The following is a 72,089-nucleotide window of genomic DNA, read 5'->3' on the forward strand; positions in this document are numbered from 1 at the left end:
GCTCCCTTAGAAAAACCACTAACAAAGCATTATTTGGCTTTTCAATGTGGAAAATGAATGTTGCATTTTATTCCTTTCCATCATCATCCTTAGAATTGCATCTTCTTGCAGTAGCACGAAGAATAATGCAAGGTCATTTCTAAAGTGTTTGCTTTTCTTAGCTTTGTTCACCTTTCCTCTTAGAGAGGGAGGTTATATATTTGAATTGTGGCCCAATGTCTCTAGTGAGTCCAGAAGCTTTCCTTTAATTACTCAGGTGGACAGATTAAAAATAGAGTGCACAAAAGTTTATGGTTTTCATAAATGCATCCATTGTGGCAATTCTCATTATCTAAACCATCTAAAGGCTCTGTACTTTTTAAAGCTAGTAGTTTCTAAGCCTTAAGCAAAATGGAACCATAGAAAAGTTAATTTCAAACAGAATGTGGATGAATGGCTTTCTCCTCAGCATTACTTTAAAGAGTATACCTAATAATTATATATATATTTTTAATTTTTTTAACGTTTATTTATTTTTGAGACAGAGAGAGACAGAGCATGAACGGGGGAGGGGCAGAGAGAGAGGGAGACACAGAATCAGAAGCAGGTTCCAGGCTCTGAGCCATCAGCCCAGAGCCTGACGCGGGGCTCGAACTCCCGGACCGCGAGATCGTGACCTGAGCCGAAGTCGGACGCTTAACCGACTGAGCCACCCAGGCGCCCCTACCTAATAATTATATATTGTAGTCTCTGGGCCTTCCCACCCTTGCTTTGACATGTAGATAACGGATTGTTCCATGATGTAGAACACAGGCTCAGAAATCATATTCTACTATGTTTGTAGGCTCTTTGAAAACACTACTTACTTATCTGCAAACCTTGGTCTAGGTAAGTTTTCATGTTAATTAACCTGCGTAATCTGTTTTTGAAAACAAAAATTTCCCCTTCATTTGCATTTTAATTACAAGGGGGTACAAAATGTCAAGTTTTAATTGACTCAAGAGAACTATGTACAATAAAGCCTCATGCTAAATGTAACAGAGGGCTTTGCAGTGACCAGCTGGCTCTCTGTTAAGATTAGGGCTACCATAAATGGAAAAGGTTTAACCCCCTTCCAGACTCTTTGGTATCTCAAAATCAATACAGAAGGGCTTCATAGATGCCCTGATCTTACAAAAGAATGTCACAGATGATTTCTCCAGAGGATTCTTAATAAGCCACAGTTACTAGTTACTATTTCTGCACTATTACAGCACCTACTAGCCAATAAGCAGCTAATGTTGATAGGATAAGTCTAGTAGCATTGATATAAATCTGTGCTGAAGAGTGGTTGAATGAAAAGTCGCTAAAATCACTTAAATCCTTATGATTCCAAGGAGTTCCAAATCTGCTTGACTATTTGTTATGTAAACAATATTGTTAAGCCAAAAACATTCTGGAGTCCTTTATACTTTGGATGTAAATGCTCAACTCACTTCCACCTTTTGTTCTCAGCCTTCTTTCTGTTTTCCTTTTTTTTTTTTTTTTTTTCATTATTCTTAATGGCCAGTAGTTTTTTCAAAACTTACTGGAGTGCATCCATCTTTTCACTGGGCTCTGACAGATAGGGACGCTTAAAAAATGCAAAGTCTTCACGATAAGACATCTGAGGAAAATATATTGTGGATTTCCTTCTGAATGCCTCCTCCAGCATGAGGAGCCCAGAGTAAAACATTTTCAAGTACAGCTCGGGAGCATACATATATTCAGCTGAAGACAGCTCTCCTCCCCTTGCTCTGTGAGCATTTCACTGAAGGGCTTCTTAAGTTCGAAGCCAATATGACATTTTGACACAAATATACTGTTTTAGCATTTGACTCAGAATTTAGCTTGTACTCTGCCACCATTAAACAGTTGAAGTATTTACATGATGTCAAATTAGGAAAGACCATTTATTTTTAATGATCTTGAGAATGTGGCCATTTAGTTTTCATGCTTTACCTTATTTCGAAAGATTGGATTCGAGTAAGTGCTCCTTCCCTTAACCCAAATCTTTTTCCACTTGTATCTCTTTTATTTCAGAAATGTTCAGTGATTTCAAAGGGAGCTCCTTAAGTTGTAATAATAGTCAATGAAGTGGGAAACAGTGTTACAGTGTCAAGATGGAAGATTTTTCCCAAACAGGACATCTTTGCCTCCCCCCACCGCCTTTTCTAGCCATTGGTCCATCTTGACAGATTCTTATGATAAGCGTTCAATTATTATCCTGTCACCATGCTTCTTAATGTTAACTCATACAATAACACATAAAATGGTGGTTTGATTTAGGGACTTATAATGAACGATTTTTGAAACAGAGATATCACGGGAATGATCCCTCCAAATCAATGGACACTATTCCTTAACATTAAGTTCAGTGACAGCCCATACTATCCTAGAAATACGGTGTTGAGATGTCAGTCCTCGAAAACAGGAAGAAAAAAAGGCCGATTATAAATTAAATGTTTGGTCAACAGTTTGAACTTAACAAGACCACCAGGGGGAGCAAGTTACTGGTCAAAGGAAGTGATGTACAGTCCAGGCTTTTCATAGAAAACCTAGTTTGAGGGAGCAAATTACAGCACAATTGGTAAGAATAAAAGTAAAACAACCTGGCTAAAAAATTAAACAATACCCTAGCTCTCTGAAATAATATCTTATTAAAATTGCTTCATTCTAGGGGCGCCTGGAGTCGGTTAAGCGTCCGACTTCAGCCAGGTCACGATCTCGCGGTCCGTGAGTTCGAGCCCCGCGTCAGGCTCTGGGCTGATGGCTCAGAGCCTGGAGCCTGTTTCCGATTCTGTGTCTCCCTCTCTCTCTGCCCCTCCCCCGTTCATGCTCTGTCTTTCTGTCCCAAAAATAAATAAAAAACGTTGAAAAAAAAAAATTGCTTCATTCTAGTTTCTGAAGTAGCTATGCCAATGACACATAACTCCCCCCCCCACCCCCTTTGGAAACATTTTTCTAGGGAGGTATCCTATCTTATGCAGCCCTTATGATCTGCATGCTGAAAACACTTGGGAAAATACAAATGACTACAAATTTAATGGCATAACACTAGCCAGGTCCATATAATTATGAACAGGAAAAAAATCTGGCAGAGACAAGATCTGCCTGCGTAAAAATATGGCATATCATTTAAAAATGGGCTGGGGATTCTCAAATATTTTACACTAAAGTTAAGGGAAAAAAACTTTTCTAAGGGCAACAAAGTGACTTGTGAGCAACTCGTGAACAAGTATTCTTAAATCCTATGACTGGGATTATTTAAGAAGTCCTTCATAGAACAAGATAGATTCTTCATAAAGAATTTTAACAACTGTTTCCAAATTCTTAAGTCATGTTAAGGTATACAATTAAACAGAAAGCATTTTGAGGGAAACAACTTGTCTCAATGTCATCATGAATATTTCATGTTGATATTGAACAAAATAAAACCTTTATTTTATTTAACATGAGCCATTTACTGACTGCTTACAGAATATATAACACTAAACAACACTAATGTAACTCCATTCTCCCAGGTCTAAGGTGAAAGAGAAACATTAAACACATTAATTACGCCAATATATGATTATATTACATAAGTGTTTCAAGAAAGCACTGTGTGCAGTGTGAGAGTATAGTAGGGATTCTGACTTTGGTTAACTGCTTAGGGAAGTCTTCTCAGAGGAAATTGTGATGCGGTAGATACTAAAAATGTATGCATGCCCATCATGGGAAGGGAGACTTGGAGGACGGAATAATAATCCAGTTGGAGGGAATTGCACATTTGGGAGTTGTGCAGGAAAGACCTTGATATACTTGAGGAACTGAGAGATGCCTGATGGGTCTGGAGTTACGTGATGAAGGTTATTGGAGGTGGAGGTGAACAGTGGTATTAGATGATTCTGAAAAAAGCTTCCAGGGTATTTAGAAAGTTTATTTATTTATTTTGTGAGAGAGAGAGAGTAGGAGAGAGTAGGAGAGGAAAGAGAATCCCAAGCAGGCTCCTCACCAACAGTGCGGAGCCAAACACAGGGGTTGAACTCACAAACCATGAGATCATGTCCTGAGCTGGAAATCAACAGTGGGATGCTGAACTGACTGAGTCACCCAGGTGCCCTCCTGTAGAGAATTTTTAGATACAAATTGAAAACAATGGGGCCTGGAAGGATTTTGTGCTGGAGAGTGATATGATCCAGATTATATTTGGGGAGGTCTCAGTACCATATGTGTGGGAAGAATTAGAGTAAGGGTAAAGAAGAAGCCGGGACACCAGCTAAGAGTCTTTAGTGATGATCCATGTAAAGGATAGTGATGGGTGGGATTAGAGTATGTATCATAAAAATGAAGAGAACTACATACATCTGATAAATATATATATAATGGAAGTAGAGTCAAGAGGACTTAATGATGAACTCACCACAGAGAAATGACAAGCCTGGAAATGTCCTTTACTGATACAACGAAGACTGGGAAGAAACAAGTTTTACAGATGGCGATTAATAATTCATGGTTTCAAATTTTTGAATATTCAAAAGTTGAAATTGCTATGAGCCACCCAAATTGATATGCAACATGCCAAGTTACTCATATAGTCTAGTCTCTAGTCATATGATTTTATACATATGTGTGTGTATAAAGTATTTATGAAGCTAGCAACGTGATTGAACTAGAGATATGGGAATCATTGGCCAGCAGATGGCAATTGAACTGAAGGCATAAGAGTTGACCAGAGAATCAAAGGATAGAGTGCAGAGTGAGAAGAGAAGAGAGCCTAATACTCAACGCTCAGAAGCCTGGTTATTTAAATAATCTGAGTAGATGAGAAGCTTGCCACAGAGGTTGAGAAGGAGGTGGCATCAAGTTGAGGGGAATTCTAGAAGAGCCAAGAGAAAATATTTAGGTATTAAACTTTTGATGCATGTTTCGGAGCGTTTTGTTTTTAACGCGATGATTACATTCAACAGGAGCTGGCAATTATGCTGGCCAAGATGGCAATATTTAGAATTACTTTTTCCAATCAAAGTCATTGTTTGCCTGTGTTTTCTCAAGGAAATAAGAATTTTACCAGTCATCTTTGTTGGTCAGGTATGAGAGTGTGGACTATAAAAATATTTTGAGCAGAGGCTCTCATATCATGCATTATTTTGCTATTTAGAAAACAAGATGAATTAAATACATAGAGTACCTTACGTCAGTGCCCCTTGGTTCTAGACTCCTTTGAGAAACAATCCAGATTTGAGTAGCTATAATGGCTTTGTGTCCTGTGCAGTTTCCCTATGAACCAGTGGAAGTACAAGCTGCCAGTACATGTTTTCGTTTCGTTTTGTTTCGTTTTGTTTTCCACTGCTGCTAGGTGGTTCATCCTCTCACGTGGCTGGTTGTAGAAATTTCTTCCTGTTGATTCAGCCATGTTGCTGTTCTCATTTTCTTTGCTGCTTTAGTTATCAGCAAATTCCTCACTTCTACTCTTCTTACTGTTGCAGTAAAAGCTGTAAAATTAGTTTGGGTAGTTTCTCCAACTTTCCATAGGTTACTTCTGTGAAGTATCGTGGAGTTAGATTTGAAGACAATCGAATGACTTTTACTTGTTCTATGCCAGAACACTGTTCACTTCAGCTGCTGTGCCCCTGCCCATGTGTGCCACACTCTCATATGAGTCTATCTATCTGTGTCCATCTAGCTCTCGCACAGATTTGTCCTGATTTCCCTTTATTTGGCTATCTTAGCTCCGGGAGCTCAGGGCACAAATATCTATCCCCAAGTTTTCTATATATATTTTTTTCAGCAGCTTAGAGAGGCCTGGTGAAGAACCTTAAGATACAAAGTTCATAAGAGAGTTGTGCAGACAATTCCATTGCCACATACCTCTGAACAAGTTCTACAGTATAGTCGGTATATCACAAATCCATTGCACTGTGGTGTAGTCACTGTTTGTGCCCTTAAATCTTTATCCCACTGAAATGTGGCTGCAAGTAAAATCAAAGGAACCGGGAAAACATTGCTGATCTAATATTTCCTTCCAAATAAGTCAGGGATACGTCCAATATCTGAGCCCATCAATGAAACCCTTAAATATGGAGTTAAATTTTGATCTCATTTTAGTATGTTAGATGGACATGTTAATTTTGATTAGTTTTCTTCAATTTGGAGTATTTTGTGCTTCAGGTAAGAGCTATAAATGAAGACTTTCGGTGGAAAAATATTTTCTTCATAGATTGGAGAAATTTTGATCTTGCATTTTTTTTTTCTTTTCTTTAAAGGAAAAGTTACTTAAGATGCCATCTTTGCTCTCAGACAAAACACTGTGAAAGCAACATGGAGCTTTTCAGATAGCTCAGAAGCCTTTTTCCTGACAGACAGGAAGTCCTACAAATGAGCTCACAGCATATGCAAAGCTTGTAGAAGATCTGCATGGCAACGAATCTGAGGTAAAGTTCTGTAAAACCCATGTGGACTTAACTATTTACCATACAAGGACACCGAAAGGTACTCCCTTCACCTTGCAAAAACTGTCAATAAAATGACATCAACATTCATTTCTATGACATACCTAGAGACTACAATTGAACTTCCAAGTGGAATGATTTTTTTGCTGAAAAATTTCCTGGTAAAACCTCTGCCATTTGTGGTTTTATTAATATGGCAATCAGCCCTAGTGTTAGGATTCAAAGTGACCTCTTATTGGTCAAGGTATCTGAAAGGGGTGAATGGGGAAGACACCTGGCCCCTAGACTAAGACCGGGTTCACTAGCTGCAGCACGAGAGAATTCTCTATGAATTTATGACGAGGTCAATTATTTTATACTCCACAAGCAACTCTGTTAATTATGATGCTTAGAGAAGGAGGCCAGTACTTTCGATGTTAAGAAGAGTCAATGTGGTGAAGAGGCAACATAAGATAATACATTAGTCCGGGTTCTCCAAAGAAACAGTACCAATAGTGCACGTGTGTGTGTGTGTGTGTGTGTGTGTGTGTGTGCACGTGCGCGCTTGTAGAGTGGGGTGGTTATTTCAGAGAAAGAGAGAGAAACTTATTTTAAGGAATTGCTTTTCATGGTTGTGGAGAGTAGTAAGTGTATAATCTGGAGGGTGGGCCAGCAGGCTGGAGGAGTAGGGGAGTTGCATTTTGTGTCCGGAGGCAGAAAGAAAGAAAAAAGAGAGAGACTGGGGGGGGGGGAGCGGGGGAGTTTTGTTTCTCAGATCCTTCAACTGATTGCATGAGGCCCACTCACATTATGGACGGCAACCCGATTTACTCAAAATTTACTGATTTAAATGTTATTCCCAACCCCAAAATACCTTCCCAGAAATATGTAGAATGGTATTGGACCAGATATTGAGTACCATACTCAAGCCAAATAAACACATAAAATTAGCTGTCACAGATGGTCTTCACAGCTCTAAGATAGAAGGAAATTATTTATCAGAAAACATACCAATTTTATTAAATCAGTTGCTACTGAGTGTCCTTTTTCTCGTATCATTGTCTTGTGGCCAGAAAATTCAGATATATTCTGCAAAAGATTTAGAAATCTTGCTGAGAAAAACTTATGTAACTATCTAGGAACTTCACTTGGTTGGGAATTAATGCAGCCAGCCTGTGAGTCAGTCCCTGAAATTTTTTACTTTGGACATAAAAATTAATATCAGTCGAAAAGGTTTTTTTTCTGTAGGCTAAGCTGTCTTTCTACTTGTGTTGCTACTGAAGTTACAAGCAAGAATCTGAAAAACAGCATTGAGAGGCATGTGAGAAATGCCTTGGGTTTAGATCCAATTTACTGATACCCTATAACTAATCTGTTATATACTACATTTTCAAAGACTGGGAGCCCTCTGGCCTGGTTATCATTGATATTGAAACAGAAAATAACTAGAGTAGACAAGCTCTGTTATGCATAAAGAGAATAGAGAACTGAAAAGGACAGTACATTTTAAAAAATATATACATATTTATATATATCTTTATACATATATATTATTATTTTATATATTTATATACGTATGTCTTAGAAAATGTATTTTAATTCTTTTGTCACTAATTTTTACAAGCCCTGGTTTTCAAGCTCTACCTATTTCTTAAATTTTTTAGATTGTCCTTGTAAGAATCAGTATATAAATGATAAAATGCTGAAGATTGGAAGATAAACATCCATTTTTCATAGTTACTACCTTTTCTTCTGATCCTTTTGTATTTATAATTTCTGTTGTTTTGTTACTAAAACAATTTCAGTAACATATAATTAATAATTTTCCATGCTGCTTCTCAGAACTTATTATCAAATAAATGCTTTTTTTATTATATAGTGCCTGGCATATACTAAAAAAAATTGCTAAATATATGAATAAGTTAATGAATACAGTTATAGTCAATACATGTTAAAATTTACCACCGAAACTCTTTTTAAGTTTAGCTCATTTAATCAAGCAGATATACCATAATTACTTAGCCATTTCCGTATTATCCAGCATTTAGATTATTTTTAGTAATTTCTCTTATATATAACAAAGTGACGAGCATCTTCAAATATAAAGTTTTTTCTGCTTTCAATGTTTTTTCTTTTTTTAAAAATCTTTTTAATGTATATTTATTTTTGAGAGAGAAGGAGAGACACAAGTGCGAGCGGGGGATGGCAGAGGGGGGAGACACAGAATCTGAAGCAGGCTCCAGGCTCTGAGCTGTCAGCACAAGCACAGAAGCTGATGCGGGGTTTGAACCCACAAAGCCCGAGATCATGACCTGAGCTGAAGTTGGACCCTTAACTGACTGAGCCACCCAGGAGTTCCTCAAGTTTTGTTACTTATGGACATTTTTAGAAGTGATAATATGTGCTCAAATATATTTGGAAGTGATAATATGTGCTCAAATATATAAACATTTCCTAAGACAAAACTTCAGTTTACCTGCTAAGGTCATTAGAGAGATGATAAATTCTTTGTATTATAAATCACAGGTCAAAAGATATTTTATTGTCGTACAAAACAAATAATGATTGAAATGAAAAAAGGTATACTTGGAAGGATGCAAAAAACAGTGGAAAATTAATAATATATATTATATTCCTTTCTTTCTGATATTCCTCAGATAACTTTTATAGTCCCAACATTCCTTGTACCTAACTTCTAGACTTTGGAGACTCAAGCTAACGGCAATAGAATTTGATAAAACATTTCCAAACGAGATATTTTGATTTAACCATTGCTTTGGATTACCCAAACCACAGCTTTTCATCATACAGAAATTCAATAGTCATATTGAAAAGAAGAGGGAGATGAACAATGGTAAATACGCTATAAATAAAATTGACTGGTGTGGATTAAAAGAATACAATTTAGATTTACTCAACCAAGAGTTCACAATAAGGATAACAGTGTTCTAGACATCTACTACTGTTCTTTCTTTGTGTTCGTAGCAGGATATCGCTCAGGGAGAAACCAAATGCTAATATAACTGGTGATGCATTCTTCAGGCCCCAAATAGATATACATTATATTAGAAAATGCTGCCTTCAGAGTTCATGTTATACAACAGATAGAAAATGCCAATCTGAAAACATAAATGAATTGGTCCAACCACTAACAATTTAAGGTCAGGCACTAAAAGTAAACTTGCCAAGTAGGGTGCAAATATGTAAACTCTCTTCTCACTTATTTGTAGTATCAAGGGTAGGGGACAGCCTGAGTTCCTACCTCAGTCTTTCCTTGGTCAACCACCTGACCACAGGCTTAGAAATTTATTTGGTGTTCTTTTCTTTTTCAATATTTTTCTTCCTTATTTCCTGAGACACTTCTCTCTATGAGGTGGGATCTCCATGTTCCTGTGGCCCTAATTAATCCTCGTATTTCATGACTAACCTCTCGTTAGAATATAAAAGACTATACAGGGGCACCTGGGTGGCTCAGTTGCTTAACCATCTGACTCTTGATTTCAGCTCAGGTCATGATCTCGCGGTTCGTGGGATCAACTCCCACGTGGGGTTCACACTGATGGCATGGAACCTGCTTGGGATTCTCTCTCTTCTCTCTTTTGCCCCTCCCTCCACTTGTGTACACACACTCTCTCTCTCTCTCTCTCTCTCTCTGTCTCTCAAAATAAATAAATAAATAAAAAGAAAAGACAATACAAATATGACAAAATTAGGGAAATCATAAAGGTTTTAGGAACCTAATACAATTTCAATTATTGTTATTGGACTAAAATTCTTGGTATTACCAAATAGTTATATGTTTACCTATTACTTTATTATCTTCTTAAAAAAAATGATAGAGGGGCGCCTGGGTGGCGCAGTCGGTTGAGCGTCCGACTTCAGCCAGGTCACAATCTCGCGGTCAGTGAGTTCGAGCCCCGCGTCAGGCTCTGGGCTGATGGCTGGGAGCCTGGAGCCTGTTTCTGATTCTGTGTCTCCCTCTCTCTCTGCCCCTCCCTCGTTCATGCTCTGTCTCTCTCTGTCTCAAAAACTAAAAAAAAAAAAAATTAAAAAAAAAATGATAGATGTAAAATAAGAACAAATGTTCATTGTTGAAACCTGAGAGTACAGATATGCATCAATGGCCCTCAAAAGTTGCTGCGTGCAGTGCATGAATCAGAAGCATCCTCAGGGACTTGCTCCAGGAAATATGGCCCATGGCCCAGGACATCAGCATCATCTGACAACTTTTTATACCTGCAGATTTCAAGGGTTTGTCCAGACCTGCTCACTCTGCATTTTAACAAGGTTCTCAGGTGATTCCTATGCATGTTAAAGTGTGAGACATGCTGTGTGCTTCCATTTATACGAAATGTCCAAAAAAAATACAAGTCGATGGAGACAGTAAATTAATGGTTGTCGGGGATAGAGGGTGGGAATGAGAATGAACAGTAAAAGGACATGAGGGATCTTACTGAGGTGATGAAAATGCTGTGACACTGATTTATAGTGACAGTGGGACAAATTGGTAAAATTTCTAAAAACGATTAAATTGGACAGATAAAACGAGTGAATTATGTAGTATGTAAAACATGCCTCAGTAAAGAGAAAAAAAGAAAAACTTAGTCCCCTTGGAGATTCCTGGTCTGACCCTAGAGCCCATGTGATGATTCTCTCTAGCTATGGACATCCAGAACCCGTGAGAGAAACAGTAGCAACCCAACCCCCACAACCACCCCAAGACTCAGTTCAACCTCACTTCTTCTCCACGCAGCCTGGAGATTTCAATGTTGGTGCAAGTAGTTCTACACTTTTTAATTACTGGGTAATATATTCATCCTCGTATACTGGTACCCTTTAGCTATATCCATAGTGATGGAGTTGTTGGTTTTTTTTTTTTTTTCCATTATACAAACAATGTTGCAGTTGCATTGTTTAAAATAGATGCCTCTATATACATGTGCAAGTATTTATTTAGGATAGGCGCATAGGCGCGGAAATTGAATCTAAGTGTGTGAAAATTTAAAATCGTAATAAGTACTGTTGCCGTGATGTCCGAAAAGCTGAACCAATTTACCCTCCATCAATAGAATATAAGAATGGCTATTTCTTCATAAAAAAAAATGATTAATAAATGCAGTCAATCTTTCCCATTGTGTCCAGGTGTTGGGCAAAAAGACATATTTCATTATTTGAATTTGGATTTTTCAAATGTGAGATTGAGCATACTTTCAATATTTTTCCTCATTCCATGCCCTCATGTCCTATTTATTTTCCTTGTCCATTTTTTGGGGGGGTTATATGTCCTTTTCTTACTCACTCATATAAACTGTTTATTGTGGCAAACTAATTCCATGATTCTTCTAAAAACTAATAATGAAAATTATTCCCCAGTATTTTATTTCCATTTTTACCAAGTAAACGGTGTTTTATGATTATTATTATTTCAACTTCAACATGTTTATGTAATTACATTTGGCAGTCTTCGTTTGTATGTTAGTTAGGGATATGACTTTTCCAACTGGATATGTGTCAGTCCCAAAGGCATTGTTCATTAAGTGTTCTTCTTCCTCACTCTCTTCATTCTCACTTCTTCTTCACTTCTTCACTCTCAACAAATTAAGTGATTAATTTATTGAAAACTAAGTCCCCACATCTATTTGGACCCATTTCTGGAGTCTCTATTTTGTTCTGTTAATTTACATCTACTCCTTGTCTAGTATAATTTCTATTACTGCTAGTTAATAATGTGTTTTATTATCAGATTGGACTGGTTTTCCCTCACTACTAATCTTCCACACATTTTTTTCTGCCCAGTAAAAAAAAAAAAAAAAAGTTCTATCTGAACTGTCTTTTAAGAATAAATAGACAAATGAATACCTCCCCATTCCAGTCCTTCTTCTTTTCATTTTCCTTCCTTTTTACAAAAATTTGCTGTTAATGAGGTAAAGGATGCCATTATACACATCCATGTTCCCAATTTGTGCAAAAAGAAATTATGCTATATAAAGAAAATAATAAACGTGTTTAGAAGCTTCTGTATGTCAGGAATCTTAGCAATAGTTATTCTCCAAATAAAAAAAAAAGGAAGAGGGAAATGGACAAAAATGAAGAAGAACCACCCTAAACTCTTGGTATACCCAGTATTTTTATATTATGGTTTCTCTAAATGGCTTTGGAACTTTAGTGAAAAATGTGATAGGGTATCTACATTATTAAGAAGAATAATAGTTATTTTCTTTGTTTAGTTAATTAAATATAAATGAGAATGAGAAACAGCAATTGGGGTGCAGATCAGTCGAAGAATCCCAGGTTTATTCTGAATCTCCTTTTTCACTAGGGAAAAAAATTTATTTATTTTTTAAATAAAAAAAAATGTTTACTTTTGAGAGAGAGCGACTGAGTGCAAGTGGGGTATGGGCACAGACAGAGAGAGAGGGAGACACAGAATCCAAAGCAGGCTCCAGGCTCTGAGCTGTCAGCACAGAGCCCGATGCAGGGCTCGAACCCACGAACTGAACCAAACTGGTGACATCGGATGCTTAACCAACTGAGCCACCCAGGCACCCCTGGATATCCCTTTTTCAGTATCATCCACTCGATTATCTTCCTTTGTCCACTACTTAAATGTTGATGTTTTTCAGAGATCAATCTTTTCTCTTCTTATCTCCTTCTGGGTTTTGTAATCAATTGCCTTTAGGGCAGGCTGGTACCAGAAGGCAGTGGAGCAGGCTGTTTAATGGGATAGTGCCTAGTGAGGGCTGAAACAAGCTGGAGAAGTCCTACCCCATTAGAAAAATGAATAAATAAAAGTTCAACTACAAATGCAAGCATTTAATAAACACCCTAATGGTTCAAAAAAAAACAAAAACAAAAACAAAAAAAACAAAAAACCAACAACAACAACCTGGCAACTTTGGAATCTTTACTTTCATAGTCCTCTCTCCCCAAGTCTGGAATTATCATTTATGTGCTAACTGCTCCCAAATTTCTATCACTAATCCAGTTTTCTCTTAGCTTCAAATCAGCATTTCCAGCTCTATAAAGAACTTCTCTAAGGCAGGCAACTAAAAACTGAACAGATAAACTGCGGTAATTTTCTTCCTTTCTAAACTTGCTTCTTTTTAATTTATGTTTCATCTCCTCTGCCAAAATTTGCTCAGTAAGACATTGCAAGTGTCACAGAGAATTTTGGTGTTGTCACTCTTAGAGTTTTAGATTGATTCCTCTTTGAGATTACTAGTGTCATACCAGATTTGTTTGTTTGTTTGTTTGTTTATTTTAGAGAGAGGGAGAGAGCACATGAGCCGGAAAGAAGGGCAGGTGGTGAGAGAGAATTTTACGCAAGCTCCAGGCTGAGTTTGGAGCCAGGCAAAGGGCTCCATTCCATGACCCTGGGATCACGACCTCAGCCAAAATCAAGAGTCAGAGGCTGAACCAACTGAGCCACTATGGCAGCCCTGTTGAATTATTTCTTTAATGGAATGAGTTGACCAGATTCGTTATAAAATAATGTATTATGATGGAATTCATTTGTTCAGCAGTTTACTTGAATGTGATTTCCATATATTCCCTAAATCCATTATGCAAATAGAAGTCTTAATATAGAATTAAAGAATTTGAGTGTTTTTGAACTGAGATCTCTGCATTCAACCTAAGATAATGGGCTTAGCTTTGTTTTAATCCTTGAGTTAGTTGTTGATAAACAATAATTGTAAGTAAAATGCTTTGCCATAGATTGATATTGTGAAATTCTGAAGTTCTGAATTTATATCAAAGTTATAAAATTATGGACAAAAACATCTTTAAGTTTTTTAAGCAAAAATATTTGAATATTACCAAAGTAGAGTATAGGGATAATATAAGGGCTAAAATTTTGAAATGAAATCCTAAATTTAGTAGATGAGATTTGAATTAAGGAAAATTTAAAAGGCTGGCAAGGTAAAAATCTTGTTTTTTCAGATGGAAATTTCCTTTGGAAATCCAATTTACTTTCAGGACATGTGAAGAACTCTTAGGGCTTTTATGGAAGGGCTATGAATTCATTGCTAGGCTATTTGATAGTATAATTTAACCTATTCTAATGTGAGGGAGTAAAGTCCAAGTCCAGCTATAATCATGGGCTGCAGAAGGGAACAAAACACCCAAAGAATGCCTGCACCTGTAATTTTGCCCACAAGCCTAATACTTGGGTTGAGAATTTCCCAATAATAATTAGAGAATAGGATTTGGATAATTCTCTTTGCTTGAAGTTTAGTCAGAAAAGAAGGACTGAATGCCAATCCCATCTGTCAGTCCCTAAAGCTGGTACCATGCAATTACTTTCTTAACTCCAAGTTTTAAGGAACCAAGGGGGGGAAAACATAATTCTTGGTTTAGAAACCATTAAGATGTAGACATGAAGTTTTAAAGACATTTTTTTCTGTCTGCTTGGATAATATGAAAGTGCTGTAATCTCTGAAGTTTGCTTTTTAATTATAAACAAGTTAATGTAAAAAACATTGGAAGATATCTGTGGCTCTCCTCTTTCAAATTATAAATAAGTGATGTACACATATGCATGTATATAATTCAAATTACATATATTTATGTTTAAATATGTTTTTGTATATTATATTATGTATAAATTATATAAATAAATATACACTTATGTATATATTATATCTTTATTTCTTGCAAGTAATATATAAATACATTTACATATAATACATATAAATATATAAAGTATAGAAAATATAACACCTGCTTTAAATCTCATTTAAAAGTATCAAATATTTAAGCACTTAGGCTTGAATTGAAGCCTAGTGCAACTTGAATTGAAGCACTTAGGCAACTCGAAAATATTTTAGTCAAAGGACAATAAGAATAGTTGAAAGTAAGAAATATCTCATACCTTTATTCCAGTGCCAATAACAAAAAAGTTGACAAATACTAAAATAAGATATGACTTACCTAATAAAATATAAAGCTGTATGTTAACCTAGGGCAGAAACAAAGAAACATATGAATGATACCATGCCACAGACTTAAAAAATATTTATGAAAAAGGAAAAAATAATTTAAAAACTTGTAACCTCCTCATATCAATCTTGTACTGCCTCTTGCACATTTACAACTGTACATAAAATCTTCAAGAATATGGAATTCTGCAAATGAAGACTTTGTGGCCATTCTGATGTTAGATACTGTTAAAATTTTTTTTTTAATTTTTTTTTAACGTTTATTTATTTTTGAGACAGAGACAGAGCATGAACGGGGGAGGGGCAGAGAGAGAGGGAGACACAGAATTGGAAGCAGGCTCCAGGCTCCGAGCCATCAGCCCAGAGCCTGACGCGGGGCTCGAACTCACAGACCGTGAGATCGTGACCTGAGCTGAAGTCGGACGCTCAACCGACTGAGCCACCCAGGAGCCCCAAATACTGTTAAAATTTTGATTCTATTTTTATATCATTTATATAGAGAGGAACATATTAACTAGTGTAACGGGCTGGTGGCATGAAATGAAACCAGCTTTCCTTAAATTACTCTCCCAGAAAGCTTAAAAATAGATGTAGACGTTTACCTGAGCACCAGGAAAAAACCCTGTTTATCAGTATTTAGGAGAATTGTATTGTATCTGTGACCCAGGGTTCAGTGGAATGCAAGAATGGCCGTAGTGTTAAGGCCTACTGGGCAGGTGTGTTTTTCTCTGAGGCTTACAAATGCTGTGGCTGGCCTCTCATGCGGTACATTTTCAGATTCAGCACATCTTTGCCACCTCAACAGGGTCAGCTCAAATGACTACCCAACAGTCCCTGGATTACCAACAACAAAAGAAGGGTTTATTTGCTCAACCTCTTACTCAGGCCTATATCTGCAGTGAGTATGCAATCAGACTTTTTTTTTTTTTTTTAGTGTAGAAAATTTTCGGATATAAGCTCTGTTATGATTGCTTTGAAAACTCAAATTTGTTCCAATGCAGTTGATAGAATAAGAAACATTTGGAACATAACGCAAATCCTGCATTGCCTATGTATGATTTCCCCCACAAGAAACACCAGGTGAATGGGAACCATATACTTAGCTAAATACACCAAAGTGAAGGGATACAGCAGGCACACATATGCACATTCCTGGTGAAGGAGTACATGGAACACACATATGCACATCTCAAGTACCTACCACTTTCCTCATGCCTATGAGACAAACTTTCATTCAACTTTCCCTCCTCATTCTGATAAATAGCATTCACAATAATTTGCAAGCTGAAAACCTTTTTATGCTTACTGCTACCAGTAAACTTCCAGTAGTTTTTAAGGTATACTCCCATATTTACTGCAATATTTGTATATTTCTTCACGATTTGGCCTGTTTAAAAATGTACTACCTTGGGGTGCCTGGATAACTTAGTTGGATAAGCATCCAATTCTTGATTTCAGCTCAGGCCATGATCTCACAGTTCCTGGGTTCCAGCCCCATGTTGGGGTTTGGGCTGACAGCTGACAGCATGGAGCCTGCTTGATATTCTTACTGTCCCCCTCTCTCTTCTGCCCCTTCCCCACTTGTTCTCTCTCTCTCTCTCAAAACTAAAAAAACCCAAAAAACAAAAAAAAAAAGCGTTAAAAAAAATCACTATCTCATGTTATAGCAGAATTGAACATATTACCAAAAGTAAAATCAACTCCAAAATTATTGCATGCTGTGGTATGTAATTGATTTTCAGAATAAAAAATGTTGGAAACTGTTTATGGGAAACTTGGAAAAATGAATGCTTCACTTATAGGAATTATTTTTAGTTTTGTATTTTTTAAAATTATTCTCATTACTTCCTATTTATAATGTGCTGTCACATCTGTTCAGCCCATTGTCGTCATGAAGGGGCAATAAGAATCTGAAACAGTAAACTAGGTTTCCCCCCAACAATATTTTTGTAGTGTGTTCAATCTTATTGAGACAGATCCCATTTCCAGTGAGATTTTATAAGTGCAAAATCTTGAGAAAACCTCTGAAGATTCCAAAATAAAAAATAAATATCTGAACTTTTAGATATTTATGGCTAATTTATCAACCTGCTACTCAAGATGCTGGAATATGTCATATAAATCATTAAGTTTTTGTCCTTGTTTATCTATAATTTAAATGAGACCCAAAATACTAGTCAGTTCTGACTATCACACAAGGATTTTATTTTTTTTAATGGCTTATTACTTAATATTTAAAAAGTAATTAAGGATCTAAAATCAATGATCTAAGCTCCCACCTTGGGAAACTAGGAAAAGAAGGACAAATACAATTTAAAGTATACAGAAGAAAAGAAATATGAAGAATAGAGCAAACTTCCAGTTATAAAATAAATAAGTCCTGAGATGTAATGTACAACAGTGTGACTATAGTTAATAATATTGAATTGTTTATTGGAAAGTTGATGTGGATGTAGATCTTAAAAGTTCTCATCCTGAGGGGGGAAAAAAGTATAATGACTTGTAGTGATGAATGTGGAAGAGGCTTATTGTGGTGATTCTTTTGCAAATATATTAAATATTTATATTGTATACCTGCAACTGATATAATATTATATGTCAATTAAATCTCATTTTTTAAAAAAAATTAAAGCATAAACCAATAAAATTAAAAAGAAGAAATTAATAGAAAATATCAAAGGAAACCAAAAGCTGGCTTTCTGAAAAGATCAATAACACTGATAAGCTTCTAGTCAGGTTAACTAAGAAAAAGAGAGAGGGTACACTAATTAATAATACCAGAAATGAAAGAAAATACATTGTTAGGGATCTTGTAAACATTGAAAGCATAAAAAAGAAATGGTATGGCCAACTCTATACCCACAAATTTGGTACTAGATAAAATAGATCAATTCACTGAAAGACACAATGTACTAAAACTCACATAAAAAGATATAGACAATCTGAATCAGCCTATATCTATAAAGTAAATCAAATCAATAATTAATAACCTTTCAAACCAAACAATAGGCCCAAACCAAACAAATGTTTGAACTCTATCAAACATTTAAAAAAGTAATTTCTCTACAATCACTTTAGGAGGATAGAAGAATACTTCCTAACTCATTCTCTGAGGTCAACATTATCCTAATACCAAAACCAGACAAAGATCACAAAAATAAAACTACAGATCAATATCTCTGTTTATCATAAAGTCAAAAATCTCAACAAATTATTAGTAATTAAATCCAACAATACATGAAGAGAATTGTATATCACCATCAAGTGGGATTTATCTTAGGTATGGATGGTAGTTTAACCTTAAAAAGTCAATTAATGTAACTCACCACATCAACAGGCTAAAAAAGAAAACAAACACACATGATTATATTAAGCAGAAAAGGCATTTGACAAGATCCAAAACTTATTCATTATAAAAAATCTCAGTCGGCAAGGTGAAGAGGGAAATTTCCTCAACTTGATGAAGAATATCTACAAAAAACAGTTAACATCACGGTTGATAGTGAGAAACTCAAAGCTTTCTCAGAAAGATCAGTTACAAGACAAAGATGTCTCTTCTCAACTCTGCTTTTCAAACTCAAACTGAATATTCTAGCTATGCAATAAACAAGAAAAGCAATAATAATAATAATAATATAATATATAGATTGTGAAGGCAGAAACAAAAATTTATTTATTTGCAGATGGCATAATCACCTATACAGAAAATCTGAAACAATTAACAAGATAACCTTTGGAAGTAATTGATGATGCTAGCACAGTTGTTGGATACAAGGTTAATATACAAAAGTCAGTCACATTCCTATATACTAGCAACAAACAAGAGGAATTTTAAATTAAAAACATAATACCATTTATATTAGCATACACACAAAAACCCCCACCTAGGTATAGATCAAACAGAATATGTACAAAATCTATAAAAGGAAGTCTACAAAACTTTGATGAATGAAATCAAAGAAATAAATAAATGGAAAGATATTCCATGTTCATGGATAAATGAACTCAATATTATTAACATTAATGGTTTCTATTGATCTATAGATTCACTGCAATACCAATCAAAATCCTAGCAAGTTAATTTTTGGATATTGACAAACGGATTTTAAAGTTTGTGTGGAGAGGCAAAAGACCCAGAATAGCTAACACGGCATCAGAAGAGAACAAAGTTCAAGGACTGACTCTACCTGACTTCATGACTAAAGCTACAGAGAGGAAGACAGTGTGGTATTGGGCGAAAGAATAGGGGAATAGACAAATGGAACAGAACAGAGATTTCAGAGATAGGCCTAAATATAATAGTCAACTGATATTTGATAAAGGAGCACTAAATGCAATGGAGCAAAGACAGTCTTTTCAAAAATAGTGCAAGAACAACTGAACATCCACATGCAAAAAAAAAATAAATCTAGACAAGACCTTACACAATTATCTTATTGTTACTGTTTTCATAGTACATATTTTTCTTTTTTCCTTCCTTTTACTTTTAACCTATTTTATCTTTGAATCTAAATTGTGTCTAATAGACAGCACGTAGTTAGATTTTTTAAAAAAGAAATGTGCCAATCTCTGTCTTTTGACTGGAATGTTTAGTCCATTTAATTGTAATGTAATTACTGATAAAGTATGATTTTTGTTTAACATTTTGCTTTTTGTTTTCTCTATGTTTTATGTCTTTTTCCCCCTCCATTCCTCCACTACCTTTGTTTTTAAATAGATATTTCTAGTATACCACTGTAATATCTTAGTTGCTTCTTTTACTATACTTTTGATAGCTGGTATGGCTATATATGAAAAACCTACAGCTAACTTCATAATCCATTGGAAAAAATAAAAGCTTTTCCTCTACTATCAAGTACAAGGCAAGGAGGCCCACTCCTGATACTTCTTCTCAACATAGTACTAGAAGTCTTAGCCAGAGCAAGTAGATAAGAAAAAGAAATAAAAAGCATTCAAATTTTAAAAATAAATTAAATTTCAGATGACATGATCCTATATGTGGAAAACTCTAAAGACACGACAACAACAAAAACTGTTAGAATTAAGACATAAATTCATTAAGGTTGCGGGAGGCAGTGACATCACTAAGGTGGAGTAGTAGAAGACCTCAGCCTTCTTCTAAAAAGATCTAAACCGGGTTGGAAGATTTGTGTTCTTTCTGGAGGCTGTAAGGGAGGATCCAGTTCCTTATACAGTTCAATAAAAAAAGGATGAGCAGCACAATTAGTAAATGGGAAAATATTTGAAGAGACATTTCTCCAACAAAGACATACAAATGACTAATAAACACATGAAAAGATGGCCAACATCATTATCATTAGGGAAAAAAATATTCCATGAAATATCACTTCATCTGTACTAGGATGGCTATAAACAAAAAGACAGATAATAAAAAATATTGGAGAGGATGTGGAGTAACTGGAACCCTCGTACATTGCTGTTGGGAACATAAAATGGTACATTCACTTAGAAAACCAATTTGGCATGTCCTCAAAAGAACTGTCAGAGTTACCATATGACCCAACAATTCCACTCCTAAGTATTTACTGAAGAGAAATGAAAACATTGTCTACACAAACACATGTATGTAATTTTGATAGCAGCATTATTAATAGTTTGAAAGTGGAAATAATCAAATATCCATTAACTGATGAATGAATAAATAAATGAAAGACTATTATTCAAGAATAGAAATAAATAAAATATGGCACATTTTGCAACATGGATGGAGTCTGAAAATATGATATTGATGAAAGAATCCAGTCACCAAGGTTCACATGTTATGTGATTCCATTTATATGAAATGTCTAGAGCAGCCAAATCTATAAAGACAGAAGACTGTTGGCTCACCTGGGGTTTGGGGTTAGGTATGGGGGGGTGGGAAGGAACAGCCAATGGGTGTACTTTTCTTCTTGTGATGATAAATACCTTCTAAAATTTATTGTGGCAATGGCTGTACAATTCGGTAGATATACTACAAACCACTAAATTGGACACCTTAATATGGTGAATTTTATATCATGTGAATTATACTCAATAGAGGTGTAGAAAATACAGAAAATGATGTTATATTTACATAAAGGGAAACAGTACAACAAATCTTAAGATTTACCTCTCTATCACATGAATTCCCTTTTTTAAAGGAAAGCAGTTTTATTGTCTATTAGAATTAAATGAAAATATTTTTCTGATAGTCTATTACTCATCTCTTTGTTTAATCTAATATCATTATCCTCATTTATACTACCTAAGTTTTAGCTGATTTATAAAGACAATTGCCGGTTCTCAGTGGTACCATATTTATGAAATGAAAATACCTGACACTCTATTATATTCCAGTTTAAGATGAACAGCAAATTTTTGTGCATGTATGTTCTATACAATATTTGGGGGCTACTTACACCAAAAACATATTTATTGTTGATATTAAATACAAATTTATTTGGGTGTCATATATTTGATCTGAAAATCCTACTTATTATTGAAATAAATATAGCAAATAAACTTGACAATCAGTTGTAAAAAAATTGTGTGCTGGCATGAGGCATACCAAGTCATTGTTCTACAAATAGTTTTAAGAGGTTTCTGTACCACAAGTTTGAAAAACGTAGAAAGTTTAGATGTTTATATGAGAACTTTCAACTTCACAAGGGAAGGAAAATACCACACTGTGAATTTTCAAATGCCTATTTCTACCATGACTGAAACTTATAAGAATACCATGGAAACAAAGTTTTAAATGAAATCCATTCTTCACTTTTACATGGTCTACACCAATGACAGAAAGTATACCTTTAACCTCACCTTCAGATCTCCTAGAGCATTTTTGAATACTATTTTGAACCTGCTTTGAATAGAGTATGGTTGGACAGTGAAAAATTTTATAGACGCATTATTCTATTATATACATCACCAGGGCACATTGGATTATATTTTTTATCCTGAGGCCTTTTTCTAATCATTTCCTATAATTGCAAATGTCTCATCTTTCTTTTAGTTCATTGCATGCCATGATGGGTATTGCTTTGCTAATTAGTAGGATTATTTACCATGGAAAATATAAAAATTGCCTCTCTTGTATCTTAGGAATATTGGGAAATGACTATTACAGCAAGATTCACATTTGCCTACTGACTCTATTAACCCTCTAATTTTTTCCTACTTATTGAATCATTAAAAAATCACAATCCAGACAACTTATATTTGTCTAGGCACAAGGAAGCTGTTTGCACGTTATTGAATTAATAGTAAGATAATGCCTTTCAGCTATTTTAATTTTGGAATACAATTTTATTGAAGGGATAGAGGGAGAGACATATGGATCCATTTCACAAAGTGTCTTGTATTTTGCTCCTTTTAAATCAGTGCAGTAAAGATAATTACAATTTTTTAGAGCATTGTGATATTGTTTAAACTGTGTTTAGAGATTCATGATTCAATTTGTGCTCTTCTTGTGTTATTTCCATCTATATGACTTAAACTGAGTTTATCACAGGCTTCAAACATTGAAAATTAACATATAGATTATTAAGTAAATCATATACCAAAATGCGTGTGCCAGGGTTCTGCTACTCAAATATTTTGACTACAGAACCTATTTATGAACAAGTTTTATTAATTTGCTGAACTCCTATCCTGAGAAACACTCTTTGGGGAACACAACTTTAGGCAAACTTTTTATTCTTTCAAAATTGACTGTAATATCAACAATTTTATTTCTGTCAGTAATATCACCATTCTTCCAAATCTTCAGGGTAAAATCTTTACCTTACTGTAGAACTAAAGCAGAAAGACTAAATTTTATATTTAAAACTCTGTCCATTGACTATATTTCCCAACCCCATAGAGGCATTTTTGCAGAGTTCAAATATGTAAAAGTCTTAAAATAACATCATTTTTCTTTTGATAAGAGCAGAATAAGAGATATACTCAGTGCATGGTGCTAATTCTAAGGGTAAAATTACCCATAATAGATTTTTTAGACAATCTATAATAGGATTAATGTATACAGTATATCATTAAGAAGCAACCAAAATAAAAGATAATCAATATCAACAGGCTATATACTGTGAGGTATGTCAACTAGGAAATTTCCACACATTATTGTAAGTATTTATTCAACACTGCTTAAGGCACAGAGACCTTAGCTAATAAATACAGATAATGGGGGTCACACAAAACAGGTTCTCTCTTTTGAAATTTGTTTCTATCACCGCTTAGATCAGGTATGTATGCTTTAATCCTATACTTGCCAAATTTACATCTAATTATAAATTGACTCCCCATGGTATGGGAACTTTGGGATTCTGAACTGGGGCCTAGAGCATGGGTAAGTTTACATACTCTCTTCATAGTTTTTCTCCCATTGTAACTAGGTTTTGTTTTTCTTTTTCTGAATCCTACATTGATCTCCTGAGTTTGTTTTTTAGGGCCTACTCTCTTTGTATCTTGAGTTATCAAAACTATGACCAGATTCCATGAAGTGCTGATCTTACCAACATGGCTTTGGGTCAGAACGAGGCTACCTTCCAACCTTCCCAAAGCTACTACATTACATCAATCATCTGAAACATTTTTTACTCGAAATTGTCAACCTGTTGCATTATACCACATTTCTATCCACACTCTCTAAATACATATGTATATATATATATATATATATATATATATATATATTATTATATTATTATATATATATAATATATATAAATGTTTAATAAAATACATAAATATAAACAATATATACATATATATATATATATATAAACTAGCAAAACAACAGCAATAAAAACAACAGCAATAAAAACAAAAGCAATAAAAACAACAGAAAACCAACCAATTTCTTATTATCTCTTTTAGACGTTCATTTTGTTATTTGTTTCTGTTGTGGTATACCAAATTACAACAAAAATAAGTTGCTTAAAAGAACAAATATTTACTATCTCCCATAATTTTCAAGTGTCAGGTTCTTAGCTAGTTCTGGTTCATAGTCTCTCATGAAGTTGTAGTCAGAATATTGGCAATAGCTGTAGTCATCTGAAGGCTTGACCGTGGTTGGAGAATATACTTCAAGAAGGTTCATTCATATGGCTGTGATATAGAAATTTCAGTTTCTAGTGAGGTGTTGGTTGGAAACCTCAACTCCTCCTCACATGAGTCCCTCCAGAGAAATACTCATGACATGCCGGCTAATTACCCCAAGAAAGAAAACAAGGAGGAATCCACAATATATTTTTTATGACATAGTCTCATAAGTGACCTACTGTCACTTCTACCTTATTCTATTGTTGGAATACACTAAATTTAAGAGCCATTAAATCTAGTTGACTCAAAGAAAGGGGAATTAGGCCACACTTATTAAAGGGAGGAGTCTTAAAGAATTTGTATGCACATTTAAAAACTACTATACCTTCTAATACCTGGCATGTTACAACAGATCCCTGGCATATCTCCCTGACCCTAAGACTTTCTTTCTTTGAATCCAAATTATCTTCTCAGACTTGTCTTTCCTTACATTACTTTACTGCTCAAGAACTTCAAATTTCCTATAGCTCCTGCCTCAAGTTGACTACACTAACTTCTAATGCTGCCTATAACTTTCTTTTATATTATAGAGACTGACTTATAATATGAACTGAATCTTATCATAAAATATCACTTCCTGCTTAAACATTCTAGACTCCAGGTAGGACAATTTCCACAGTACAACACAAAAATCAGATTCTGCCTTTCATCTTAATATCGTGGCCCTCCCTGCTATCCCGGTTATCCGCTCAGATCCCCTGAACCTTCTAGGCTCAGCTCAAGTCTTACCTCCTCCCTAGGACCTCATATACTACTTTTCTTCTCTGACACTACAGTGCCATTATACCTTAAGTACAGCATTTTCTCAAACTGTTTCAACTATGGCTGTGTTGGTCCCTCCAACTGGATCATAAGCTTCTGAAAGAGAGAACGCTTTTTTTTTTTTTTTTTTTCAGTTCCAATATATCCTTACTTAATTTGGGAAATATATGAAGTTCTCAACAACTGCTTACTATTTTATTTCTCTTGAATATGAGATTGAGGAGTGTTTTTTTAAAAAATATGTCATGTAAAGATAAACTAAAAATATAGAACTAAGAAAAAAACAATACTCCCTTTTCTCTGTTTGTTTATTTGTTTGTTTAATATAGAAATTCAAGATGTCCAGGGGCCCCTGGGTGGCTCAGTCGGTTGAGTGTCCGACTTCGACTCAGCTCATGGTCTTTCATTTCAGTTTGTGAATTTGAGCCCCGTATCAAGCTTTGTGCTGACGGCACAGAGCCTGGAGCCTGCTTGAGATTCTGTCTCTCTTTCTCTCTGCACCTCCCCTGCTCAAATTCTGCACTCTATCTCTGTCTCTCTCTCTCTCTAATAAATAAACATTAAAAACCTAAAAAAAAAGAAAGAAATTCAAGATGTCCAGCCAAAGGTTATCTCATGATTCTAGACTTAGTTTAAAATTGGAAAATAATTCATGGTAAGCAAAAAGTCCTATTTGCAAGCATGAAATTCACAATATTAGAATTTATATTGATGATGATTGAACCAAAATAACTTTTTTGGTCTCACTATTCTTAAAAATATGGTTATTAACATAAAGGGAACATAAGGAATATGTTATTACTTCTGTTTGCTTTGGGCACTTTAAATGTAGCACAATTTGATTTTTAAAAAGCATTAATTCTATACAGATTAGGTTTTTTTTCTCAGTTCAAAGGGAATTCTTCTGTGGAAAATGTCTATTTCTCCAGAGTCTTTTTGAAAATGTCTTTAAAAGCATTTGTTGCCTGTAGCGTTAGTTTTTAGAAAAAAATTCAATTAAATACTGTATTTATGTTTTCACTTGTTGCTTTTCAAATTGTTTGAATCTCCTATGTCTACGTAAGTAATAATTATTGAGAAAAATGTTTTTGACATAATTTTGTTTTTTAGAAACTTTTATCAGGAAATATTGTCAAACAACTTACATAATTTCATATTTAAATTTAGTAAATTGTAATCCTAGACTATTATCATTGAATTTTGGTGTATAATCTGTTTTTCATTGTATATTATCCATTTATTGCACTGATGAAATGGTTTTGCTAAGGTTGGTAAATGTACATTAAGATTTGTAAATAAAATTTCAGTGGTTTTAAAGAATCATTGTATTTATTAGATATTTGATTTTATTTAACAAAACTTACCTAGTACAATGCACCAAGAACTGTCCTAAATGCTTCACAAATGTTAAATCATTTAGTGATCATCATACACCCATGAAGGAAATACTATTAGCACCTTTATTTTGCACATTACAGAATAGAGGTGCCAAGAGGTTGAGAAATTCCAGTAAAGCTGGTTGAAGATAAGTTTTGAACCAAGGAAGTTCACAATTGAAACAGTAAAAACAGATTTTCTTCTTTCTTTTCACATATATTTGGAAGACTTTATCTGTACAATTGCTCAGTGGATGTTTGGAGATAAGAGTTCACTAAGAATTTTATTAAGGCAATGAGCATATTTATATTTTTATCAAAAACACTCTGTTAGATTTTCAAAACATTTTTGTATCCATATAAACAAAGTAAGCTCATAATTACTTTAATTCCCTATGCTGGTGGTTATTTCCACATTCTCATTTTTATATATTGTTGAGCTTTCATTTTTATTTTTTGAGTAAGTCGCAAATGATTTAACTAGGATGTAGTTTTTCTGCAGAGAATATAGGCTCTTGGTTTATTCATTAGCCTGCTCTTTTCTGTTGGTAAATTCATTAATGTCCAGCAGCAAAATCTTAGTTTATCCTCAGAGAAAGTCCAGAAGTCCTGATCTTCCTACCTGCTTTTTTTGTTGTTGTTGTTACATCTATTTAGTTTAGGTCAGCTGGATGCAAACTTCTTCACCGTTTTATCTTTTCTGTGGTGCAAATAACTATATGGTACTCATAGTCAATTGCTGAAAAATTCTTGGCCACATTTCCCTAAGAAATGTATCCTATCTCTTGAGAAATCCAAAGAGCACTTGAAGGTACCCTTTAATGAACTACATGTATATACCACTCATTAATAAGAAATGGTAGCGGCTACCATTTCTTATTAATGAATGGTATATACATGTAAGAGACTCTTAAAAACTGAGAACAAACTGAGGGTTGATGGGGGGTGGGAGGGAGGTAGGGTGGGTGATGGGTATTGAGGAGGGCACCTTTTGGGGTGAGCACTGGGTGTTGTATGGAAACCAATTTGACAATAAACTTCATATATTGAAAAAAAAAAAAGAAATGGTAGCAGCTACTTGGACTATTATCATTGTCCCAATGCATTTAGAGTACAGCTTTATCAACACAGATTTAAGTGAATTGTCAGTTACACTTATAAAAAGACACAATACACCATCTAAAAATTGTTGGAATTTATAAATTTAGAGTAGCCCTCAGTAAAGCAGTAATCATCATGTAGTCCTAAGACTTTCTTCTTCTTGCTTTTGGTGTCCTTATATTAACACGGTTACCTTGAATCATTTATCATAATGGCTTCTAAAATAAATATTTAATATTGCGATTATTTTGATTCCCAATGATTGTTTATAATTACAATTGGTGCTCGCTGATATTATGAGTCGATGCTTACTCTATATGCTTGACTTTCTTTAAGGAAGTTTGGCAAATTCTATCATTGTCAAAAATTATTTCAAACTCAACCTTCTCAAGATTTCTTGAACCATAAGGAGTTAGTGTTCAAGTTTGTCCACAGTCCTAGAGAAAAGAGTTATACAATCTAAATATTATACCATCTAAATATGTACTCTAACATATAGAAAGGAAAGTGAATGTCTTCAATGGATTCGGCTCTATATGCTATTGAATGAATATGGCCAACAATATAAAAATATTGGAGTTTGTTCAAGTTAGAGTCTCCACTTTCTGCATACATCACAAGTCTGATCTCACAATAGTGGTAGTATCTCATAACAGTGGCAGATTCTCTCTGCATCCTGAGGTCATACCAGATTATCAATCATAAAATCAAAGTGTTGATAGGTGTCTTTATTCAGGCCCTAAAAGGATAAAACCACTTAATCTTTGTTGTAAGGGGTGGTCCAGAGGTTTTCATCAAGTGAGTAAAATGATTGTGTGCAACCCACTGTCAGGGCCTATCAACTCAAAATCTCCTGCATAATTACCACTCATGTAGATTAAATAAATTGATTCATAAATAAATGAATATTAGGTTAACCATTTATAATTGGGGATTCTGGGTATATAGGTGGTCCTACATAAATGTAGCAGGCCAATGGCCATAGTCCTAATCTGAGAAAGTAACTCAGATATTCACTTCTGGGAGATTGACTATATGTATACACAGCCCTCTACCTCCACAGTAAACATAATCATTACATAAAACTCATAAATAATCAGAGAGGTTAAAGAATAAAAGGTGATGGGAGCCCTTAGTTTCAAAATTAACATTCCATCTAGAGTCTCTGAAACTCCTTTAGTTTATCTAAGAGAATTTGAACTCATTGGGGCTCTAGAGCTTAAAACCAGAATACAAAATATGCTCTTAATGAGTTAATGAATGTTTTAGTTTAGGTAGGACATCTGACTGCTCCAAATTGGACTCTGCTTTGTAACCGAGTTAAAAAATAAATATCACTTGATGTTTGAAATAAAGGCTGCTTGCATTTAGGGGACTCAACCTGATCCAGATTCTCTACCTGCATAGGTTGGTATGGTCTCATTTATCTTGTACAAGGCATGGTCCAAGAATGGCAGGCAGGCCTGAGCTTACCATTAACCCTAGCTCTGAGGATTTGGTATGAGGTTTAAGTCGGATAAACGTCTCCACCTTGCTCTTTGCCCCTGTGATAGTTGTTAAAATTGTGCTTCTTTTTAGTAGCCTGCTTAGAATTCAGGGCAATTCCTCTTTATGGACCCTAACTTGCTCTCGTCATTCTCACTCCTGAATCAAGAGCTCTGATCTTCTACCTTGACCTTTGAATTGAATTCTACCATTCCTAATGGATGCCTTTGATACTGACTGCCCCCTCTGGAACATCTGTGATGCAGCAGCCTCCAGGTTCTGTTTTATCTTGGGGCCTCTTTTGCTAAAGATTTGCAGAGACTAAACTCTGTTTCCTTGTCCTGCTTAATCCTCCGGCAACACTCATGGCAGAGTTGATACCTGGTACTTTTTTTTCTGCTCTGATGAGTAGGTCTAAGACAAGGTCAAGACTCTCCATGTTCAGGTCTCCTGTTGGAAATGACCAAACTTAAACTATGAATATGTTTACTCTCTAGCTGTTGATTGCCAGCTGTTCACACTGTCAGAGTAAAGGGTTGTAGAAGGTATGGAAACAAAACAAGACAAAACAACCCTATAAATCTTCTTTCCTTTCAAAGGATACTCAAAAAAGTTGGCAAACAAATGAAATATTCACAAAAAATCAAATATGAAAAATGCTTTTCATTCAGTCAGCTGCAGATTCTGTGGATGCCTAGTATTTGAAAAACACGTCTTACCTTCTAGGGTATGCTGTTAGGTGGCACCTCAGCAGAGATCATTTCCCACCAGGAGAATAAGACTGTAGGAATAGGATATAAGTTTATCATGAAATATAAAGGAGATGTTGGAAATAATTTGAATATTTTGTGTGTGAGTGTATTAAGGATAGGAGTGCACTGAATAAAACACCCGCATTAGCTTAGGATTAGCCAAACCCCCTGCCTCTGGGATCAGGCAGACTAATATTTGAATCCCAGCTCTGTCATTTAGTAGCTGTATGATATTGGACACATTACATAAATTTTCTAAGTCTTTCTTTCTTCATTTGTGAAGAGGGAATAGTAACTGTGTTTCATGAAGTTGAAAAACGGTTCAATATGATAAAACAACCATTATACTGATAACTATACACTATACCAACTAGAAACTATATTTAGAATTTTACAATTAGAAAATTATATTCGAATAATTGGTATTATTATTTTGCCCTCTAGATTCATTCCCACTTTTCTCCATCTTGCTCTGTGCCTCAAAAGCCAACATTTGTAGGTTACATAAATGAATTCTCCTATTCTTTGACTTCCAATTAGCTTAAGGCAAAGAGAGGATCACAGGGGAAAATTTTAGGATAGAGAAGAGCTATGTATGGAATAATTATTTCACTAGATCTATCTATCTATCTATCAATCATCTATCATCTATTATCTATCATCTATAATAAATATAATATTCTATATACATCTCTCTATATATTTATCTAGATATAGAGATAGAGAGATGACTATCATTTCTACATCTAAACGAACAAGAAGGAACAGGAAACTAGAGAGAGTAATTTGCCTACCTATCTGTCTTTAGATCTCTCTATCTAGATTTTTATTTAAGGAACTCGCTCACAAGTTTTTGGGGGCTGGCAAGTCTGAAATCAGTAGGGCAGATCAGCAGGAGGCTGGAGACCTAGAGAAGAGTTGTTACTGCAGTCCTGAGTCTAAAAAGGTCTGGAGCAGAATTCCTTCAGGTGCTCAACATTTCCTGTTGAGCAGGACCCTTAAGCATGAGGACAAGTGTAACAGTAAAGATGTCAGGCCCATGAAGCCAGCCCTGCCTGTTTCCCTGAAGCCTACCCACACATACGAACATCTCCTTATTAAACTTTTCTCATTTACCCCATATAAGTGTTTCCTATATTTCCTGCCAAGCCCCTAATGCTTATAATCAGAATAAAAGCAATACTAGGATTTGAGTATCAAAGGTCAATGACCCTTGAATTTGTCTATTCACCCAATCTTTTTGGTGAGTTTTATTTTCAGAAGAATGTGTTGACTGTGAAATATTTTGGAAAGCTTTAATGACCCCAATTCATGTAACCTGGAAGCACTTGCATAAAGAAAGGAGGATTTATATCTACTGATGGCCAGGGCCACACTTCTAGAAAAGGAGCATGAATTTATTTTATACTTACCATAGGTATCCCCACTTTCTGAAAGTTGTGTTATGTCCCTTTGGTTTTACACAAGACTTACATCAGTACCTGTTTTCACCAACCAAAAAAATCTGAGGAGGATTATCACTTTCACAACCAAAGTGGAAAAGCAAAAGTGGTGTTTAGCATTTGTTTTGGAGCAAGCCCTTAGAGAAGTGGTGCACATCCCAGACAGTGAGGGTGACACAGCCCAAGCTCCCTGCCCTGGAACTACACTCGGCATCTCAACAGCAAGCCACCATGGCTTTGAACTGGGTCTGTGGGCATCTGTGCTTTTTCTCAATTTATTTCATGCCTCTGTTAGTAAGATGTTTTCTGAGGTATCAGAAAACCCTAAAAGAGGCTATTTTGGGAAATAATTCAGAAAATTTTCCTTATAAATTGATAGTAATTGCTTCTTTGACTTATGCCATTTGAACTTAAAAATGTTTTCATAGGAATGCTCTGCTTTCTGATAGCAGGGGGAAGCCTGTATTTGTTTGTAATCTAAAAATAATATTTCTTTGTCAAATATTCACACATGAAATTAGAGTACTTACTGATACTTTAAATCCTTTAAAATTATTTCCTTTGAAGGGCTCCTGGGTGGCTCAGCTAGTTAAGCATCTGACTCGTGGTTTCAGCTCAGGTCATGATCTCATGGTTTGTGAGTTGGAGCCCCTTGTGGAGCTCTGAGCTGTCAGGGGTTGGCCTGCTTGGGATTCTCTCTCTCCCTCTCTCTCTCTGTCCCTCCCCCACTTGGGCTTTATCTCTCTCTCTCTCTCAAAATAAATAAAATAAACATTAAAAAAATTCCATTTGTATTCTAATCATTCATGAGCTTTCTGTGAATATGATGGTTGTGTATATTTTTCACCATTCAGGAACTGGGATTCTAGCAATTCCTGAGTTTTCTGTGTTGTGTTAGGTGACAAAATGTTAAGGATATGTGGCAACAGGTTTCATTTGCCCTAGTTTAGTCTATATAATCTGGCATTAATGGTACTTACAAAACACAACTTTCTTTCAGAGTCATCATATCAAACCAAGAAGTGTTATTGAGGGATTACTAGTAGGACACTGGAAACCTGGCACAATTGGGGATCATCCCCATCCTCAAGGTCAGTCAGGCAATCAGAAATTTACTTCTTTTAGCACGTGAGTTGATATTCATAAGACACACTTTTTTAGAAGTTCTAAAATGGAAGCTTTCTTTTTTCTTTTCTTTTCTTTCTTTCCTTTTCTTTTTCTTAAGTTTATTTATTTTTGAGCGAGTGAGCAAGAGAGAGAGAAAGAGCGGATAATCGGGAGGAGCAGAGAGAGAGAGAGGGAGACACAGAATCCAAAGCAGGCTCCAGGCTCTGAGCTGTCAGCTCAGAGTCCAATGCGGGGCTGAAACCCATGAGTGAGATCATGGACCTGAGCTGAAGTCAGATGCTTAACCGACCGAGCCACCCAGGCATCCCTTATTTTTTTACATGATATGTAGAAAAGCATTTCTATGTAGAAATGTTTTTTGTAGCTACATGTTTGTCTCTGTCTCTGTCTCTCTTTCTCTCTCTGGTATTTATTTGCTCTAGGGAACATTGTGTCTTAACTTACTTTAATAAAAAATAATAAATTGTTTTTCTATATTAATCCTAAGTAAACTGTTCATTAAAAAAACTTAATAATAGAGCAATTTGAGCATTATGTTAATCATTATGATAATAGTCATGTACCAATGTTTAAGAATACAGTACTATTTTAATTAACTACAGGGAAGAAAATTACATAAATAACATATTTTTTCTGAATGTACAATTTTAGCTAATAGGAAAAATGTATTCACTTTAAGAATGTCTGATTCTGATGTTTATATAATGTGGAAATTGCTGGTTACTGAAAAGCAGGGAGAGGGAGAGGATGAATTTTCTGTCAATTATATTAACACTATTTCACATTTTTCCAATGTTGGAATAAAATTGAGTCTGTCATTTGTCAATGAGCCATGCTAGGGTGAGTGAAGGCATGCTACTTACCTGAGTCATTCTGAGTGCAGTCTGAGGGTTTCTGTGGCAGGCTGTTGGAGGAAAGAATAAACATAAATTGTGTAACATGCCAAGCACCTCACAAGAGGTCACATCTTTGCATTTGTAATTTGTCCCCAAGAAACGATAGGAAAATTTGCAGTCCAAAAAGTAAATTTTTTGAGTCATTTGGATGTTTCTTCATGCACTCGTTATGCATAATGGTAATTTTTGTGCTAATAGTGTCTACTATGATATTTTCACAGGAAAAAAGGAAGGCAAGGTGTTGAAAAGGTCATGCAGATGGGTGGGTTCTTGTCAGAGGAGAAAATAAGCCAAAGTTTCTGATTGCCACTCCTATCATTGGAACAAACACTCTAGGATTCCAGGAATACATCCAGCAAGTCGTTTTCAAGCCTGGGTGCTCTGCATTCATTAAAGTATAAACGTTCCCAAGCACCTTGAAATGCATCCTTTCTTGGACATGGGAGGCAGCGCCAGAAAGAGAAAATCTATTTTGGGATTGAAAATATGTTCTCTTCTCTGGTATGTCCAAATGATATTTAACTTTTTCAAACCTAAACTCCTTGTTCAATGAGTTTCCAACAATTCCTTGGTCCTCACACTATGTATTACCCCCATATAATCTTGAAACTGCTCATTTACAGATTTTGGACCTCCACATGGGCCAGTCTCAGCCATGCCAAAATGTGACACTCATTGGGATGAATCCATGGCGATTCTCTCCTGCTGAGTGCCTATAAGATCAGGAACATAAAACATACTGTCTTCAAAATCCAGCAGGCATCCATTTCCTCTGAAGCTACTGGTGCAGGTGGACTCATCCTGGTCCATCTGTTCTGGGTAGAGTATATCGTGACTGCACTTCTTCCAGCCCATCTTCCTGTTTTTCACTGACACATAAAAATTTCTGCTAGTTGGTCACTTTTGCTACTTGTTTCATTTGTCCTTTTCTCTAATTTTCCTTAACTGAGGTATCTATTTTATTTACAAGTATTTAATTATATGTTTAAATTTTTAAAAATCTCAGAATCTATTCTAAATGATTCTAAATGAGTACTTCTATTAAGAGAAAAATAAACCGGCATAGCAAAACTTTCCCTCCCAGTTTTCAGAATCTCATTTAGTAGACCTCAATTACATAAAATAATTTTACTTGGAAGATTTTTGAACATTGAGTCCTCATTTTAAACGACTGGGAGATATTTTAGTATTAATCCCTGGAACAGTTAAACAAAACTATAAAAGGCAGAATCACAACGTATACTTTACGTATCTTATAATTGCATATCTTACATATCTTATAATTCTTCTGTGGTGATCAATAGTAGGTCAACAAGTATCCCAAGAATCAAAACATATTCATTGTTAAAACTGACTTATATTAACTGTTATAACCTCCTCCTTCTGGCTAAGTTTGGCTATAACTGTTTAACATTTCCTTTGAGATCTAAATGATCGTTTGATTTGCATAGATTACAAACCCACCAGTAAAATATGAGTTTCAATTAGGTTGACTGCTTTCTCACTCTTTTGTCAGTCCTGAACCATAGCTGTTCATTTTTGTTTACTCTTTTAAATGATTTTTTTTAATCAGCAGAGCTGATTAATCTCGTAATGTTCTATCCTCAGTGTAAAGAGATCATTGCTTCCATCAGGCCACAAATGATGTCCAATTCATTCATACTTTGGTAACGTATCATTTATACAATTCATTTCATCATATACAATTCATAAATATATCATTTATACAATTCATTTATATAATTCAGGCATTTTACCTGAATACCCTTAACAAAAAATTATTCTCAGTTTGCTCCTACCTAGACACAAACAATTCTCTTAGGGTTCTTAATTTTTTTCTATGAGTATAAAGGACTGTGTTTCTCTTGTTATAATAATAATTATAACATTTAGTGCATGTCATGTGTATTTAAACTATACCACATGGAAAAATAGCCATTAGTAGTATAATTATTTAGCCAATATAACACAATCCAAGAGTTGATGGATAATAATTTGGCGGAAAGTAGTGAGATGATGTCAATGTTTTTAACATTTCTTTGACTGGGGAAATATCTAGAGACCTTGGGAAGAGCAGAATTTGGTGACTGATGCTTTTATAAGAGTAGAGAATAAAGGGTCTTTTGTAATGACTGCTTCAGTTTGAGAAAGGGACAGACTAAGAGAAATAAAATTAAAGTAGTGACCAGTTATGCATTAATTTATTCATCCTATGGAAGGATAGTTTCTGCTCTAAAGGGTTATAGTGTAGTTGGGAAGAATGATAAAAAAAATAACATGATAACATATAACACCCACTTAAAATATGAGGGGATTTTATTTTTCCATAGATGGTAATTGACTGACCACTATGTGCCAGGCAGTATGCCCCACATGCTGTACAGACCATGCATGCTCATGATATTGAGAGAGCCTGTAACTATTGTGCAATGGAATGATCAGAGAAGGTTGATAGCAGAAGCTACATTTGATCTGTATCTGGACAAATGAGAGAAGTTCAACAGGTGTAGAGGCAAGCAGTTGGCATGGGCACATCGTGAAGAAAGGCAAGGGAGGGTGAGATATGTGAGGCTGAACACATCTTCTTCATCAGTCTGTGAGCTCCTGTTAGGAAACGGGGCGGGGGGGGGGGGGCGTACCTAAGACTGGGATGGTATCTTAGTGGACTTTAGTGTGCTTGCCTCCCCAGTACCCATTCCCCATTTATCAGGTAACAGGACCTGAACTGGCCTGAAGGAAAAAGAGTCACTTGAGCTGATAATTAAAGGCAGTCTCTGGGAGAAGTAGAAGGCAAGGATAAAGGCGGGGAGGAGAAGAAGAGAAACTGGGGAAGTACTGGCAGAAGATGATAAAAGATGGTAAAAGAAGGTGCTGATCAATCATGTTAAACTAACTAATGTACTTGGATTTTGGTACTTAGGAAGATGCAATGATATAAACATATTGGGGCATCTGGTTGGTTCAGTCGCTTAAGCGACCGACTTCAGCTCAGGTCATGATCTCGCGGTTCTGAGTTCTGAGTTCGAGCTCCCCATTGGCCTCTGTGCTGTTTTGGATTCTGTGTCTCCCTCTCTCTCTGCCTTTTACCTCCTCATGTTCTGTCTCTCTCTCCTTCAAAAATAAATAAACATTGGGGCGCCTGGGTGGCGCAGTCGGTTAAGCGTCCGACTTCAGCCAGGTCACGATCTCGCGGTCCGTGAGTTCGAGCCCCGCGTCAGGCTCTGGGCTGATGGCTCGGAGCCTGGAGCCTGTTTCCGGTTCTGTGTCTCCCTCTCTCTCTGCCCCTCCCCCGTTCATGCTATGTCTCTCTCTGTCCCAAAAATAAAAATAAAAAACGTTGAAAGAAAGAAATACACCTTTAAAAAAAAAATAAATAAATAAATAAATAAATAAATAAACATTAAAAAAAATTAAAAAATAATATAAACACTTAAGGATATAATATACTAAAAATCAGTATGGCAACCATAGAAGTTGATAGGGGTAAACATTTTCTACCTGATCCTGTGTGTTGCAGGCAATGCCTATTAGATGGCACTCCTAAAGGTGTCTGACCTACCCTTATTGCTTCCAATTCTACAAAGTCCAAGCAATAATTCTCAAGAGACTTACAACATGGGGAATATTTGCTTGATTTATTTGCTTTAGAAAAAATAGAAGATGAATAGAGTAGTAAGTGAACTCTATGCCTCCTGTTTGAAGAATAAGAAATGTGGGGGCGCCTGGGTGGCGCAGTCGGTTAAGCGTCCGACTTCAGCCAGGTCACGATCTCGCGGTCCGTGAGTTCGAGCCCCGCGTCAGGCTCTGGGCTGATGGCTCGGAGCCTGGAGCCTGTTTCCGATTCTGTGTCTCCCTCTCTCTCTGCCCCTCCCCCGTTCATGCTCTGTCTCTCTCTGTCCCAAAAATAAATAAAAAACGTTGAAAAAAAAATTAAAAAAAAAAAATCTAAGGGTTTGGTTCTCAACTAAGGACAATTTTGTTTCCCAGGGGACATGTGGCAATGTCTGGAGACATTACTGGTTTTTACACTGAGAAGTACTTAGTGGGTTGACACCAGGGATGCTGCGAAACATCCTACAATGCCCAGGACAGGCACACAAAAAAGGAATTATCTGGCCCCAAGTGTCAATTGCACCAAGACTCTGGTCTAGAGCTGAGGACAGGGCTGGCTTGTCGAGACGATGAACAGTGCAGTGTCACAAGGCCATGCACTCAGAAGGGATTTTGGCTTAATATGTGAAGTCACTATCTCACAATTCTTAATAATTTTATTTTTGGATTTGTGTTTTGTACATGGAGTCCCATGGGACAATGGAGTTTGACCCTGGGACTTAGACCCTTAGCTCATATAGAGTCCCGTTTCCCATTACCCACCTTTACTACCACCCCATCCCCCAGAACGGGCTCTCAGCCACCTGCTTATTATGCTTGCTCAAGGAGGATGCTGGGTGTGGGCACTGAGAGGGCAGTGACTGGACACATGCACCCAGCGTATTAAGTCACCCCAGTATGTTCGGTGCACCTATGAAGATCTGCAGTTGCCCAGGACTGTTCTCATTGTGGGTGGAAGGCAACATTAAGTAGCAAATAAACAGTCAAGACAGGTTGAAAGAGAGAGAAACCATAGAAAAAAAGGAAGAAACTTCCCCATCCCTGCAGTTTAAATAAGGGCCTTCCCACTTTTCGTTTGCACTGAGCCTAGTGAATTATGTAGCTGCCTCTGGCTAGGCACACATTATTTTTAGATTCTTGATTGCTAAGCAAGCTCTCCTCACTGAAAGTGTTCTTCTTAGATCTGATGTTCTTTTTGTAGATCCCAGATAGTCCAAACTATATTCTTTAAAACCATCCTTGGGAATCTAATGTTTGTCTGCTTTTAGAGACGTCTTGTTTTACCGTATAATATTGTATTAATTCCTGGAAGTTTGGTGCAAATACGTTCTCCTGAAGTAAAAGTCGGTAGCTAACTTTTGCACTGCTGTGTTTTGTTTAATATAGGGTATGTGTTTACAAGCACATCTTGTTCTTTTTTTATTTTTCATGTGGAAGTCAAAGAGTATGGGAAATAAAAACCCACACGTCACAGTAACTAGAGGTATCTCAATATTTGTGTTCAGTGCATTGATCAGAGTGATAGTTAAGACCTACAAATTGATCCTGAGAATGTACAGCTGTAATGATTTAATGTTGGTGGTCTCTCTTGCCACTGTTTTTAAGTTTATTTATTTATTTTGAGAAAGTGTGAGAGAGCACAAGTGGGGAGGAACAGACAGAGCGAGAGAGAGAGAATATCAAGCAGGCCCCAAGCTGTCAGCACGGAGCCCGATGTTGGCCTTGACCCCACGAACCATGAGATCATGACCTGAGCTGAAATCAAGAGTCGGGCACTTAAGTGACTGAGCCACCCAGGCACGCCTCTCTTGCCCCTTAAAAAAAAAATTATGTTTATTTATTTTTGAGAGAGAGGGAGAGACAGAGCATGAGCAGGGGAGGCGCAGAGAAAGAGGGAGACAGAATCCGAAGCACTCTTCGGATCAGCACAGAGCCTGATGCGGGGCTCAAACTCACGAACTATAAGATTGTGACCTGTGCCAAAGTCAGACACTCAGCCGACTGAGCCACCTAGGCGCCCCTCTTGCCACTTTTTAATGTGCATGTTGGATTGGTTTTGCTTTCTTTTGCTTATTTGCCACAAACTTGTTTTGGAAGCTGATATAATCAAAATATTTTAGATCCATGCAGAAAAATGAGTGAAAAAAAAAAAAACACAATCATTTGAGATCACTAAAGATCACTTAATTTTTTTTTCACAGTGTGCTATAGAAAATTATTACTTTGCTTTTCACGAGAAACTTTCATTTCTGGGAGTTTTTAGTTCCTCCTGCTATACAAAGAATTGGGTTAATATGTTTTCCAAAGGTAGATATATTAGTGGTGAAATTGATAATTGGAGCCGTTTCTGTGGGGGCTGTGTATTCCATGACAGCTCATCTCTGGTACCCGGGGAGACTTGTCAAAATCTGTGTGATATGTGTCTGTATCATAAGGACTTTAGTGCCTCAAAACCATATATCTTTGTCTTTAAGCAATTTTCTGCACGTCCAGTGGAATGTTCAGATATGGGTTAGAGACAGTAAGATCTGATTTAAGCTCATGAGGTTTTGGCGAAAGCTCTAGAAGCTCATTATCTTCTCTGATGTGTTGCGGTTTATATCATTATCTGGCAAAGTAGAATTGAAGCCACTGTATAAGTGCCTTTTTCCTAATTGAAGACTCAAACTCATTTGAAGAACTGCTTGAATCTTCTGGAAAATAAAATATATCTTCAAAAAGCTCTAGCTTGTCATAGGAAAAAAAAACACACAGCAGATATCCAACTTCAATTCCAAATGGGTTACTGCTGCTATAATTAAACATTCTTTATTATGAACGTTGAATTCATTGTGAGAAAATAGGAGTGATTGCTTCCCAGAATAAGATAAGCTTTAAAAGATTTTGCAGTTTTGAGGTAATGCTCTATCGTTGTACCGTGGGAATCCAAAGTGGGGAAAAAGCCCTTTGTAGATGTTCGATGTTAGATGCAGATATTAGAGATCTAGAGTTAGATATCTAGTGCCAAGCTCTGCCTACAGAAAAGATACATCATCCGTGTGTATTTTTAAAATGTTACTTTTCATAGTGTAGTGGCTTGCCTGGTTAGAAAGACGGATGGGCGACCTGGAGTCATACACATTGATTAGGTGACAGCCTATATTCTGTACAGTAGCTAGAGCCATGGCCTGCAGAATTTTCCATTGTTGGCAGTGGCTTTGCCTTTGCAATATGGACAGTATAATGGCCTTCCACAAATTAAACCACTCCGTCTTTAGCTGTTGCAGGCCAGTAGGTTCTGTTGACCTTGGGCACTTCTGGACAATCAGCATCTATATAATGTAACTTTTCAAGCTCTGTTTCCGTTCCCACTCTTCTTTCATTTGGGTAAAAACTGTCTTGTGTGTTCATATTTGGGGCAGTGGATTCTGAGCCAAAAGGGATATTATTCTTTTTTAATAAAATGAATGAATATCTCTATCATTATTAGTGATCTCCCCAAGATAATTATTTAGAAAACGCTCTCCTCCAGTGTTCATACAGGAGAGAAATTGCAGGGAGAGGCTCCTAACATACTTTCCATTTGAGTGTAGATGTTTAGTACATGAGGATAGGAAGAGGTCTGTGAGAAACTGGATGAACATGGTTTTTAGAACCTGACAACTTTATACAACAATGTTTAAACCGTGAGTGTAGGGAAAAATAAAACTCTTGGAGAACAAGGTAGAATTCGAAAGCCCAGCATTCTAATGATTCTTTAATCAGGTGATCAGTGTATTCATATTTAGTTCTAAATTTATCCCATTTTAACGGTGGTCTTTTATCTGCTTCCACATTCTTCCAAATTCTCCAGCTAATTTTCATTTTTCAAACTATTCCTCCCATCTGTAATATCTGAACTATATTTCTTTGGCTATTTAAGACATTACATAAATGGCATTTTAAATAATATCTCAACAACAACTTACATAAGAATTAATTATTTGTAACATTCTGAATATTAATATAAACCTGCTGTATTTGTTGTAAATAAGGTGGTCTGCAAAAACTGATTTTTTCCAAATGACTGCTTAATGACGTTTGTATATTATCTAAAAAGGTGATTTTTTTTTTTAAACTTGAGCAGCCAAAGGGCACTTACAAAGAAAGTATATTTATTTTTTATAGAAAATGAAACATACAACATGGAACTTGCAATTTAACTTGTTAAACATTCAAAGACGCTTTGTATGTCTTCACTTTTTGAAGGCATCTCTCTGATAATGATTTTGTGTTGCTGTTCATCTCTCTATCTTGATCATTTAACACTGGCTGTGTTCTTAATGAACACTTAATGAATAAAAATATCTTTCCAACCTGAGACTCTAAGCAGAGTGAGGGCAAAGCTCTGTGGTTCTCTCTTCAGACTTTCTGCTGAGGAACTTGATTTGACATATTTTTCAAATGATATGCACATGAAGGGAAAACACAACAGGGTTCTCAATGTACATTTTGAGGGAGAGGGGCTTGTGCAAAGGCTGATAATTCATACCCTGTGGATTACTACCTGAATATTTCTCATTCTCCATTTTCCTCCCAACCAAGAAGAAACTTACATTTTATTTTCTTTCTTGATGGGAACTTCCAAACTGTCATTTCTTCCTCTTTAGGTGAAATTTGCTCTCCCCTCTCTCCTATAGTGAAGGGGTTTTGGGGGGATGGGTAAGCAGGAAGCATCAGATCACTGAGAGTACAAAACAGATGGTGAGTTATTTAAAACATATATTCCATTGCATTGATTTTCGGTGTTTAAGGTCAAGCTATTGACAAGGTAAGGGAATCTTTATTATGGTAACTGGATAGAATGTTATTATCTTTGACTGTGTCAAGAAAAAATTACAGTGGCTAGAGATTGATCTGCAAAAGGGACCAGGGATGATGCAGGTTAATGCCTTCTTTTATAAAGTTGGGGTCAAAAGATTCTTCCTGTGTTTGATGGGATAAGTAATAAATATTTAGATTCACCATTTTTGGCTGCACAGACTAGTAGAGAAATTAGAAGAATGATATAATCGTATTTAAAGAGGGATGGATGGGTAGCCAGAACCCAAAAGATGAATTTTAAAGTTAGCGGATGAAGAAATAGGGCTCAAATCATATTAGCATACTGAATGACCACCGGAAGGTCTGCAAAAGTTTTTTGTTCATTTTTTTTCAAGTGGTTGGTTCTGGGGAGTTAAGGGATAGGGCAGCAAATTGTCAATTTAAACTCAGCTCTTCTGTATATTGTTTAAATATTTTATTTATGTATTTATTTATTTATTTATTTATTTATTCATTTTATACTTTATTTTGAGGGAGAGAGAGACAGAGCAACATACAGCAAAGGGGCAGAGAGGAAGAGAAAGAAAATCTCAAACAGTCTCTGCACTGTGAACCCATGAACCCTGAGTTCACGACCTGAGCCAAAGCCAAGAGCCGGGCGTTTAACTGACTGAATCACCCAGGCACGCCTATTTAAATATTAAAAAAAAAAATGAAGTAGAAAGATATGCTGCCCTTTTTATATTGTTTCTTCTTGTGACTAACTGAGAATCCTAAATGGAAATTAAACGAACAAATACAATAACAATAACGACAAAATAACAAGGCAGCTCGCCCACTACAAGGCCAACACTACTATTGCTGGTATTAAGAGTGTCTGACCCCTTTTTAGCTCCTCTGGTCACTCTTTCTCTATAAGGGGGATTAAACACCCTCCCCCTTAACTTCCTAAATCTTATTCATCCTTCAGATTTTAGCTTTCTCTGAAAAGCCTTCAGGATGCCATTAATTTGGCCCTTAACAAAACTCAAAAAACTCATTGAGGGTCTCTAGCAAAAGTAACTGAATTTGATTTTTAATTCACAGAGAAATGTGGTATCTCAGCTATTCACACAATTCTGCCTCACTGGATATCACTGCATAGATATAGGTACTATTAGTCATTCATGAAACAAATATTTCTTAAGCCTCTGTGTGTACTATGATCTTTACCGTCACAGAGTTTGTAACTTGATTGAGGACACAAACAGATAAATGTGTCATAAATATTAGCAAGGATGCTTTGAGAGGAGGGAGGTCTTTTTCTATTGATTTGCCACCAACGTCGTCTCCGTTGGAATGATTTTTGTATTGAGACCAGAAAAATGAGAAGGAGCCAGCTGTGTGTGGAGTACCTAGATGAGTATTTCAGATACAGGAAAGAGCAACCACAAATACCTTACCTATGACAAGAAGTAATATGTTCAAGAAACTGAAGGCAAACCAAGTTGACTGAATCAGGGAGATAAAGGGAGCAAAGATGATGAGTATGATGGAAATACAGGTAGCCATTTTCACAAGAAACTTTGAGGGTACTGCTAGACATCTGGTAGAATTGTCATTGTAATGGGAGACTGCCCTGGGGTTAAACTGGAGACAACATAATCTGTGTGTGTGTGTGTGTGTGTGTGTGTGTGTATTATTGTTCTTGTTGTTTATTTATTTTGAGAGAGAGATGTGGGAGGGACAGAGAGAGAAGGAGAGACAGAGAATTCCAAGTAGAATCTGTCATGTCAGAATGGAGCCCAATGTGGGGCTTGAACTCATGAACTGTTAGATCGTGACCTGAGCTGAAATCAAGAGTTGGATGCTCAGCCGACTGAGCCACCCAGGTGCCCCTAATCTAATTTGTGTGTTAACAAACCATTCTGGCTTCCCAGTGGGAATGGAATGATAGTGGAATAAGGACAGAATCTTTAGATTTTTGCATTGCTACAGTCTAGATGAGAGTTTGTCGCAGCTCCATTTAGAGAGATGGACAGAAAGTAGATGGACTATTGGGTGCCTGGGTGGCTCAGTCAGTTGAGCATCCAACTTTGGCTCAGGTCATGATCTCATGGTCTGTGGGTCCAGCCTTGCATCGGGCTCTGTGCTGACAGCTCAGAGCCTGGAGCCTGCTTTGGATTCTATGTCTCCCTCTGTCTCTGCCCCTCCCCCACTCACGCTCAGTCTCTCTCTCTCTCTCAAAAATAAATAAGCATTAAAAAAATTGTATATAAAGAAAGAAAGTGGATGGACTCAACACACATTCTAGAAGCACCGTCTCTCAGATTTATTCTCAGGTACTTTGTTCACTCAAGATCAAAGGTAGTCATTTCCTCTGTTCTTTCAGGGGCTAAACTCTTCTTATCTTCTAAATTGTATCCTCTCTTATTTAGTACTACCCTTTACCAGTTGTCTCTTCTTTACGAAGTATCTTCTTGATACTTCATTGCTACCTATTTTAGCTCAACATATACACATGATCAGGTCTCTCCCATCTTTACAATCTTTCTGAAAACTTCTTTTCCAGGTGGCACATGCCTACCTCCTTCCCTTCAGAATCTTACTCTTCTCTACTATTTACCAAACAGGTTTCTGCATAAAATTATGTTCCCTAGGGTCTTAATCCTCAAATGCCAAATTCAATGTATTATTTTTATTTCATATCTTACTTGATCCCTCAATGACAGCAAGAACCATTTGTCTCTTGTGTTTTGCTTTATTTCCTTGATGCTTCTGCCAAAGCTCTCTATTTCTTCCCCTGTATTTTTTTTAAAGATCAATATAAAATTTACACTGTCCCTTCACCTCCCTGACCTTAAATAATATGAAAATACTAATATTCCACTGTGTTTGATCATTCCTTCTTTTTCTCTCTTATTCTGTGTAGTCTCTCTGGATTGTGTCCGTAATACTTAAGTAGCCTTTAAGGTCCCTTATTGCTGATGAATTCCAAACCTTTCTTTTCCAGCATATGATCCTGATCTTAATCCATATTCTTTAAATTTCTTAATGTTTGTTTATTCTTGAGACAGAGAGAGCAGCATGAGTGGAGAAGGGGCAGAGAGAAAGGGAGACACAGAATCTGAAGCAGGCTCCAGGATCTGAGCTGTCAGCACAGACCCTGACGTGGGGCTCAAACTCACGAACTGTGAGATCATGACTTGAGCTGAAGTTGGACGCTTAACTGACTGTGCCACCCAGACACCCCTTAATCCATATTCTTTATGGCTTCTCACTGATTATCCTCTCTCTCTTGTCCCCCCCCCCCCCAAAACTTAATAATATGTACTTCTTTCTTTTCTCTAAGCCATGATCCAACTAAATATCTATGGTTCATAAGAAGATTATCTTGGGTGGAAACTTCCTGTTACCATAGAGCACCTTGATGTAAGAACTTGAAACATCCAGAACAGGAGTGCAGGGAAGGAAACAAATAGATTGGGGTCAGTTTGTTACTGGTTACCTCCTGTAGAAACTATAACTTGTTTACAAATCTTGGCAATTGACTGGACACTGTAAATGCAAGTTCCCCCTGAATAAAATTTTAACCACTTGAATTTTAATAAGATTCTTTTTTAAGGATTTCTTGAAATTTTTGTCTTGAGCTTTAGAAATAGATGGCATAGTTATCTAGTGGCTAAAATAATTTTGTCTTCCATCAGGAAATCTCCTCAGATCTCCTGACAATTACAGTGTCTCCTGCCTTTTGGTGTAAAGGCAAAACCCTAAAGACAATGGTAGATTTCAGAGCAAACGTTCTATAGGTATACAAAAACGTTACTTAAAAAACAAAAACAAAGACAAAAACAACCCAAGGTACAGAAAGAATCAGTACAGCAGAAAGAAAAATACTACACAACCTCCTGTCAGATGGCCTGAGTTTGGAGCTCAGATTACTTGTCTTTTAAACACTTTTGGGTAAGAGACGTAACTTCTCAAAGCCTAGTGCTCTTCTATTTTTTTCAAGTAAGGTGAACTTCATATAACATAAATTAAACATTTTAAGATGAACAATAAAGTGGTATTTAGTACATTCACAATATTGTGCAACCATCAGCTCTATCTAGTTCCAAAACATTTTTATCATCCCAGAAGAAAGCCCTGCATTCATTAAACAGTTAATTTCCATTGCTGTCTGCACATAACCTCTGGTAAACACCAATCTGCTTTCCATCTCTGCCTATTCTGGGTAGTTCATATAAATGGAATCATATGGTATATGACCTCTGTGTCTACTTTTACTTGGCGTAATGATTTCCAGGTTCATCTATATTGTAGCATGTGTCACTCATTACTTTTTATGATTAAATAATATTTCATGGTAAGTATATACCATAATTTGTTTTGACTGAATAACATTTCATTGGCTGTGTATACCACAACTTGTTTTCCCATTCATCCATCCATTGATGGACATTTGGTTTTTTTCCACTTTTTGTCTACTGTGAATACTACTGCTATGAACATGCATGTACATGTATTTGTTGTGTACTTTTTTTTCTATTCTTTTGGGTATACACTGTGAAAGAATTGTAATCTAAAATAGAACCAGAGATTATAAAATGGAGACTCTCATACATGTACCTTCAGGAAGACAAACCTTAAGGCCAAGACACTGGTTTCCCATAAATGCCTGATTTATAGAAAACCGAGTGTTGGAATTTTCTTGGATGGTGGGGGGTTGGTCAGAAATTGTCTCCCATCAATCTTGAGAAGTTTTGCCAGAGGTATGTATGGAAGATAACCCAGGTTGGGCTGGTCTCACAAAGTGGGATGAATTGAGCTTTGTTTGTATAACAGGACTGGTTTGGCCAGCTTGGGCAATTTATAAGGCTCGTCTCCATCTGTGTTTGATTTTAACTGACCCTCCCTGAACTCCCCCCTTTTTACATTCCCTCATTTTTGGTTGAACTCTGATTTTATTTGGGATCTGTTTAAAGGCTTTATCCATTCTGGTGAGCACTCAGTTATTTTTTTGTTGACAACACACTAGAATTTCAATATCATTCCTTTGGAATTCTTGAGAGCAAAATGAAACAAAAATAGTAATACTACTCGTGGGCACGACTTGAGCAAATCAACACTACCAGAGCACTTGCCATCTCCTTATGAGAGACTTCAGTCTCCGAAGAACAAACAAACAAACAAAAAATTCTTATAAGAGAATACTTAGTTATAGATAGGCCAGATTTACAGATTTTTGGTAGGTCATCTGCCAACTGGAAGACAATTTCCATGCAATAGGGGACACCTAATCATGGGTTAGATAAAGCACCTCCACCAGGAGAAAAAGTACCATATGAAAAACACAACCATGCAACAAAATCCAACTCGCAACTCTGAAAGCAAGATAACCAGGCGATCTAGAGATTTTTTTCTTTGTTTTCATTTTGCTCTCAGCAAAACCTGTGAGAAATGGGATTCCAGTCAGCTATAAATGCTCTAAGGGTAGCCTTCCCCCAGGGACCCTGACCAGTTTTATGATCCAAAATTATGATCCCTCCTCATGTACATATTTGACTAAATGGACCAACCTTAGTAAGATAATTTAGAACTTCAACGGCCTTTACGGGGAACTTGCAAACTCCTCAAACTTGTTTTCCCATAGCTATTTTAATTGGTCCTAGAAACTTCTACATGTATTCTGAATTCTAAAGTTGCCTTTTTACAAAATACTATTTCTAAGCTAACTGAAACAAATAAACAACCAAAAGGAGATTTCAAAAGCATCTGGGGCTGAGGCCTCTTCCTTGGCAACACCAACTAGTTCCCCCAATGCCCTTCCTTGATGTGACCTCCACTTCTTTTCTAGTACTAAACTGTTATCAATGTTGACTGTTAAAAAGAGAGAGAGAGAGAGAGAGAGAGAGAGAGAGAGAGAGAGAGAGAGAATTAAAATAAAAAACTCTTGATTTGAATTCCTAAGTGCCTCAGACCCTTGCCTATTTTCCTTCAGACATCTGCCGATACTATGAAAAAAAATCAGGACATTGGAAAGACAATTGTCCTGCACTTAAAAAAAGGAAGGAAAAAATTTAAATAGCAATTATCCTAGACTTCAAAACGTTACCCATAGAGACTAAAAGAAAAACAAAGGGAGAAAAAGCCTTTGTAAGTACAGACTGCTTTAAAAGTTCTCTTGATGAAATTAACTTGTAAAGAGCTCTATTTAATTGGCTTAGAGAAAATCAAGCATTTATATAAATTAAGTATATTCTCAGAAACATAGAAATTTACCCAAATGGTTTTCAAGTTTCCTTGATCTGGGATCATCTTTGATAAATAAAAGCTAGCTTAAGTTTGTTGGTTTAATTAAAGCAGACATGTCCTTAGAGTTATCAATGTTAAATATAAGACTTTTACTCTAGGTAGATTTACTGAAAATCAAATAAGCTCATATTATCCCTGTTTCAAAAATTTGTCAGCCAGAAAAATAACTTCAAATATTGGCTAACTGCCTTAAAGTACCATGAAATCTTTAAGAGTAGCCTAAATATGGTCGTTAAAAACAAATGATTTAAATAGATACTAAAGGAACAAGAGCCTTTAGGTGAACTTTTTAGCAAACGGCTTCCGAAGTCCTTTGGTTACTGAAAACTTTGAGGTTTTGCTAAGTTAAGTTAAATAGTGAGTTAAGTCAAATTTATTGGATATCTAGATCATTCCAAATAAATAAAATAATTTAAAATAAAATAAAATAAAATAATTTAAATTAAAATACTGAAACATTATTAGAAATAGGTTTAGCTACTTGTAACTTCCTTTACAGAGGAACTAAAGATATTTGGGTCAATGAATAAACCATGTTTTGGGCCACTCTGAAAATTTACTGTGAAGAAAATATACTCCTAGAAATTGTAAAATGTATTTATAACTTTGCTAATTTACCACAGGGTGCTAATATATGATAAGCAATTCATACATTGCTGGCTTCCTATTTTTCACTGGAAAGCAAAGACTACAAGTAGAAGTTGGAAGATGAGCTGAGATTAGGGAAGGACATGCACGTGTCTGCTATTCCGCGGGCTTCGGGGCTGGCGGACAAGGCAGGAGAGCAGGATATTAAGTTGAAAGCCTTGGCATGTTATTTTGCAAAGCCAGGAGGGCACGGATGCCACACAGTAAGATCCAGGCACTTGTGACAAAGCCTGATTAGGACTCTAAGAGGTGGAATCTCTGGGAAAGTGATAGGAGGAAGAGGAGGGTGTGATGACGATTGATGGAAAAGCAGATTACTATTTCTAAGACTTAAGGAACGTAAAGTATGTGTTTTTGACAAAAGAAGGTATGAAGAATGAGGATGCATTTTTGTTGAGAAAAAATAAAATAGGTTTGTCCTAAAGTAAATGGTTGTTTCATAGCGAGAAAGGAAAAAAGATAGGATGACCTGGATAGATAAAACTGCAAGTTTGTGGAAGGGAAATCTTGAGAAAGGAACTCTGTGTGTGTAATCAAGCTAAGATTGGAATGGATTTATTTAAGTTAAAAAAATAAGAATTTTTACTATCAAAAAGCACAGTACTGCAAAATTAGAATTTGGTTTTCTCTGTTAAAAAGATAAAATTTTCTTAGATTATTGGTCTGCTGTTAATTAAAAAAAAACATCATGAACAAAGGTTTTTCTTCACCTTTTAAGTAAGTGCCTAGAAAACAAAGATTTTATGTTTTTATCAGAATAATCTCCTGTGCTTTATGTTATCTTTATCATCAGGTGTTTTAAATTTTGCTCAGAGCTATCTAAGCTTCTATATTTGCTTTTAAAATCTTTTATTGCCACTTCATTTAAATAGATAATTTTCGCTCCATCTAAAAGAGGAGTATTGTAGTAACTAGGCTTATTTGGTATATTAAATACCCATTCCTGGGAAGCATTATCGAATAAAAGGTAACACTGGGCCTTCTTTAGGTGTATTTATATAAATGTATTTTATAAATATTCTAGAAATTATATGAAATTCCCAAAATTCTGATATGTTCTGGGATAATGTTATGTCATAATTTAAAAATGTATGTCACAAAAATACTCAAATTCCATTGTCAAGTACATTATAAAGTTCATCTAACCTTTAACCATTGCCATTTTTAGGTCTTTTATCATTTGTAGGCAATTATTGTTTTATTCTGATGTCTTTACAGATATATTTCATCTTCAAAGGGAAAAGACCCTGACAAGAACCCTAGAATACACATTTCTGATAACTTTAAGATCGCAACTCTGAGCTAGGAAAGAATTTCTAAAACTCTGATATGTAAACAGATGAATTTATAAAATTGCTAACAAAAGATGAAAGAAAATAATTACATAAGACTGGATAAATTGATAGCACAAATTATAATTTTTATGACTTCATTTAAAACATTGCTGGTTCTTTAATGTTTTGTTTTCCCAATTTAAAGGACCCCTTTTTATTCTCTCTTTTAAGAAAATGTATCTTTGTACAAAGGTTCAAACATTCATCTTTTACTTCCCACCCAATCCCTTTGAATTTGGAAATTCTTATTAAATATTCTTATTTTTCATGACAATGTATGTTATGTAAGTTCAATAAAAGTTATGTAAGTTCAATAAAAATCTGTTCTCTTTGTAACAGGATGCAATTGGACAAGTCTTTGACAACTTTATTGCCTAAATAGACTTCAAAAGTCCAATCTGAGATTTCTTATGAAAAGTTCCCGCAAAGCAGATTTTAAAAAGCTTATTCATTTGCTGCACTTATATAAATAATCAGGGCAAGTTTATTAAAACTGAACTTAATCTACAAACAAATTAATCTTATTATAGTTATCTTTGATAGAAATGGGGATGATTAGAACAAAATATATATTTCAATAATGCACCTTCATGCATATCAGATTTCAATGTTGTTAATTACCTCTGAGGTTTGTTTTCTACCTGTAAACTGGACTGAGTCTTGAATTTTTCTAATTTCCTCCAGAATGTAGCTAGAATTCTCCAAATTAACACTTCTAATTTTCTCCCACTCTTCTGATTTGGAATCATCATGAAACTAAAGTGGCCTTTTCCTAGAGTCATGCTAGCTAAAGCTGAGACGACGGTATTAACTTCAGATAAATCATCGCAGCAGCTCTTAAGTGGACAATCTTGGTGCCTGTTGCTCTGTGGCCATTCAGAAGGATCACCAGCGACATTGAAACCACAAACCAGAAAAGTCTGTCAGATTGTCAGTGTCTGCCCTCACTCCATCTGAAGATGCTTTCAACCTGACATCTATAAATTTTCTCATCTGGCTGCTCTTCAAAATTTAGGAACTGAATTTATAATTTGCTCAAACTATTAACCTTTATTTTTCTTTTGTTTCCCTAAATTGCCTTCTTCCCAAATGTATGTAAACTAAATCATCCACTTTAGAAGGACATAGTGCCTGACATTTTTAAAATTCTCTTGTCAAATGAAGCCAATGAAGTTCCATATCATTTTCCTTCTTCGTGGGACAAGACACCTGAGGAGGGTCCTACTTAGCTCCATGGGACATATACAAAAAAATGAACAAATAGCACCTGAATGACTTGATTAGTCAGTGATGCTTTGTGCAAAGGAACTTGTTCAAAAGGGAGAAATGTGAAAGAATTTTAATCTAAAATAGGACTGGAGAATATAAAATGGAGAATCTCACTCATGTACTCTCAGGAAGATAAAACGTAAGACCAAGAGACTGATTTCCTGGAAATGCCTGATTTACAGAAAACTGATAGTGTTGGGATTCTTTTGGAGGTGGGGGGTTGCCAGAGGTTGTTGCATATCAACCTTGGGAAGTTTGCCAGAGGCAGAAACAGGAGACACCCCAGGTTGTGCTGGTCCCACAAAGTGGGCTGAATTGAGCTTTGTTTGTATAACAGGACTGATTTTGTATGCTTGGTCAGTTTTCAAGGCAGGTCTCCATTTGTTTTTTATTCTGACACCCACTGAACTCCTCCTTCTTTATATTTTCTGTTCATAAATACAACCTACACCCCCCCCCCCCCAAATCCACAATGGACTCACCTGTGTCTTGCTACAGTTTGCTCATCCTGAATTGCAATCCTTCTGCTATTCCCAAATAAACTCATCTTTTTGAGCTTATTTAAATTTTCCTTTTTACTTAGGTCAATCATACCTAGTAGTAGAATTAATGGATTAAATGGTAATTCTATATTTAAGTCTTCAAGGAACTGTCAAACTGTTTTCCAAAGTGGCCAATTTTACATTCCCACTAGCAGTGTTGGAAGGCTCCATTTCTCCATTTCCTCACCAATACTATTTTTTACCATTTTAAAAATAATTTTATTATAGTTATCTCGGTAGTATGAAATGGTGTCACATTGTGGCTTTGATTTGTACTTCCCTAATAAATAATGCTGCTAAACATCTTTAAATATGCTTATTGGCCATTTGTATATCTTCTCTGGAGAAATATCCATTCAAATTCCCTATCCATTTATACACTGAATTATTTGTGCTTTTGTTGTTGAGTTGAATTAGTTCTTTATAACTTCTGAATACTAGACACTTATCACATATATGACTTGCAGATATCTACCCCATTCTTGGTGTGTCTTTTCACCTTCTTGATAATGGCCTTTGGTGAACAAAAGCTTTTAATTTTGATGAAGTATAATGTACATATTTTTAATTTTGTTACTCATACTTTGGGTGTCATGTCTAAGAATTTACTGGCAAACCCAAGATCACAAAAATTTACTTTCATATTTTTTTTCTAAGTTTTATGTTATGATCTTTTGCATTTAAGTCACTTTTCCATTTTGAGGGAATTTTCGCAGATGGTATGAGTGTGGATCCAACTTCATTCTTTGTTAGTCTTGTGCACCACTCTGTTGAAAAGGCCGTCTTTTCCCTATTGAACAGTATTGGCATTATTGCCAAAAAATCAATTGGCTGTAGATGTATGGGTTTACTTCTGAATTCACTTCTATTCCATTGGTCTATATGTGTCTCTTTATGCCAGCACCACACTGTTTTGATTCCTAGTAAGTTTTGAAATTGGAAAGTGTGTGTCCTCCTATGCTATGGGCTGAGTCATGTCCTTCCAAAAATTTGTACATTGAATCTTCAACCCCTAATGTATGGTACCTGGAGGTAGTTTCTTTGGGAGGTAATAGGTTTAGATGAGCTCTTGAGGGTGGGGACCCCATGCTGGGATTAGCGCTTTTATAAGAATAGATACCAGAAAGCTTGTTCTTTCTCTCTCTCCCCTCTTCCTCTTCCTCTCTATGTCTGCCATGTGAGGACACAAAAAAAGGCAGTCATTTGCAAGCCAGGCAAATGACAGAGCTTTTGCAAGCCAGGCAAGCCAGAGCTTTCAACAGAATCTAACCATACTGGCACCCTGTTCTCAGACTTCTAATCTCCAGAGCTAGGAGAAAATAAATTTCTCTTGTTCAAGTCACTCAGTTTATGGTATTTTGTTATTGCAGCCTGAGCTGACTAAAACATCCAACATTTTTCTACTTTTTCAAGATTGTTTTGGATAGTTAGGGCCCCTTGAGAATTCCGTATGAATTTGAGGATCAATGTTCCCATTTCTGTAAAATGGTTGTTGGAATTTTGATAAGGATTGTATTGAATCTGTAGATTGCTTTGTTATAGTAACAATGTTAAATCTTCTAATCCATGGAAATGGGTGTCTTTTCCACTTACTTAGGTGTTCTTTACTTTCTTCCAGCAATGCTTTGTAGTTTTTAGTGTAGAAGACTTTCACCTTCTTGCTTAAATTTACTCCTGTGTATTTTATTCTTTTGGATGCCATGGTAAATAAGATTTATTTTTAAATTTATTTTTTGGATTGTTCATTGCTGGTGTATAGAAATGCAACTGATGTTTTTGTGACTATCTTTTACCCTGCAACATTGAACATTGTTAAATTTGTTTCTAAGATTTTTTTTAGAGAGTTTCTATAAAAAAGATCATGTCATCTATGAATAGAGAGTTTTACTTCTTTTCTATTTTGAAAGTCTCTTATTAGCATTCTCCTTCTTAATGAGTGGAAGATAATTTACTCTGTCTCTCTTTTAAGATATTTGCCAGAAATAAAAGGCTTAGTTACGTATTATGAGATTTTTACCTGTCAAATTGCAGAGACTTTTAACATTAAATATTGGTGAAGAGTATTGAAAATGTGGAACTCAGTTATCAAGAGTGGAAATTAATCAAATCTTTCAAAAGATTAATGTATAAGCATACTACTGACATCAATTTTACTTCTAATTTATATCCTGAAGAAATAATTGAACTATTTCCAATGGCTTATATATGAGGTTATTCACTGCAGCATTATTTACAATGGGATATTTTTTAAAACAACCTAGTAAAAGATTGTTAAACATGTTATAAATCAGTCATAAGGTATTATGCTGTGCAATCATTAAAATGTTTGTTGTGAGAGTAGTTTCATAGTATGTTAAAAAAAAGATTGAAAGGGCTATTTCTTCTCATTCTTCCTCTTCTTCTCCTTCTCTCTATTCTCACAAATGAATCAACAGTTATATATGCTGAAATATTAGTAACGGTTATCTCTGTGTAGTTGAATTAATTAACAATTTCTTTTCAGTCTTTTTTAGTTTTTCATATATTCTATGCTTCTTATTTATGATTTTTAACAAGACAAACACATTTAAAGAAATCTTAATAAACATAAGAAAACTTTTTCTCTCAGAATTTACATGTTATTATTTTATAACAATCAGCTTTTAAAATTTGCTCACTATTTTACTTTATTCTTATGTCAATTCTCCCATGATGTGTATCAAAGTAAGTCAATGGTGAAAAAGAAGAGGAGAGGAGCACCTGGGTGGCTCAGTCAGTTAAACATCTGACTCTTGATTTTGGCTCAGGTCATGACCTCACAGTTTGTGAGTTCAAGCCCCACATTGGGGTCTGCGCTGACAGAGCAGAGACTGCTTGGGATTCTCTCTCTCTCTCTCTCTCTCTCTCTCTCTTTCTCTCTCTTCATAAATAACTAAACATTAAAAAAATAAAAAGAAGAGGAGAAAAAAGTCTCTATATATACATGTACATATATTTACATATTTATTTATTTATTTATATATATGCCCATGCATATTTTTCTGGAGCTCAAACTGGTCTGCAGTATGCTTTTTATAAGTTTTTTTTTTTTTTTAATTAATGGAAAAAACATAGCACGCAACTGCAGAATCTCAAAGGAAACAAAACCAGCAGACACACCGGGGGGGGGGGGGGGGTGGTGTTCTGATTTTAACAATAGAAAAACTAATATATTTTAGCTTAAATTAATATATGTAGGCCAAATAAACTATAATTGGAATTTAAAAGTCTCTTGTCTAAGAAACGGGCACCACCGAAGAAAGTAAACATGTCTTATAACATCATGTTTTGATTTGGAGATCAATGACTATGGAGGAAAGTAAATCTTCCTAGCATCTGTTTGTAAGCTTTGGCTTAAACTTTGGTTAGGAACATTACATGTTCTGGTGACTTATTCTATCAGGAATGAGAATCCTGAGACACCTCGGTGGCTCAGTTGATTGAGCATCTGACTCTTGATTTTCGCTTAGGGATTCGCTTAGAGAGATTGAGCCCAGCGTCAGGCTCTGTGCTGGGATTCTCTTTCCCTCTCTCTCTGCCCCTCCCCCACATGTGCTCATTCTCTCTCTCGCAAAATAAATAAATAAACTTTAAAAAATGAGATCATGAGGACTCTCAGAGACAAAACAGATGAACACAAGTGAAGGGAAGCAAAAATAATGTAAAAACAAGGAGGGGACAAAACATAAGAGACTCTTAAATATGGAGAACAAACAGAGGGTTATTGGAGGGGCTGTGGGAGGGGAGATAGGCTAAATGGATAAGGGGCATTAAGGAATCTACTCCTGAAATCATTGTTGCACTATATGCTAACTTGGATGTAAATTTTTTAAAAAAAAGAATGAGAATCATTTTTAATGTTACCATTCTTAGCTGTCTTTAATTTTTCAAAATATTTCCATTGTTCCTTAAAATCAGGAAGCTTATTAATTTACCTATGCAATCTATGCTTTAAAGTTTAAACGTCTTCATTTTCCAAATTTCTATAGCCACTTCTGTACTAACTTGTCAATATGGGCATTAAGTGGTACTTAAATGAGAGATATAAAATCTACAATATGTTTAACATGGCTGAGTTAACATTACTGGAAATCTTGCATTTTGATAATCTTCGGTATTCTATGTTTAGCAATTTTTTGGCTATTTGAAATACAGTAAGTTTCTTCTGCCAAAAGTACATTAGAATGTAAATTAGTTAATATTTTATCTCATGTTAATGTGGTATGTCAAAAATGAACAGGGTTTAAACCTATAAGCTTAAGAAAATTACAATGTGATATTGTAAAAATCTTTTGGTAAGGTTTTCACCTTTTAACTCTGAATGTGGCTCTTTAAAACCTAGGCTAACATTTTTGCCAATAGGGCTCTGATCCCATAAGTAGTAATTTATAGGGCTGAATCCTATCAACCTAAGGAAGGTTAAGAGAGGTCTACACATTTATTGTCAATCTTTATGTCATGGCACCAGTGACCCTGAACTACTTGTATTTTATGAAACTGTTTATGCTGTATCAGACGTTATGCCTTTGTTATGTGTGTGTGTGTGTGTGTGTGTGTGTGTATACACATATGTATTATGCATATAGTTTCCCTCTTTATGCTGGGTAGTATTAAACTCTACATTTTATATCCTCCTTTTCTATTATTAGTGTTGTTTGTCCTTTTTGTTTGATTAAATTTTTATTCAACTACTTTTTTGAATGCCCTTTTATTACTTTGTTTTAAATGTGTTACTTATAAATAGCACAGAGCTATGTCACATTTTTCATACCAACATGAATGTACTTGGGGTTTAATGGGAAATTTTTGTTCGTATTTTATGTAGTGCAATAAGTAATAAATAAAACTGATTTTTCACAAATTTTAAAAATATTATTTATATTTCTTCTCATTTTTTTCCCCAACCAACTATTGGTGAATTGATCAAATTGTTATTAATTTTATTCATCCCTCCTGTCGTTTTCTAAGTTTTATTATACTTTTGAATCTTATTTCTGATTATGTTCTTTTCCCCAGTGCTCATAATGAAACACACAGTTTGGCAGTATATTAAAACAAAGCCTTTTCCCCCTACTGATAGATCTCATTATTACTATTATTATTTTTACCGTTCTTTCCATCAATACCCAGAATGCATTCACTTCTTCATGTTCTGCTTGCCCTTATCAATAGATTTTACTGAATACTTTATAATCTTTGTTCTGGATTATTAGATTTTTCCTGTAATTTATCCTCCTTATTTTAAGAAGCCTTATTTAGTACTTTTTAATCATGTACACAGATTATGAATCATGTCCATATTTATTTATTATCTATCTAATCTGGGTTTATTGATCAATACTATTTCTTTTCCCTCCAATTTTTCCTACCTTGAGAATTCCATTATGAATGATTATTATTTGAAAAGTGGTATTTTTTTGAATATTTTCCTCAACAGGGGCATGTAAGTGATATATTCTTTGCATCTTTGTATATACACAATTATGTGGCAGATAAATGCTTGGATGGGTATAATATTTTTGGTTTAAGTTCCTTTTATCTTTTTCTCACTGGTCTACTAATAGTATTCTACCATTTTGTAAGTTCCTATGTTGCAGGCAACAGCCCAATGACATTGATTTTAGTTCAGTAAGTAGGGAGATTTGGATCAGGAATCAAAGTAATTTTTTTTTCCCTTTTCTTTCTCTTTCCTCTTTTTTGGAGGGGAGTTGTATTTCATCCCAGAATCCCACTGGGACTTCAGTCTTATCAACTTAAATTGACTGTCTTCACCTGTTCTTTGCATTAGCAAGTGAGAAGACTATGTAATGGTCTAGACAAAAGACGCTTGCTGATAGTCAGGGTTAGGATAGTAACAATAACAAGGGAGACCAGTGGATAAATGTACATTGTATTTTAAAGGTCAAATTGACAGGATTTTCTAATATATTAGACATGAGTTTGATCTAATGAAAGATTCCAAAGATGGTACATAATTTCCAGACCTAGCAGCAAGATAGATGACCTTGCCATTTCTCAAATAGGAGAAAATTGGGGGTGATTCATATGTTATATTTGTTAATTTTAAAAGTCAGTGACATTTAAGGGATAAATCAAGTAAGGATAGGCATTTGTAAACCTGCAGCACAGGGAGAGATCGGGCCTTGAAATATATATCTATGAGCCATTAGAATAAAAATGATTTTCAACCCAGGGGGATGGATTGATCTAATCATGCCACATATCTATTGAGCATCCTTTTAGGAGTAGATATTATTGTAGGCATGGGATACATAATAGTGAATAAGATAGAGTTGTGGAGGTTTAATTATAATGAGAGGTGGGTGTCAGTAGGGCAAAGCCATAAATTGAATTCTGAGGAACACATAGATGTAAAAGTCTGGTTGAGGAAGAGTATCCGGATAGGAGACTAAAAGGAATTGGCCAGCGGATAATAAAAAATCCAAGAGTGCTCCAAGAGAGGAGGCCTTTAAGAAGAGAGTTGTTCACTCTGCTGAGTATTGCTAAGTAGTCAGGTAGTCTCAATACAAGAGAGACTCCACAGTTTATCAATATGGAGGTAATGGAGTTGGTGCCCTGAGAAACGATGATGGTAGTAATAGCAGGGAAGCCAGAATGGAGCAGAACATGGAGTGAATAAGTGGAGAGAGCAGAGACATTGAGTGTTGATATCTAGATTGTGGTCGTTGTTGTTGTTGTTATTGTTTTTAACTTAAAGGATCGCTGGAAGCAGCATCTTTAATTTTGGAGAAAATTACTATGATCATCCTGTCTAAAACATCATTTAGGAAATTTTCAAATTTATTTTTATACTGGGAATGGACAAATGAGAAGCATAGAGACCCTTCTTTCAAAAGAGAGTCATTTAATGTTTTCCAGAATATTTACAGAATTTTGGAGGCCTTCCAGATAAAGGATAGGATTTGTTCACATTCCATTAGTGCTTATGGCATTGCAAAAATTATGATCAATTATATCTCTCTAAACCGTAGTGATTGAGACGTGTTTATTGTAACGATCCCTGATTAAGACCGACCTAACAGATTCACATTTAAAAATACTCACCATCTAATAGTGTTGCCTCTATGTTTAGTATAATTGCAGTGTTTTATAGCATTTTCTCTGTGAGCCACTTTAGATTGAATGTTGTTAATGTATTAAAGACTTTCTTTGCTTAATGGTAAGATGTAGTATTAGACTGCCAAGTAGAAGTGGGAATGCATTTAGCCAATCCATAATCTTCCCTGCTGCTTTGTGTGGATAATTACAGTAAACCTGCCTCGTCACAGCATCACTGTGCAAGCCACTGCAGTACTTAATTTTGACAATTTTTGTTTTTGTTGAATGATATGTATATTTGGAGAGGCTCAAACCATGTTTAAATCAGGGTGACAATAGGTAGCTAGTTCAACATTGTGTATGGCTTAAAATAGCAAAATTGGAATGCCATTAATATGCTAGAGAGAGAAAAATTTTTTTTTCTAGTGGAAAGTGGTTAAGGAGAAAATAAATGTTGCCAAAAGTCATAATTAAAACTCTAGTATTTGATATTAGACCTGCACTTAATTTGGATATTTAAAAGTTATTATGATAATTCTGTAGTGTTCATTTTCCCTTTGAATGAAAAGCTAGGAAATGCATATTGATATATCCCATAATTTTTTCTATATGAGTCAAGGTCACACATATCATGTGTTTTGGAATAACCTGGAGTCGTTTTGTCCAAGGAATTGATAGGAATACATTTTCAGAATTCTTGATCAGAATGCTAACTCTATATTTGTCTCTGCTCTCTCCACTTTGAAGGTATTTGTTAGCCTTCCTGAAAAGAGGCTTTTCAAAAAACATTCTCTAATGTAGAGTAGAATGAATAAAAAAAAGCTCAGCTTGCTATTTGTTTTTAACTTTTAAAATAAGATAGTATGTGATTTTTAAGTGTTAAGCATATTTTCATTGAGAAAACTACATGCTACACCTAACCTATCGATTCCCAGTGTTCACTAAATTCCTTTATATGATATTATTTGGAGCTGAGAATACATTTGTCTGAAAGAATGGCTCCAATAGAGTAGTTAGATACTAGGTCAACTCGCACAGTTTCACTGAACTCATACTACAAGAGAGGTTTTCTTCCCTTATAAAATATAACCACACTGGGGTGAAAAAAGCAATGTGGAACATGGCTGTTGATGTGACAGGGTTCATACCTGGTTGCAAATGGAATGCCCCATACATACATTAATCAATAACAATACAAATGCCAAATGAGCGACACGGTGGAATTATATTTTATGGCTTGAGTGAGAAGAACAGTATGGGTGAGTATTTAGAGTGAGTTTTGAGAAAAGATATACTTTAACATGAAACTTTGAATGATGGGTAGAATTGAGGTAGACCAGAGGAATGGTGAATGATGTGGGTGAGTAAAAAGAAACAAATGTGAGTGAAAGAACATCGTAAGAAGTCTGGCCTTGGAAGCTTATGAGTTAGATCTATGGGCAAAGCTATGAGAAAGTGAAATTGTGAAGAGTTAGAAAAGGCCAGTGACCTTCCCCACCTCCAGTCGTCCCCTCCTGGTAAACTGCAACGTGGGGCCCTCACTTCTCCAGGCCTAATGTGGTTGTGTCAGGCAGAACCTCCACCTGAAATGCAGCGTTGATGTGACTATTAGAAGACCTGCAGTGCACCTGTGAACATATACTTGGCTTTGAGAAGAGGTCTGACCTTCCTCTCAGCTGCCAATAAACTTAACACTAAGAAGACCAGAATGTCTCCACTTCAGGAGCAAGTCTACCTTACTTTTACAGAATCTGCAAAAATCTGCAAAAAATGTTTCTCTTATTTGCTTGTTTTCAATGTTGCTCTCTGTTTCAAACACAATGGCCGCATAATCTTCTCCGAAACATTGCAGATTAGTAGGTTAAGTTGAGTATATTTGGAATGTTTTTCGAAGCACTAGGGGAAGGCTGTGGAGTTTTATTTGTCCTTGCTTTAGCTCAAAACCTCAAGTAAGCTAAGATGTGGATGCGGCCACAGTGGCACCACTCTGTCATGTATTTCGGGAATCAGCTGCTCTGCCTCAGTGACCATTGGCTTATTACATGAGTTTATTTTACAACACTGAGATATCCTTCTGCTAAATGTCAGTGCAGCGCTTCTGTGAATGCGTGTGACAATGTGTCTTCCCAGGAACATTTCTTCAGTTCTTTCATACTTGAATTTTTAATAATCCCTACCAGATGGACATCTTCCTCCTTCCTCCTTCAATGCTCTAGAGTTTGCTTATCTTGAGATTTTGTGACATTTGTGATGAACCCTTTAATGAGCACTAGCAAAGGGATTCTGGAGTTCAGCGTGTTAATTAGCAGTACAGCTTTTGGCTACTGTTAGGTCGAAAATAATTGATTTATATTTCAACACTATACCATACATGTGTATTTGTTAGCCTTCCTGAAAAGAGGCTTTTCAAAAAACATTCTCTAAATTGTATCCGCTTATGAAGCAAGTCAGGAAGATAGGTGTTTACATTCTATTCATGTGACAGATGAAAAGGATTGTTCTTATCCTAATCATAGCTTCCTGTAACAGAATTTGAAAATGTAACAACATACGAGATTTCCTACTATGATTCTGGGCATCTCTAAGATAGGGATTTAAATGAAGTTGGGATATAAATGAACACAGAAACAGTGTATTTTAGGACACTGTCAAACATTAGCAAGTAAATACTTCGTTATAGATTTAAATTTATCACTGATTTGCTTACTGTCATAGATCCATTAAAATTTGTTTGATCACTTGGTATAGTGAAAAAAATATTGACTAAGAGTCAAAAGACCGGATCCTGGTATTAATGCTGCCACTATTTAGGTATGAGATCTGTCGTGAGTCATTTCTTCACTTCCCTCATCTGTAAAATGATGCAATTGGTCTCTTAACCCATAAGGCAATTTACAACTCTAAAACTCCATGAATTTAAGTTTTTTCTTTCCATTTCCTTCCCTCATAGTGACATTTTTCAGTGACTTTGAAGAGCAAGGGGCACGTTTTAGTCTTCTAATTTCAATTGATCATACCAGAATGTATTATCACTTGCATTTTTAAATGTTTTCGAGCCAAGATATAGTTTTCTGGACATTTCCCTATCAATGTCTGTTAACACTGCACAGAATGACTGCCTTTGTCAACTTTCATAAGAATGTATGACCATAATTGAACAAATGCACATATGGACTTTCCCATTTGCCTCTGTAAATAAATTATGTTTAAATTCTGAAGAAGAATATTTCAGGTGTGTTCCAGCCAGGGAGGTGTTGGAGGGAGAAATCAGATATTGTGTTTTTTCTATGTACTCTACTCTCTATTCTGACCAAAACATGGTCATTAGAAATTTTGATGAAGAAATAAATGATGTGCTTATCAAATTGTCCATGTATATGTGCTGAATGAAAAAGCCAAACAATACTTTTGGGAATCATGGTTTATCTCCGGACCACTTCTAAGAATTAACAAGTAGAGATATGATAGGTAAAAAAAAATCGGGGTCTGAATTTTGGTAAAACAAAATCAACAGGAAAAAAATGAAAACAAAAATATGATCAACAGGATAACCCAGAATTATAGGGACTTAATTTATTTATTTATTTTATTTTATTTTTTTTTCAACGTTTTTTATTTATTTTTGGGACAGAGAGAGACAGAGCATGAGCGGGGGAGGGGCAGAGAGAGAGGGAGACACAGAATCGGAAACAGGCTCCAGGCTCCGAGCCATCAGCCCAGAGCCCGACGCGGGGCTCGAACTCACAGACCGCAAGATCGTGACCTGGCTGAAGTCGGACGCTTAACCGACTGCGCCACCCAGGCGCCCCTATAGGGACTTAATTTAAAACAAACAAACAAACAAACAATCATAAGGAAAACATTTAAGATCCTCTTAGTTATCTACAAAATCAGCTACATTAACATCCATAGAATATTTTGACATCAGAAGGAGATAATTGTACTTGTGTTGCATCTGGAGAACTACATACAATTCTGTGTTTAATTCTTTTTTTTTTAATATATGAAGTTTATTGTCAAATTGGTTTCCATACAACACCCAGTGCTCATCCCAAAAGGTGCCCTCCTCAAAACCCATCACCCACCCTCCCCTCCCTCCCACCCCCCATCAACCCTGTGTTTAATTCTTTAGCTCAGTCAAGTCATAGCTAAACTTCAGTATAACATCATATCTAAAAAGAGAAGTTCCCAAAATTACCTTTGAAGCTTTCTGAAATAAAATACTGTAGAACTCTCCCCTAGGAGATTTTGATGCAGTAGTAGGCCTGGGATGTCTTAATTAACTTGGCCTTATATAATAATACTAATTATAAGAACTATCAAATATTGAATAATTTCAATAAGGTAAGTGGTTTGTATTATTGCACTAATTCTTTTAACAATCCTCTTTTATAATGATAACCGAGCTTCAATAATGTGAAATAATATTCCTTAAATAGAATATTTAACAAGTCTCTTCCTTGATTTCTAAGATTCCTCTCTCTCAGTCATTGTCTTGTATCACTGGAAAAACACCCAGATGAACTGGGGTGATGGAAGGAATCCAAGTTCTAAGTCATATTGGCAGCAGGCTTGAAGCAAGAGCTCTTTGGGCAGTGGGCCTGAAGGGACACTGGAGCCTTAAAGGGCATCATCAGGAGTCAACAGGGTCATAGTTATGTCCATGGGGCCACGGTAGGACCAGCATGGTGCGGGCAGAGCTGGAGAGGAACTCCCAGCAGCAGAATGGCACCAATTTGTCCTTGCAGTAGGAGTTTCAGAGGAAAAAGGAAAATTCTTTTCTCATTTTGCATATTCTGGACACCAGAAAGCAAACTGCAACCATTAGCTGGTTGGAATATCTAGTTCTTCCCAAAGGCTGGGTGTTGTATGTAAGTGATGAACCACGGGAATCTACCCTCCAAACCAAGAGCACGCTGTACACACTGTATGTTAGCCACTTTGACAACAAATCATATTTTAAAACTTAAGGGAAAAAAGCCTGATGTTGAACACTACAGCCAAGCAAATGCTCGGTTCCAGCCTGGTTTTTCGCTTGCGCCTCAGGTTGATCCTCTATCACCTGTGCTGGGGTTATTTCTGTATCTGGCTTATGTTCCATTCCATTAATGAAAAGCATCTTCTCTGTTTTGTAGCTGTGGGGTGGTTGTGTGTGTGTGTGTGTGTGTGTGTGTGTGTGGGTGCGCGCCCTCACACATGCAAGTCACCATGCCCTCCTCTAACCTGAGGGCTCACTCGACAATTTCTTTGGAAACTGGGGTAGCCATTTTTAAAAAAACTATTTTGGGTGAAAAGTCTAGTCCTGAGATGAAAACAGTTTCCCATGTGACAGTACAGCATTCCTCAAATTAGTGGACACAGTTACTCAAATAACCTTGGTGGCAACCAGGCTGGTGCAGGGGTGAACTGTTGACCTCAGAGAGTCAGAATGGCACCTAGAAGGGACGGTGAGTTGGCAGAGCATTCTAGGTCACATTAACTTAGGACACAACAGGCTCAGAAACACATTGTTGCTGCAGGAGGGTGGCTGGTTAGCTCAGTTTCATTTGTTATCACAGGTCTAATAAAGAAGGGGAAGCCAATGGAGTTTCTTAGACACCTATTCAACATTCAAATGGATATTAGCTTCATAAAACCACAGGAGAACTTGCTGGAACCAAGGAATTGTAACCTTCAGTTTGAGCCAAGAGATCATGGACTTTAACTAGAATCTCAATTTCTCCAGTTTTACAGATGACCCATGAAATAAAATTTACACAAAAGATATGAAAAACACATTGAATATATATCCTTTGGCTTCAAGAAGCTTTTATTCTGGATATATTTAATTTTTGAAAAACTGTTCATTTCAGGGGCTGTGTCCTCACACTATACTACTTTCTCTTATTTATTTATTAATATGTTAATTTCAATACGAAGAAAAATACTTAAAATGTGCTTTTAAGAAAGTGAGACATTTCCGATTAGCAAGTGTTACCAAAGAGGCAGGAAATTATTTCAAAGAAGGGATGACTGCAAAACAAAAACGGAGAACGGACATAAATGCCTGCACATACATTTCTTTGTAAGTAGCAAAAATAACTTTAAGGCCCCAGTATGCTTGAGCTATTTTGCAGGGAACCCTCACTAAAATGAAAAGTAATGTGTGAAGATACACCAGAAGGAAATGCCTATTATTGTGGCATTTGAAGTATAAGATTTATGATTCTTAAAATGCTGCTGAAGCCCAGATGAAGATAGTTATTCACTATTCATTGTGTGCAGGGTGCTACATTAATGTTGGGGGTCACTAAAAGATTCTGATAGCAAGGGCCTTGATTATGCCTTTGATGAGCTTAGTGACTTTTGAGGCAAACTCAATTCATATTTGAATGCAATGTTTTCCTCAATAAATTCATGTCATAATGAATATAGAGGCCATAGAAATGATGATTGATTCTTCTTTTGTGTACAATGTACAATTGATTTTTCTTTGTCAGCATAAATTAACTTACCCTTTTAACTCCCCATGACAAAACAAGCTAACCCATCTTCTTTTCCAGTGGTACCATATTAGAATGATGTCTATCCACTGACAGCTTTGTTTCCTTTATGAATTGCCACGATAATTTTGTTAAATACCCACGATTTACTAATAAAATGCTGAAATCATTCAGGTTGGTGGTCAGTGAAATTTTTCTATATGGAAAATTCTGAGGAAGAGAAATAACAAGAATGGTAATCTGTATCTAAGTTGTGTGTGTGTATGTATGTGTACATCTGTGTGTGTTGAAATATAAGAAGAAAAAATATCTGAGACCTAGTGAAGCTCTGAATACCTTGTAATATGAAAGTTGTGCTTTAGTGGGTTTGGAAATTGGATTTAGAGAATATTAAGGCAAAAGATCAATAGAGATAGATTGTTTTATATAGAAAACAAGCATGTTATCACTGCTTAAAGGATAACTCATATTGTGTTTCTAACTTTAAACAATGTATTCTGGTCTCATTGAAAAACAAAGTACATTCTTAAAATTCCAAATCATATAATTGGAAGGTCTTGTTATTCTTTGACTCTTTAACAAATAAAAGTATATGACTTGTTAAGTATATTAAGTTTTGCTCCTACAAAAGTATACCTGTCGAGTGTTTTTAATGTCAGGTGATAATTTCCATCTATTCCTAAGTGATCATTCATCATTCTCACATTAAAAAAAACAAGTTTTGGGGGATAGGCAGTGTTTTTCAAGGGCCACCTCATTATTGCCAATGTTTAGGGACAATGAAGTGGTCATTCATGGACTTGTCTAATGTATAACTCCCCATTAGGAGTATTTTGCAGCCCTGAATGTTTTCAAATTGGAGGCAATGATTTTCAATTTATTCTAAGATTATTTTTCAAATCTGATTTCACTTTAGAGTATGTAAATTACAGTATCATAACCTTTATTTATTTACTTCTGCTCAACTGTTATTTCACTGAGGCAGTTGCTTGCCAAATACCAGACATGAAAATACCTGAAATAAATTTCATTTGACCTCTCACATCTGTAGATTCATCATTCACTCCAGCTCTCCCATCTCCTTTGCATTTGCCCAAACAGACTGTTCTTTAGGACACCCCTGCTACTATAAGATTTATTACTATCATCGATTTCCTCATCTTTGCCTCCATCTAGTATTCTCGACTGCCTTCTGGTAAGTTCTTTTCCTATATGCATTGTATTTGCCCACAGAAAAACCATGCAGAGCAGATGGATGGCGTCCATTTACTATTCAAAACTATTTTTCTGGTAAATATGATTCCTGATACGCATACAACGTTTCAATCTTTCTGTAGGGATACAAAGAGAATAAGTCTAAAAGAACAGCACATCGAATTTTCCTTGGCTGTTGGCATTTCTCTTGATTGCACGTATACTGGGCTCACATGGAGGATTTGGGGGTGCTCCTGCTACAAGTATTAAGTACTTTTCCCATGAGCAATTATGAAAAAAAAAAGCCTGCAGCTTCTACCTCTGACATCTAGAAAAGATTATCTACTTACTATAAGACTCTGAGGAGAATTCTACTAATTATTATTTTTTTTATGAAGTAGGTTTATGTTTTCTCCTTAGGATGTTTAATAAATTTAACATCAATCCTTGACTTTTTTAATGATTTCATTTGGTACGTTTTGTATTAAGCTCAATGAAATGTTTCTAAACATCAAAAGCAAGATGATAATATCACTAACAGAAAAAGATAATTTTAGAAATAGAGAAAAATAAATAACCACTAAAAAAAAGGTAATTAAATGATAAGCTTCCTGTTGTAGGCTTTCAATATTTTTGTCAAAGAAAATATTTTGTTGGCTATTTTAATAATTCTCAAATATTTTTAATATTTAATCACAGCCACATCAAATATATCTATATGCATATTTGCATTTGCATATATGACAGTTGTTATAAAATCCTTAGTTTGTTTAACTTGACTTCTTTCAGCTGAAATCATCTTTACAATTTCTTTCAGTCCTCCAAGTTTTCCTGTGCTTTCTGAAGGCTGATCTATGGTAACTCACCTATCTTTTTGGTATGTTTATTTAACTTACCATGCTTGAAAGCTTTGTATAATAAACAGAAACTGTTTCCATTATTTCTTTAAAAAAATTTTTTTTAATGTTTATTCATTTTTGAGAGAGAGAGACAGCATGAGTAGGAGAAGGGCAGAGAACAAAGGAGACACAGAATTCGAAGCAGGCTCCAGGCTCTGAGCTGTCAGCACAGAGCCTGACACGGGGCTCGAGTGAGATCATGACATGAGCCAAAATTGGGCGCTCAATGGACTGAGACACTCAGGCACCCCTGTTTCCATTATTTCTTAATGCGGCAGTTTTCTCATATTATATTTCAGCACTTGTACCACACTAGGTTTTTTTGTTTTTGTTTTTGTTTTCTGTTTTTTGAGAAGCCCAGACATCTAGATTTTTCCTCAACCCCATTCTCCTCCTTTATGGGTAAAGAGAGCTTAGAAGCGGTACTCAGTTCCTTCATCTCTATCTTCCTCCCTAACGCCTCTTATGTCCCAAATCTGCATTGGACATGCTCTATGACCACATCCCTTTATCCTTATAATTTCCACTTTTAATAACTGACCTTGATGCCAAGTTTGGCTACGAGTACTTGTATTTTTTTTGTTCATTTCTTGAATTCCTACAGAGTCGTAAGTTGCACATTTAAAATATGCCTGCCACAGAAATAAGTGTTTCACATCAGATAAGCTCTCTGGACCAGCCAGCTGTAACTAAAGAAAGGGCACGAAGTATGACAGCAGTGCCCCCCATGGTTAGGAAGTGAGAGGAAATCTCCAAAGAAATGAGTAAGTTAAGCAGACAGTCCTGTATACATCTAATATGGTAGTTTTTTCTTTACGTTATTAACAGATGTGTTAAACTATATGTTTATTTATTAATTTTAATTTACTATTTATCCTAATTCAGTTTGTTCTCTTGACCTGGGATTATTGGACCAATAGGTAATGATGGAGACAGGGACAAGCTATTTCCTCTTAGCATTGTTGTCTGGCCTTCTTGTCTCACTCTACATATTCTTTCTGGTAGATCTCAGCAGCTCCATAATCTGATCCAGATTTGTTTCCCAAATCTGAACCTCCAGGACAAAGTTCTCCCAGGTTGTGGATACATTTATCCCTAGGTTCTTTTGCCTCCTTCATGCCCTACATCCACCTAGCCCTGTAAAATCTTTCTCTTCTCGCACCTCCATCTCCATTCCCTCCGCCTCTGGAAATAATTTAATGATCTTATCTGTAGAATTATCTGTATTATTGCAATGGTTTAAGAATTGCTGTTCCTGTCTACAGTCTTGTGCTGCTTTTCTTTTTTTTTATGTTTATTTATTTATTTTGAGGGAGAAAGAGTGCACATATGTGCACAAACAGGGGAGGGGCAGAGAGAGAGAGAGAGAGAGAGAGAGAGAGAGAGACAGAATCTCAAGCAGGTTCCACACTGTCCACTTAGAAGTGCAGTGCACTTCTAAGAAATCTTTGTCAACACAAAAATGATCACATTAGTCTTTACTTAAATCCATTGGTCAGGGGCACCTGGATGACTCAGTCAGTTGAGTGTCTGACTTTGGCTCAGGTCATGATCTTATGGTTTGTGAGTTTGAGCCCCGCACTGGGCTCGCTGCTGTCAGCACAGAGCCCTCTTTGGATCCTCTGTTTTCCCCACTCCGTCCCCCACTCACACTTTCCCAGATATAAATAAACATAAAAAGATCTGTTGGTCACTGTTCTTTGTACGCAGGCTCAGATCCAAATTTCCTAAAGTCTACCATAATTTCATCCTTGAACATCTCTCCAGTCTTGACTGTTGTTCTCGTCCAGTTAACAACTCTCTATCCTGGATGCAAATGGTTCTGATATGAGAAGCCACATAAAATTTGTCTGCCTTTGATATAACCGCCCTCTCTTCTTGAGAAGGATTCCTCTCTTTTCCCTTCTGATGATAGGAATAAGTACTTTAAAGACTATGCTCTTCCTATAAGACCTATGACATAATGTTTCAAATATGATAATACTTATTGGTTTTAGTGAGCAATTCATGAATCGGGCAGCATCCAATCTAGCAGATAGATAGGAGGGCCAAAGAGCTCTACAAGGCAAGAGATTTGGTAGTCAGAAGGAAGCAGGAACAAGGAAGTTGTGCTAAGGGGAAGTGAATTGGTTATTTCAAGGTTACTTTCCATGGAGAGGATGCCAGGGGTTTCTCAGGCAAACACCTACCTAATGCTGATCAAGCGATTTCTGGTTGTCTGGCTTAAGATTCTATTTCCGTGAGACCCCAAACTGTAATTAAGTTAAATCTTGGTTTGGTGACATGGGGCTTAGCATAAGCTACTCAATTTAGGGCTGTTGTCTTATTTTTAACAAATATTATCTCATATAAAGTTGATGTTATTATTATCTCCATTTTTACTGTTGAAGAGACTTTTACTCTTGAAGACATAGAGAAGTTAAGTGATTTGCCCAAGGTCATAAGCTGGGAGCATGTCAGAACTCATATCTGTAATAAAAGTAATGCATTGTGTATCTGCTGAAGGACTTGTCCACATTAATTTGGTGCAAAGATGTGAAGAATTAAAAATGAAGAGGTAACTCTCCAATAAAATGTATAAACGGAAGATAAACCAAATGCAGAGAATTATTAAAAGCACTTATTATTATTTATGTGATCTAAAGTCAAGGTCTTAATCCTTGACTTAGAGACTTACAAATTTTGTGGCTTAATTTAAAATAGAATAATAAATAGACTCAGTTGAGTAGCAGTACATGATGACCCAGAAATATGACAGAGTGCAGAGGCACAACTCTGATAAAGAAACAAGAGTTGTCTCAATCAGCTTCTGTATCAGAACAGGCGCTCCAAATGGAGGATATGGGCCATATGTCACTTTCCTAGAGGAGAATCTTCCACCTAAGATGGCTGTATGATAGTTCTGGACCAGGTTCAGAAATGAGAACAGGTTGGGTTTGCTTGTTTGTTTGCTTGTTTTTCTGTATTTTTTCCTTTTTGCCAGACGGAAGAGGTCGGCGTGCGTCTCTCATAGGGAGAATGACGTGGTGAAGGTACTTCTATTTTACCAAGTCAACAGGCCAGTTGTGATAGTTTACATTTAGCTATGCTATCATCGTCATTTCTTTCACCTGTTTTTCTGAGAAAGAAAAGTGGGAAAATGGTGTTTTGTGTTTCCAATACGTAGTTTCTTAGAACGCAGTGAAAGAAACCTTGAGTAAGACATATTTGAAAAAGAACTTTAAATATTACATATACATATTATCTCCCTCGAAAATGCAGGGTGTTTTCTTGGCATGTTTCCTAGTAGAAAAAGGTTTCCTTTCTAGTTTTGACAAACACTAAATTGCAACTTTTGAGGGTTTTTCTCTGTGTGTGTGTGTGTGTGTGTGTGTGTGTGAAGTCAGATAGCACCATTATCTTGTAGAAAATTTATTCTTGTTATATTTATGCCACTCTTAGAATGTAAAGGATCACCATAATACATCTGATAGAAATAAATAGATAGAACTATGAATATGATTTTTTTTTATTGATTACTTCTAAGCACAGGCTGCCTTCTAAGCAGCCTTCTGGCTATCCTTGCAATGATCCCTTTTCAATGCATGGCTCTCCAGATCTACTTACTTCTATAAAATGGTCAATGTATTGTTGAGCAGACTGAGTTTTGAAGACAGAAAGGCGGTACAGCATTTCAATAGGAATTCTTTTGACTGCAGGGTTGGGTGATTAAGCTGGTCGCTTGTGGAAATATATTGATTTCATGATATATTTTCAGGAACCGATTTTTCTCTTCTGAAACACCGTGTCATGATGTGCTATTTAGAATTTCTTCTCTTCCCAGAGGGACACGGCACAGGCTTCAACAACTGAAATGAAGCTATAACAATGGGAAAAGGGAATATTTTGTCTTTGTTATATTCATCTCCCTAAATGTTAACAGAGAATCCACAAATATGAATTTGTGGGTTTTTTTATTATAAAGTCTTATGAAGTAAGTGCATTTTAGTTTACTATGCATTAGTCATACTACCCAGAAAAGCATATCCTTAAATTACAGAAAATACATGATATGCACAAAATACTTAGTTTTGACACAGGGCATGGAGTATTGCTTGTGTTTTAGGCTATATTCCACCACCCCCCAGATTTTTTTGCTTTAGAAATTGTTCCTTAAAATTAATTAGTTTAAGTGAATAATCTTGGTCTCTGTTTGAATACTTTTCACTGGAAAGAAATTAACATTTATTGAGGTTGCATTACATGCCAAGCAACTTTAAATATTATATTTTATTTAAGAGTCACAAGAATTATTCTAAGTAGACATTATTACCTTTTGCAGATAAGAAAAAAGATGACTTAAAAATGTGACATGTCAAGAATCACCCAAAAATAAGTATCTTAAAATAATATAATAGTAAAATATAAGATTTACTTTTTTTTTTGGATATTCAATACCCAGTCTAATTCTCTTCTCCTTTATCCTCATTTAGTGAACATTACATATTTAAAGTATTTTATTTTCCATCTTCCTTTGCATCCAGGGGTGGTCTAATGGCTCAGTTTGGGTTAATGATATGTAGAAAGAAGTCCCTACAGAAG

The sequence above is a fragment of the Neofelis nebulosa genome, chromosome 6 (assembly GCF_028018385.1).
Source record: "Neofelis nebulosa isolate mNeoNeb1 chromosome 6, mNeoNeb1.pri, whole genome shotgun sequence".
Lineage (NCBI taxonomy): Eukaryota > Metazoa > Chordata > Mammalia > Carnivora > Felidae > Neofelis > Neofelis nebulosa.